Raw genomic sequence first — 72089 nt, forward strand, 5'->3', positions numbered from 1 at the left:
GTGCAATTGTAAATGGAGTATTTTTAAAATTTCTCTTTCTGAATATAGAAAAGGAATCAATTTTGTATCCTTCCACTTTACTGAATTTATTACTTCTAGCAGGTTTTGGGTGCAGTTTCAGGGTTTTTTATGTACAACATCATGTGATCTGCAAATAGTGACAGTTTAACTTTTTAATCAGTATGGATACCTCTTATTTATTTTTCTTTTCTGAATGCTGTGGCTAGGACTTCCAGTACTGTGTTGAATAAAAGTGGTGAGAGTGAATATCATTATCTTGTTCCTGACCTTAGGAGAAAAGATCTCAGCTTTTCATCACTGAGTCTGATGTTTGCTGTGGACTTTTCATATATGGCCTTTATTATGTCAAGCGATGCTTCCTCAAAGCCTACTTTGTTGAGAGTTGTTTTGGTTTTTTTAAAATCATGACTGGATATTGAATTCTGTCAAGTGCTTTTTCCACATCTATTGAGAAGATCATATGATTTTTCTGTTTTATTGATTTGTGAATACTGAAACATGCATGCGTCCCTGGAATAAATCCCACCTGAATGTGGTGAATGATCTTTATAATGTATTGTTGTATGAGGTTTGCTAATATTTTTTGAGGATTTTTGCATCTCAAGGATACTTGCCTGTAGTTTTCTCTTTTTGTTGTATCTTTGCAGAAGCCACCACTTAAAATATCTATTCTTTGACCACACCACAATGTCTCTCACTCTATAAAAGCTGTGGATTAAGGTCCAGACTGCAGAGAATAGCTTCATAATGGCATGGATTGTAGTCTGTCCAACTCATCAGTAAGTTACCCTGAATAAAACTCTGTAAATGGTATGGAGTGGCTTTCTTCATTTTTTGGTCTTAAAGAGCCTTTTCAGTTTAGAGACTACTTTACTGTCCCTCCTCCACTTAACATGTTGCCACCAACAAATCTACTAACCAATTTATGTCTGTACTCATAGTCTCTGCCATTCTACCTGCTAAAAAACATGAACTGTCCATTTTGCTATATAAAGCCAAATAACCTGGTTGTACATGGACTGAGGAACCCAATTGTGCAGGTGAATATCTTCTCACCTATTCTGGGACTGAATCCCTTCTTTCTCCTGAAATATCATGTTTTCCTTTACATTGTATTATTTTTAAGTCTAGGAGCATGCTATAATAGCTCCCTTAGAAAACAAAAAAATCCCTCACATATTCCCATTCAGATATTGTTCTATTACTCTGCACCCCTTAAGAGTCAAAATCCTCAAGAGATTTCCTTAAATGCACTGCCACTCTCTCTTCATCTCCTATATTCTTTTGAACCCATTCTAATCAGGCTTTCATTTTCATGACTAGACTAAAATAATAATTGTTAAGGTCCCTGAAAATCTCGATTTAGCTAATCTAATAATCCATTTTATTTAAGAAAGTATTTCCTACAGGAGCACCTGGGTGGCTCAGTCAGTTAAGTGTCCAGCTCTTGATTTCATCTCAGGTCATGATCTCACAGTTTGTGAATTCAAGCTCTATGTTGGGCTCCACACTGATGGCGCAGAGCCTCTTTGGGATTCTCTGTCTCCCTCTCTCTCTCTCCCTTTCCCCTGCTCATTCTCTCTCTCTCTCTCTCTCTCTCAAAATAAATAAATATTTAAAATATATATCTTCTATTTAAGAATTAAATAAAAGAATTAGGCAAGGGAGTTTGGTCTAGAAAACTTAATAGTCGGGGCGCCTGGGTGGCTCAGTCGGTTAAGCGCCCAACTTGAGCTCAGGTCATGATCTCACAGTTTGTGGGTTCGAGTCCCGGGTTGGGCTCTGTGCTGACAGCTCAGAGCCTGGAGCCTGCTTCAGATGCTGTATCTCCCTCTTTCTCTCTGACCCTCCCCTGCTCATGCTGCCTCTCTCTCTCTCTCTCGGAAATAAATAAATCATTAAAAAATTAAAAAAAAAACTTAATAGTCAATGTGATCCATGAACTAGCAGCATCTATATCACTCAGAATCTTATTTAAAATGCAAAATTTCAGGCCCATCCCCATCAATGGGAAATCTCTCTGAGCCTCAGTTCATTCATCTCTATAACAGGTAATTATAGCCAATTTTTGATACTCATCATACTCAACCTAACTGCAGCAGCAGACTAGTGGATTCTCCTTCCTTTTCGAGTTACTTTCTTTCCTTAGCTTCTGGAATATCACATAGTACTGGTTTTTCTCTTACCACCTGCAAGTTCTTCTCAGTTTCTTGCTAAATCCTTTCCTACTCTGTGATCTCTAAATGTTGAGGTTACCATGGCTGCTTTTTTACTATTGTCCTAACCAGTGTGAGCACACAGGTTATAAATGTTTCAGAGATGTGACTCCTGGAGGTTCTTGGTCATCACCTCTAGCTTCACACAGCTTTGTCTGTTTGCCTCTTCAAGTATATAGATATTATATTTTTTTATGTAGTCAGTGACATAAAAAAGACTAGAAAGCACTGTCCTGGATGATATAACCCAATTACATGGTTTTAAATGCCACTTATGTATTGATGATTTCTAAATTTATATATTGAGCTTCAATTCTCCCCTAACTCCAGACTCCTGTATCTAATGTCCTAAGCAGCATCCTTATCTGTATGTCTAATAAACATCACAAACTAATACCCCAAGGTGATTTCATAGCACCTCATAGCATCTCACGCAACTTAGATAAAATTAAAAGGAGTAATCCTTGACTCCTAATCCATACATTTGCTAATGTAAGAGATAAATTCAATGTAGTCCCCAAGTATGACCATTTCTTATTGCCATTATTACCTCAACCCTAGTTCATGCTACTGTTATTCCTCATTTGGACCACTTCAGTTCTCTTCCAACTCTCTTTCTTAGAGGCTAGAAAGACTATTTTATGATATAAACCAAATCATGTAATTCCCTTGTTTTGACCTTCCTTTAGTTGCACATCACACTTAGAATAAAACTGAAAGTCTTTCTGATGACCTATTAAACTATAAATGACTTGATTCCAGGTTATCTCCCAATAATATTTCCATTAAATTCCCAACTATCCATGCTGCATTCACACTGGGCTTCTTACTACTCTTAGAAACCAAGTATGTGGGAAAAGATAGTTGCAAATGACATATCAGATAAAGGGCTAGTATCCAAAATCTATAAGGAACTCATCAAATTCCACACCTGAAAAACAATCCAGTGAAGAAATGGGCAGATGACATGAACAGACACTTCTCCAAAGAGGATATCCAGATGGCCAACAGACACATGAAATGATGCTCAGCGTCCCTCATCATCAGGGAAATACAAATCAAAACCACACTGAGATACCACCTCAAGCCGGTCAGAGTGGCTAAAATGAACAAATCAGGAGACTCTAGAAGCTGGCAAGGATGTGGAGAAAAGGGCACCCTCCTACACTGTTGGTGGGAATGTAAGCTGGTCCAACCCCTCTGGAAAACAGTATGGAAGTTCCTCAAAAAATTAACAACAGAACTCCCCTATGAACCAGCAGTAGCACTGCTAGGAATTCACCCAAGGGATACAGGAGTGCTGATGCATAGGGGCACATGTACCTCAATGTTCATAGCAGCACTCTCAACAATTGCCAAAACATGGAAAGAACTTAAGTGTCCATCAAGTGATGAATGGATCAAGAAGATGTGTTATATTTACACAATGGGATACTACATGGCAATGAGAAAGATGAAGTCTGGCCCCATGTGTAGCAACATGGATGGACCTTGAGGGTGTTATGCTGAGCGAAATAAGTCAGGCAGAGAAGGACAGATACCATATGTTTGCACATATAGGTGGATTACGAAGAAGCTAATGGAGGACCATGAGGAAGAAGAAGGGGAAAAATAGTTGGGGAGAGGGAGGGAGGCAAACCACGAGAGACTCTTGAATGCTGAGAACAAACTGAGGGCTGCTAAGGGTGGGGGAGGGGGAAAGGGGTAACGGGCATGGGGAAGGGCACTTGTTGGGATGAGCACTGGGTATTATATGGAAACCAACTTGACAATAAACTATTTAAAAAAAAAAAAGAGGGGCACCTGGGTGGCTTAGTCGGTTAAGCGGCCGACTTTCGCTTAGGTCATGATCTCGCGGTTCGTGGGTTCGAGCCCCGCGTCGGGCTCTGTGCTGACTGCCAGCTCAGAGCCTGGAGCCTGCTTCAGTCTGTGACTCCCTCTCTCTCTGACCCTCCCCTGCTCACGCTGTCTCTCTCTCTCTCCTAGAAATAAATAAAACATTAAAAAAAATTAAAAAAAAAAAAAAAAAAGAAACCAAGTATGCACTCACCTCTGGCCTTGTACCTATCATTCCTTGGTATCTAATCCCCTTTTGTACTTGGGTGCAGAGGTGGTAGAAACAGCAAGAGACTACCATCTAATTTTAAGAAACTGCCACAGTCATGTCAACCTTCAGCAAACACTATCTTGATCAGTCAGCAACCATCAACACTAAAGCAATACCCTCTACAATCAAAACAATAATTCACTGAAAGCTCAGATGATGGTTAGCATTTTTAGCAATAAAGTATTTTTAAATTATGTACATCTTTTACACATAATGCTATTATACACATAACAGACACAGTATAGTGTATGTGTAACTTTCATATGCACTTGAAATCAAAAAATTCATTTGACTCATTTTATTGTGACTTCACTTTTTTGTGTGATCTGGAACTGAAGCCACAATAACTCTGAGATAGGCCTATAAAATAAAAACAAAATCTACTGAGATAAAAACAATTATAAATTACTAGATACAATATGGCATTATTCTTTTAAAATATATAGCTTGGGTTTCAGTTTCAATTCTTCAATCTGCATCTGCCCAAGGCCTCATTTTGACAGATGAGGGAAAATTGGCAGAAGTAGGCACAAAGTATCTCTAGAGTGATACCCATGAAAGTCAGATGATAGCAGATTTCTACAAGATACAATTCCATTAGAAATTATTTCAAAATCCAAAATTGCAATACATAAGAAAATAATATTACAGAAGCAAATTTCATATCACAAACAAAAGAATAGGTATAGGCCAAATTTCATGAGTTCTTACAACCAGTGGGACTTACAGCCTGTAATTTAAAAAATCAGTATGCTTGGCTCTGGCAGAGCCAAGAGACCAAGAGGAAACTGAGTTCCCACCCTTGAAAAGACAGCATAAATAACAGCTCCTAGAGATACAGCACAGAAGCAATAGTTTGTAAAAGACCGGGGGGCATAGAGAGGGAGTTATTTACTAATCTCAGAGTATGCCCTGGAGGGACAGAGATCTCTGGGAGACTCCTCCAGAAACAAGGGAGCTAGCAGGTGCCGTTCCCCTCCCCGCTAGACCCCAGCATAAATACATGGTCATCTGCAGGAATCAGCATAGCACATAATTCACTACCTAACTGCTTATACCCTGTCCTGTCTGGTTTTAGCAGTTCTACTTTCTCCAGCCAGGCCTGCCTCAGTCCTGGTGCTGTGAGGCCCCTCCCCACAGAAAACCAGTGGGAACCATGTCAACACTATCTCCTGGCCAGCACACTCCGTGGAACCTTGGTCCTAGCAGTGTGGTGGCAGATTCCATCTAGAGGAGGACCAGCATGCAAACCTTGTTAAAACTGCATCCAAACCTCACATGCTTTGTGGATCTGTACCCTCCACTATAGTCTTGGCCAGAGCCCATTCAAACCAGGGCCACAAGCCTGGCAGTACGCAAACATCTCTGACAGTCATTCCAAAGTGATTCCTGCCATAAGGAGAGGGAAAGGCAACCTCCCACAGTAGTCAGACTGTGGCCCCAGCAGTGGGCTGGGGGCAGACAGCTGGTCTGATTATAGGTCCCAGCCACCAATGAAAGCTTCTCAGGGGACAACATAGGGAAAGCACCTTGCAGTTTGGTGCTAGTGCATCTCTGGAAAATGCCTGGTCTGACTCGACTCAAGCCCAAGACATCCCCAGACTAGTCCACTAACAGTGCAGTGACCAAACCCTGTCCAGAGCAGTCAAAGAGAGCCATTGCAGCTATTGTATTGAAGGAAGAAGCAGATCAGCCACAACAGCAGAGTGCAAATAACACACATAGGAGACACCCCTAAAGTTCCAGCTTCTGGTAACTAGGGACACTCCATTGCAAGAAGGACCTCTTCTTCATAAGGCCACTACTTTCAAAAGCGGAAGTGGCTGGCTTTCAGAATACAAAGAAAGAGACGGATAGTTAGACAAAATGAGGAGACAGAGGAATATGTTCCAAATGAAAAAACAAACAGGACAAAACCATAGCAAGAGACCTAAGTGAAACAAAGATAAGACACCTGATAGAGAATTTTAAGTAATGATCATAAATATACTCACTAGTCTTGAGAAAAGAGTCAAGGATATCAGTGAGTGCCTTAACAAAGAGATAAAAAAGAACCAATTGGAGATGAAGAACACAAGAAATGAAATAAAAAACACACTAGATGGAAAAAATAGCAGATTAGAGGAAATAGAATGAATCAGTAACCCAGAGGCCAAAATAATGGAAAACAGTCAAGCTGAGCAGGTGAGAGAGGAAAAAAATATGCAAAATAAAGATAGACTTAGGGAACTCAGCAACTCTATCAAGGATACTAACATCTGCATTACAGGGATCCTACAAAGAGAAGCGATAGCAACGGGGGCAGAAAATATATTGGAAAAAATAATAGCTGAAAACTCCCAAAATCTGGGGTAGGAAACAGAAATTCAGAAAGAGGCACAGAGAGTTTCCAACAAAATCAACTCCAGGAGGTCCACACCAAGACTCATAGTAATTAACTGGTGAAAACTACTGATATAGATTGAATTTCAAAAGCATCAAGAGAAAAGAAAACAGTTTCATAAAAGAGAAACTCCATAAGGCTATCAGCAGATTTTTCAGCAGAAACTTTGCAGGCCAGAAGGGAGAGGTATGATATATTCAAATTGCTTAAAGAGAAAAATCTGCATCCAAGAATACTCTATCCAGCAAGGCTATCATTCAGAATAGAAGAGATAAAAGAGTTTCCCAGGCAAACTAAGGTTAAAGGAATTCATGATTACTTACCATCCCTATAAGAAATGTTAAACTCTGAGTGGAAAGGAAAGACCATATGTGAGAGCAAGAAATGCAGGAAGCACAAAAGCAAAAATCAGTTAAGGGAATCACAAAAGCAAATTATCACCAAAGGGACTCCCACCACCTACCTAAAATGGGGTGGGGGTGGGGGGAGGGAGAAGAGCAAACAATGTGTTCAAGCTTACATGACTAACAACTTAATATAGACTGCTACATGCAGAAGATGTTATATACAAACCTAACAGAACCACAAATCAAAACCCAGTAATAAATACGCAAAAAAATAAAGAAAAAGAAATCCAAGTATATCACTAAAAAAGGCAACTTATGGTGAAGAAAACAAGGAAAAAAAGGAACAGAGAAAAATAGTAACAATAATCATAAAACCGGTAACAGAACGGCAACAAATAGATATCCATCAGTAATTACTTTGAATGTAAATGGACTAAATGCTCCAATTAAAAGACACAGGGTGACAAAATGGATAAAAAACAAGACCCATCGATATGCTGTATGCAAGAGACTCATTTCAGATCTATAACTCCTGTAGACTTAGGGTATGGAGAAACATCTATCATGTAAATGGGTGTGAAAATAAAGCTGGGGTAGCAATACTTATATCTGACAAAGTAGACTTTATAACAAAGATTGTAACAAGAGACACTATAATCACAAAGAGGGACAATCAACATGAAGATACAACAGTTGTAAATATTTATGCATGTAACACAGAGGTACCCAAATACATAAAACAGTTAATAACCAACATAAATGAACTAACTGATGGTCGTACGACAATAGTAGGGGACTTTAACAACCCACTTACATCAATGAACAGATCATCCAAACAGAAAATCTATAAGGAAACAGTGGCCTTAAGTGGCATATTGGAACAGATGGACTTAAGACATATCCAGATCGTTTTATCCTAAAACAGCAGAATACACATTCTTTTCAAGTGCACATGGAATATTCTCCAAAACAGATCACATACTAGGCCATAAAACAAATCTTAACAAGTTAAAAAAGACTGAAGTCACACCATGCATCTTTTCTGAACAAAAAGCTGTGAAACTAGAAATCAACCACAAGAAAATATTTGGAAAAGAGCAAAAATACAGGGAGGTGAAATAGCATACTACTAAACAATGTATGGGTCCTCCAAGATATAAAAGAGGAAATCAAAAAATACATGGAGACAAATGAAAATGAAAACACAATGGTCCAAGATCTTTGGAATGCAACAAAAGTGGTCCTAAGAGGGAAGTTTATAGAAATACAGGCCTCAAGAAGCAAGAAAAATCTCAAATAAACGACCCAACCTTACACCTACAGCAGCTACAAAAAGAACAACAAACAAAACTCAAAACCAGTAGACAGAAGGAAATAATACGGATTAGAGGAGAAATAAATGATACAGAAACTAAAAAACCCCAATAGAACAGATAAATGAAACCAGGAGTTAGATCTTTGAAAAGATCAACAAAATTGATACTTAGCCATGTCTCTCTCTCTCTCTCTCTCTCTCTCTCACACACACACACACATACACAGACACACACCTTCTCAATGGAATATTACTCTGCCATAAAAAAAGAAAAAATCTTGCCATTTGCAACAACATGGATGGACCTAGAGAATATAATACTAAGTGAAATAAGTGGGTTAGTGAAAGACAAATACCATATGATTTAAGAGACAAAACAAGGGGCGCCTGGGTGGCTCAGTCAATTGAGCGTCCAGCTTCGGCTCAGGTCATGATCTCACGGTTTGTGGGTTCGAGCCCCGCGTCGGGCTCTGTGCTGACAGCTAGCTTAGAGCCTGGAGCCTGTTTTGGATTCTGTGTCTCCCTCTCTCTCTGACCTTCCCCTGTTCACGCTATCTCTCTCTCTCAGAAATAAATTTAAAAAATTTTTAAAAAGAGACAAAACAAAGCAAAAAAGAGAGAGAGAGAGAGAGACAGAGACAGAGAGAGAGACACAGACAGAGAGAGAGAATTAAAAAAATAGACCTAACTATACAGAACAAACTGATGGTTGCCAGAGGGAAGGTGAGTAGGAGAATGGATAAAATATGTGAAGGGTATTAAGAGTACACTTATCATGATGATCACTGAGTAGTGCATAGAAATGTTGAATCACTATACTGTATACCTGAAACTAATATAATACTGTATGTTAACTACACTGAAATTAAAAAAAAAAAAGCTGCCTAGCTATTTAAGATGGTCATACGAAATTGTTGGGAATTGTGTACTCAATCAGACCTACTTCTAAAGAATCTTCTGATGCCTTCCTAAATACTTCTATTTGTATTTACTTGTCTCATAGATATCTGATGTCTATTGTCCAGAGACTTAAATACTTCTGCATAATCACCATCTTGACAGATGACTTAAATGATTCCAGATAAACACAGGATAATATCACACTAACTAATGTTCCATCTAAAACTCAGATCTCTATAAACCATATATCTTTAAAGAGAATCAACAACTGTGGTAAGATCTAGAATATCTTTGTTTATGTCTTCTAGAGTTCTGGATGAATGAGAAACAAAAGGGAGAACTGAGAATTTAAAAAGTTTCCACAAGCTTTATCTAAAGTGACTGTTCTATAATCATGGGAACAAGTAGCCATCTGAATGAGTTTTAACCCTATTCAACAGGAAAACAATAACTCCCCTCAATGAGTGCACTTTTGCAAGTCAACCAAATATTATCAGCAACCTGCAGCTGAAAGTCAGCTAGTCAGGGACAAATTCACCCAAAAAGTATCACATATCTAAAGTATCAAGAAATCAACCACTGTCTTACCCTAGTAATGATGCTGCAGCAACTACAGATGAGGTGAACCTCCTTCTAACCTGAAAGCCCATCAATCCATGAACTTCTGTTTCCTACCAGTACAATCCCTTGGCCACCATCTTTGTTTCCTCCATTGGCCTGGAAAACATTATAGCACATATAGAAGCCCTTATCAAATTCATCCAGCAAACCTTAAATGATAGCTAACAAAGCCTATCCTTAACTGAATACTGATATGTTTTTAATCAGAAAAACTGTCCTCCAAATTAGAATGGCCTTGGACATTACTAATACCTTGTAAGTAAGGCATTTATTATCTAAACAAAGCGCTCTGTGTCCATACCTGATGAGCATGCTAATGTGTCATCTTTATTAAATCATACGAGGATACAAATGAACTCCTTGAGTGATCCAACCCACTGTCTGAGGGACTTAGCAATCAATGGCTTGGACAATGGGACTCTTGGTGGAAACAAATGTTACTTAGTTTTGGAATCCTTATCATGATCCATGTTTCTCTCGTATGTGCGTCTACTGATGTTGTGGTATCTGCCTATAGTTACCACAAATAGCTACAATGGCTATAGCCACCAGGCAAGTCACCTCCATGTTAGTGAAACCTGTTGACTGCTCAAGACACACCATGGAAGAGGAGGGTGTGTAAGACTATAAGAGCCAGTCATGAGTTGGTGGAGTTCTGGAGGAGGTAACTGAATGTGCATGATAGCCAGCTGACCACAGAATTAAACACTGGGCATGGGCAATCAGAGGGCACTCCCCCCTGCCCTCTGTGCTTGGAGTGTATACTCTCCCTGCTGTTCCCATAGTAGAAGGTGTTTCCAAGGGCGTGGCCTTCAGAGATCAATGTATCGAGACCATTGGGATGGTATAACATGACTGAGCCCAGTTAAAGACTCTATATAAACTTTTAAAATTTGGTGGGTGGATGCAGAGATCTACTGGTCTTGTGGCCACCCAAGAGACGTCTGGTATGGTATGCACTGGCATATCCAATCTGCTACTGCCCAATCAGGAGTGGTCTCTTTCTCAGGTCTCTCCTTGCCCTCCTTGTACTCAGGAAGCTCCTGAGGTTGGCTGTGCTTAGGCTAAAAGAAGGAAGTGTACTTGGACCAGAGGTGTTGGATTGGGGCTGGGGAAGATGTGTAGATGGAATGAATGATGGGGAGAGTGAAATATATGCATAAGCCTGAAAACGAGAGAATATTTGAGTGACATAAGGAGGGTCACTTGAGAGTTATACCACACAATTTAAATGGTTGGCTGTCAAACAATGCTTACTTCAGAAGCTTTGTAGTATCAGTCTACTTCCCAAATAAATCAAAGCTGGGAAACTCAATAGAGAACGGTGGGGTGGGGGTGGGGGGCTGGAAAGAAAAAAAAACCTCTAGGGATTAATTTTATTTATTTGCCTAAAATGCTTATTACATTTTACATGAGAAAAATCCTTGCCAGAGAAATGACACTAAAGCAAGGAGACTGACATATCTAAATTTGGTTCACAGAGTCTGGGTTCATAGCCTTCGAGCAGTTTCACAAGGGATTAACTTCTCTGTGTATACTTCATACTTTTGGCAGTAAATGCAAAAAAAAAAAACAACAACAACAACCCTTAATGTTCGTGTGAAGGGACTATTTTTGGTGTAAACATTGGGGAACAGGACAAAATTCACAGTGTGATGTGTGTCCTCCCTTTTGTCCAAAGCAGTGATTGAGGGCAAAGCAGAGAACTTTGTAGGATTTCAATATGAATGAGGCGCACCTGTGGCTGTGGGGACACTGAGACAATGGGGAACAGTCGAAAAGACTACGGCTCAGCAGCATCCAGAGCAATTTCCTCAAAATCATTCAGTAGTCTCCCACTCCACTGTGGGCCAAGCAGTACAAGTGGAAAAGTGGTTAGAAATGATCAACGAGCAAGTAATGCCAAAGAAATTGAATAGCCTGGAAAGAAACTGGGAAGTCTCCCAGTTACAGAAGAGAGTCAGTAAAATAGAGCTTGAAGGTAGCATGCAGGGCACGGAGATGAACAATGCCTGAGGCATGGCGAAATAATGCACAAAAAGCCCACAGAGGCAGCCAGAAAAGACATGTGCAGGAAAAAGAGGACAATGAGAGCATGAGTCCTGCCAGATCAAAACTTAAAACATATTTATAAATGTCTTTCAGAGGTGAGCCAGAGTTTTAGAATTTATTTTGAAGACCCAGGAGTATTTGGGGATGGGGTGGGGTGGAGGAATGGGAGAATGCTTAAGAAAGTACATTACTGTATAGAATTTAATTGAGTAATTATTGTTGAATTTATTGAATGTACCTCTTAACATATTCCTGTGCATTTAAAAAAATCTTTTTTTCTCTAATTTAAGGATTAGGATGTAATCTGCCTAAGGTTCTGAGTTGTGAGTGGATGTTAGGCAGTGGAGAGATTCTACGTAGCTAGCAGTTCTTGGGAAATAATTTGTTTCTCCCTGAGTAACCCTGTACCAGCCAGGTTTCCAGGAGTTACTAAAAAGACTACAAGGATATTTTTGAGTCTTTTCCTTTCAGTTGAGAACAGAACTAATTCTTCACAATTACATCTTCTTTTCAAAGATGTCTGATTATTGGAGTAGGTGCTCAGAGGTGCCAGTGAGGTCAGCAAATCAGAGAGCATATTACCCGGGCTACGAGAAGCTTCTCTGTCCACCAAGCACCAAGACTTTTCTGCCCCAAAAGATAATTCAACCGATCATGGAGGAATTAGGGAAGCTTCTTCAGATTCCACTATAGAATTCTACTTAGAATAAGCATGTGTGTTTAAAATAAAAAAGATTGACCTGTTTGTTATATTTGCTTATTACTTACACGGTTGGAGGAGTTGCACTAAATGGATACACATATAACAGTGCCATCAAAATAAACATAAAAGATCTAAAGTGAACTGAGGGTGGAGATGAGAGAAATATGGGCTAAGAGAGTTACTGCAATTAAATTCTAAAATTAGCTCAACTTCTTGGCATTCAAAACATATCAGGAAACGCAATGGGCTATATAGTTCCCACAATCTGATAAAACCAAGTATGCTGGTTCTGACGAGAGACAAGACTTTGTTAGACTCTAAATTCACAGATACCTTCTAGATAGCTCTCGTTTCTCCTGCTTCTCGCCACAGTCACTGCCACAAACCCAGCCTAAAGCCCCAGGATCTCTTTTCTGCATTACTAGAAGTCTCTCCAGTTAGCACCTTCTCCAGATCCCGGCACCACCTCCATACCACAGCAGTAGTCTTTTAAAATGCAAATGTGAAGGGCGCCTGGGTGGCTTAGTAGGCTAAGCGTCCGACTTTGGCTCAGGTCATGATCTCACGGTTCGTGGGTTCGCCCCGTGTCGGGCTCTGTGCTGATAGCTAGCTCAGAGCCTGGAGATTGCATTGAATTCTTTGTCTCCCTCTCTCTCTGACCCTCCCCTGCTCACGCTGCCTCTCTCTCTCAGAAATAAAAAAATAAATAAATAAGTAAAATGCAAATGTGAGATCCATCTTATTGCTTTTTTAAAACTGAAATATAATTGACATATAGCACTGTATTAGTTTTAGGTGTACAAAATAATGATTTGATATACATAGTAAAATGATTACCACAATAAGTTTAAGTTGACATCCATCACCACATATAGTTACATTTTTTTTCTTGTGCACATCTCATTGATTGAAGAGCAAAGTCCAACATCCTGTGTGCTGCATAGAAGACATGATCTGGCCCTAGCCTAGTTCTTCAGACTAGTGACAAATAGGTCTATGTGTATGCTTTGCTTAGCAGCCTCTGATCACCCCCACTGCCTCTTTATTTTAATTTTTTTTAAATGTTTTACTTATTTCTGAGAAAGAGACAGGCAGCGTGAGCAGGGGAGGGTCAGAGAGACCCACTGCCTCTTTAATAGCTAACTCACACTCTATTACTTTACATCTAGCCCATAGGCTAGCCCATAGGTCTCAGCCATCTGACCCTGAAGGCATTTGATTTTTGCGATGATGCTCTTTTTTGGGGGGGGACCAGATCTCAACATAGACCAAAGTGATTCTTCAAGGAATGAAACACTGCAGCAAAATGGCCTGAGCCAATCGGGCTTTCTCAATGATGAGAGGTTTTGTTTTTGTTTTTGTTTTTTTTCCGTAAGTATCAGGAGCTTCAAATGGCTAACTAAGCACATAAGAGGTTTAGAGCCATCCTCATAGCCTCATGACCAAGTATGAAGGCAAATGTCAGGATGAATCCTACGACACATTTAAACATTTATGTGTAAGCCCATACAGAAACAGTCCTGTAATATGTTTATAAGCTCAATGATGTCCATCTCTCAGCCCTTTCAAGTTCACATCCTGTATGAAAGATTTACTTGAGGAAATGTGACAGTGTTCCAGTCCCGGGATGCTGCTAAGATCATAGTTGGATTTAGGCAATGAGTTCTCTAAGTCACTGACTGAACACAGGGCTGGGTGAGAATTAAGCCTTGGGCTCCATTCTGCATAAGAATGAAGGATTGTGCTCCCTTGGCTTAGGTTCTAGAACATTTTCTTACCAAGAGGTAAAGAGCCCACACGGCTTGTGCTAGGCTTACCGCCTCTTTTTGCTCCATCAAACACATTTTTATCTCCAGCCTCTTTTCTCTCATCTTCTAATATTTTCATGTCTTCTTTTTCGGATCCTGTTAACTCACTTAAGCTTTCCCCCTATGTCTTCAACTTCTCCTCCCTACTGTCTTACCTTTTACGCGTCTTCAATCATGCACAAACTGGTATCTACTTCTTTTGCTTCCCTTGTAAAGGCTTTTGCTCAAGTCACTGAGAATCAAATTACTTTTTTTTTTTTTAATCTGAGTCATTTACAGAGTTAGTATATTAATTAAGGTAGGTGATGATATGCTGTGGAAACCAACTCCTAAATCTTTTTTTATTTTTTTTTTATGTTTTATTTATTTCTAGGGGAGAGAGAGAGAGAGAGAGAGACAGTGTGAGCAGGGGAGGGTCAGAGAGAGAAGGAGTCACAGACTGAAACAGGCTCCAGCCTCCGAGCCAGCAGTCAGCACAGAGCCCGACGCGGGGCTCGAACCCACGAACCGCGAGATCATGACCTAAGCGAAAGTCGGTCGCTCAACCGACTAAGCCACCCAGGCGCCCCCCAACTCCTAAATCTTAATGGCATTACCCAATAAGAGTTTATTTTTTGCTTATGTGATGATCTACTTATGTAAATAATCACCTTGTGTGACTTCTCTGTGGTGATTCAGGGACATAGACTGCTTTCATCTTGTGGTCCCACCATACCCTGGGGACTTCATCCCCTGGACCTCTACATCTGGCAGCTAAAGAGCAAAGAGTAGAGGACTGTGTGGGTCCTTAGGGGACAGAATGGGAAGAGATATACATCACTTCTCCTCTTATTCCATTGGCCAAACACAGTCTGAAAGGCAGGCTAGGAAATGCACTGGAGCTGTTTGTCCAGTTGAAAAATAAACTGCTGGGTATATAGCAATTCTTAACCAAAATCTGTCATTTTTGAAACTTTCTCTCGCTTGACTTCCAAGGCTCCCTTCTCTTTTCTGGTTCCAGTTTTCAAATATTCATTGTTCATTTTCAGTCTCCTTCAAGGATCTTCTTTCTTTTATCCGTTCCCTTAACATTGGTATTCTCCAGCCTTCGTCTCTTGGCTCATTTCTCTTCTCACTATACCATTCCCCCTGGAGGTTCTCACAAACAACCAGAATGTCTGTCTCCATCATTCTGTTCACATGTCCACGTAAAACCTGCTTCTCATGAGTCCCCATCCTGATGAAGCAGGGCATCTACTCAGTCATTAAACCAGAAAACTAGAAGTGATCCTACATTCTCCCCTTTTCCTCTATAACCAAGGTTTCTCAATCACCACACCATTGACATTTCAGCCTGGGTAATTCTTTGTTGTTGTCCTGTGAATTGTAGGATGGTTAGCAGCATCCCTGGCTTCCAGCTAGTAGGTGCCAGTGTCTAAGCTCCCCATCTTCTCATAGAGTTATGGCAGCCAACGGTATGCCCAAACATTGCCAAAAATCTCTTGAATAGGAAAGGGATCACCTCCAGTTGAGAACTACATCATCTGGTCCTATAGATTCAACCTTTGTAATATTTATCCCCTCCATTCCATTTTCTTGCCATTAATTTTATAACTTCCACATCATTTTGTGTCTGTATTTCTCCAACTGTCTCCTATCTGTGGCAAGTTGGCTGACCCAACAGTTCCTCTTAACTCGAGTCTGCATCGCCTGCTCCCACTACAGAACAAGAGAATACTGGCCCTTGCATGGACAGATGACACCATTTAGCATGGCAACTAGGTCTGTGAAGAGAGTGGCAGTTGGACTTAAAGGTTCTAAGTCCTTGGAATCATGTGGTTTAGATTGTATCTCAACTTTATCACTCTGGTGGTGGTGTTGCTTTAGGAAAGTTACTTAAATTTTCTATGCCTCATCAGTAACGTTGGGATAAAAATAGTACCAGCCTTATAGAATTACTATGAAGTTGAACAGGTTAATAGGGACAAACTGTTTAGTCTATAATTGGCCAAATGTAAACACTGAATAAATGGTGGCTATGATTTAGGACTGGCAGGGACGATGTAATCTCTCTTTTCCTTGCTAACCTCAAAGGTTACTACTTCAGAGCCCATCCCCAACTTTTAAGACTCAGTTTACAGGAATCCTACACTGGAGATTTTCTCTCATTTGTCCTTCTAAATTACAATCCCTTTCTTAGATATTATTTGTTTTTCTCCCTCACTAAGCTATGAACCACTACAAAGCAAGGACCAGAACTTTCTTTTCTATATATATTCCCAGGACCACCAAAAGTGCTCAATAAATATGAAATGCTCAGGAAAAGTTTGCTGACTATATCAGTAAGTGAATGAATATTAATAATATATACCAGCCTTGCAGATAACTTTCCTTCTATTTGGCAGCAGGTAAGGAGGGTGGATTTCTAGAAAGCTTTGGACATCCCTACTGTAAATGAAACACAAATCAACCAGGAGAATTTTTAAAAGAAAGTTTATCTTACTAGCCCGGCAATTCTGTCCAGCTCTTAAGTAAATTGAAGATAGGAACCATATTATTATTATTAGGATACAGAGGAAACTATACATGTAACTCCAAACCTTTCACACATCCTTTAAAAATCTTATTTTATTTATTTTTTAATGTTTTATTTATTTCTAGAGAGAGAGAGAGAGACAGCGTGAGCAGGGGAGGGTCAGAGAGAGAGGGAGTCACAGACTCTGAAATAGACTCCAGGCTCCGAGCTGGCAGTCAGCACAGAGCCCGACGCGGGGCTCGAACCTATGAACCGCGAGATCATGACCTAAGCGAAAGTCGGACGCTTAACCGACTAAGCCACCCAGGCGCCCCTAAAAATCTTATTTTAAATAAATTCACTTGAATTTGCACAGGATCATAGCAATGGGAATTGTTAACCGACAGAGAAGACACAGTTTTAAAACTCCATTGATACAGTTTCTAAAATGAGAAGCTTTAAATTGCCTTGTGGTTAAAGGAACTTTTAACCACACACACACACACACACACACACACACACACACACACCCACCCCACACACACCCTTTTCCGTCTGCCCAGTCTCTAACAGGCTGTTCATAAATTGGAAACTACCCAAATTTCTAGGGGGGATAAAAGAGCAACTGTAATCCTAAATAATTCAGTGTTCTCATCCTGGGCTCTGTGGAGGAGGAGCCAGGAAAAGTGGGTGGTGGCTTTTCTTCCTGGGGTTTGGACCCAAATATTTAACCACCTTCAACTGGGATCCCTTTCTCTAGATCAGAATTTATTGAAGCATTTCTTCTGAAGTGATTCCTAAATGAAATCTTTTTAAAAAGCGACTGGAGGGTCGCCTGGGTGGCTCAGTCGGTTAAGTGTCAGACTCGGGCTCAGGTCATGATCTCATAGTTCTTGAGTTCGAGCCCCGTTGGGCTCGGTGCTGACAGCTCAGAGCCTGGAGCCTGCTTCAGATACTGTGTCTCCCTCTCTGCCCCTCCCCTGCTCACACTTTCTCTCACTGTCTCTCAAAAATAAATAAACATTAAAAATAAATAAATAAAAAGCGACTGGAAACGAATCACTAGAACCTCCGAAATTTCTTAAAAAGTAGCCAAGAAAAGCTCACATCTCATACGCAACCCACTCTTTAAAACCGTGCATCTATCTGTAAAACAGTCCCAGGAGCACTCGAGACTCTGTTTGATAACTACAGCCTTTCAAGCCGCTCGGGACTGTTCGCTTCTCCAGGATGCCCGTCGGTTCCTGAAAAAGTGACCTCAACGCTGGAGAGCCAGGGTTTGCCCAACAGGTGGTCTGCGGAACGCTCTCCAGAAGCGAGCGCAGCCCGCCGTCCGGGCACTCCTGGAGGGCGGCCGCGCGCCCTGGCGCCCCGGGGGGCTGCATGGGCTCCAGAGCAGGGGCTCGGGCCGCGGGCAGGGGCTGAGCGCGGCCGGTTCACGCCGCCTCCACGCCCACCTCCTCCCGCGACGCGTCCCCTCCCGCTGCCAAAGCTCAGACTCTCGGGGCCGGCCTTATTGTTGGCCGCGTCTGTCACTTTGTGGGCCGGATGACATGAATGGATGGGCTGGACACACCTTCCAGCCTTCTAGAAAGAGAGGGAGGGGGGGAAAAAAAAACCCGTCCGGATCTGCATAGGGAGCGGGAGCGACTTCCCCGGCGCCCCCAGAGCCTGCGCCTCGGGCCAGGGACACGCACAGCTTCCCCCTCCCACACTCACTCCTCCCACCCTTTAAGAAAACGCCCAATCCAAATAAATAATATCGCTCCAAGCCTGCCGGCGTCCTCGGTGCCGTCTCCTCCTTCCTGGGCTCGGCGCGCGACGGTTCCGCGGGCGGCGGCGGCGCAGGCCCGGCGCGGGGCGCGGAGCCGGAGGCGGGCGCGCAGGCGGCGCGCGGGCGCCGCACTATGCTCCCCAGCGCCGTGGCGGCGCACGCCGGCGCGTACTGGGACGTGGTGGCGTCCTCCGCGCTCCTCAACTTCCCCGCGGCGCCGGGCTTCGGCACCCTGGGCAAGAGTTTCCTGATCGAGAACTTGCTGCGGGCTGGGGGCGCCCCGCCGCACGGGCTGCAGCCGACGCCGCACCACGGCCCGGCGTCCGCTCTAGTCGCCGCCGCCGCCGCCGCCGCCGGCGCGCAGGTCCGGCCCCTGCCGGCCAGCCCCGTGCCGCTCAAGCTGTGCCCCGCGGCCGAACCGCTCAGCCCCGGCGGAGCGCCGTACGGCGCGCGCTGGGCTTTCCAAGTGCTCAGCCCCTCGGCGGACGGCGCCAGGCTGCCGGGCCGGGCTCCGGGGGACCGAGACTCGACCTTCCAGCCGTCAGCCCCAGGTGAGCCAGCTCTTTCCTCCCCAGCCGCGCCCGGCGCCTGCTGCCCCGCGGGTCCGGGGTCCGCGCTCGCGGCGCTGCGTCCGGATGCGTCCCGGCCCCGGGACCTTCCTCGAGCGTCTCGAGCTTTAGTGGAGATGCCACTTGGCGGGTGAATAGGGTACCACCACTGACTGGGACACCCGCTCCACTCCCGTCGCGTCCCACCAGCTTCCCCTCTGTCTCCTTTCAACAAGTGGTAGGGCTGCCTAGATTTTCAGGCCTTTCCGGAGAAACCTTGAATGCATCGCATGGGGTGAGCGGGAAGGGGCAGCGGTAGTCCCGAGATCTCCGGGTTCGCCGGACCGGTTTTACCCGGCGCCCCAAGTTCAGCGTTTCTGCCCGCCGCCTCCTGCCCCGGAGGCCGCGCGACACCAGCACCCTGGGAAGTGGTTGGCGAGGAGACGTTCCCGCGGCCAGCTTTGGGGCTTTTGCTTCTCAATCTGCAGCGAAGGCCGGGTCAGTTCAAGAACGCTCGCAAAGAGTTTTGGAGGAGGAGTTGCGCAAACTTTCGGCTTTCTCCGTTCTTAACATTTGGGATCATCGAGGCGCAAGGGCGACTTTTTCTTCGTGCTGAGCTGAAACAGACGCATTGGCACCTGGAATAGGAAGTTCACCGATAAATGGGAATTTACCAAAAGAAAGGCAGTTTTGGTTTGTTTTAGTTTTTGGGTAAAACCTAAGCGGTGTGATTGGGATGAGGATGTGGACGGGTTAATCACGTATTAGCTAAAGCGTATGGAGGGCAGCTGAATGTGCGGTGAAAAAAAGAAGGCTTTTAGAAACTCAGAAGCTGAGAGTTGGATTATTATTAATTTTTTTTGGCTGCGTCCTTAGACGATCTTAACTCATTCTTTTAATCCCGATGGGTTTGTCCAGAATGACTAATAGATGCTTTTTCAGCAGATTCCATTGTCCCAGCAAACTGCCAGATCAAATTTATTGCTAATGGCTTTATAGAACTTAACATGTTTAGAACCTGTCCTGGACTTTCAGTTTGAAATGGTTACTAACAGAATGGAACAAATATAATTATATGAGTACCGGTCTCATTCACATAAGTAAAATCTAACTGGGAAGCCTTTTGCATCTAGGGAAAGGAGCAAATACAGCTGAAGGCAAAGTTTATGTTTCTTGGTAATTTGGGCCAATCTGGTATTTTTAAAGTATTTGGAAAATTAGAAACGTATAGAGTAGTTTCACCTAGACAAGAGGTTAGGAAATAATGTTGTGTCATTAAAAATTACAGTTTCAAAAAATTGGTGATTTGCATAATTTTCAGTGGTTTGGCACTGTGTTCACAGAAATTATTTTTTAATGATTCTTAACTTGCTCTTATCATGATTGGCTACGCAACCAGAGAAAATTACTTAATTTTCCCCTTTGTAGATTTTACAGGTTAAATTCAAATAAACCAAATGCAAATCAAAGGCAGATATTTCAGTAACTGAACAAGAGGTTTGTATATCTGTTTCATTCAAAATATTGCAATTATTGGATAAAGGGTCTCCTAACTACAAAAGATTTTTAAGGATATATTCATCCTTGTACACTTATTAAGGTGTCAGAATGCAAAAATGTTTTTCTTTTGGAATAGTTAAGACAATACAAGAATTTATGTTTCCCTTTGAAGTATTCTAATACAGTTTGAGCATATATTTTTTCCTGGTGTTTTATTGAGCCCTCATTGAAGATTTGATAATCTCCTAGATTAATTTTCATTTGAACAAATAACTTTTATTTTAAAAATTAAAATAATTAAAAATTAGTCTTCTAAGGGATGTATTTAATTTTTGAATCTACAAAAGTATTTTAAGAAAATTGAAACTCTATATTTGTGCTCACAAATCTGCTTAAAACCAGCATTTACATTCATTTATCTTTGTAATTTGACACAGAATATAGTTTTCTGAACATTGCCCTAGTTTTATTTAAGTGACAAGATTTTTGTCCTACCAAATGTTGTGGGAATTCTTTTCTACTGTGTGGAATTATGAAGTTTTAATGAGTACTGACAAGGTTACTATCACCTGAAAATTAGCTGACTGATGATATAGTGATTGATATTCTGTAGAGAGTATCGAGGAGATAGAAGAGCCACTGTTTTTGAAAAGATAACAGTTATTTCTTTATATTTCTTTCTGAAATGTCAGTGAACAACCACTTCTGACCCTTTAGACACTTATTTAGGAGTGGATCACAAAATGGGATTTTTAATCATTTCAGCATATTGACTACTTTTTTTTCAATCTTAACTTGGTTGAGTGAACCAATCTAAATGTCGAATGAGAAAACCCCAGACTTTTTTATTGGTGCCTTGTGAAATGCAGAACCATTTAACACAAGGATTTATGCCACCACATGCATTTCTGCTTCATTATCTTTCTTACCCATTTTTAATGATATCTTCTATTTCATTTGTTCAGCAAGTGCTTACCAAGTATCTCCCATGTGCCAAGCTCTGTCTAAGCCATTGGGATAGTCATTGCACAAAACGGATGGCTGTCCCTGCCTTGTGGGACTTACATTCCATGTTTGTGCTGCTGTATGGCTTACCAAGCATTTTCATAGTTGTTAGCTGGGACTTTAATTTTCATAGAGGCCAGTTTTTTTTTTTTTTCCTACGATGATTACTTCACTTGCTAATTTTGTTTTTGTTAGAAGTAACAGTGGAAACATCTGTGGACATGTGAAAGAGAAAAACATTGCCCCAAATCTTCATATTCCTTATATGAGTCTTTCACTGAAGATCAGAAGCTAGTGATAACCGGCTACATGTGTCACAATAATAAATCAGATTGTAGTTTCGTATGTGAGCCCATAAGGAAAGAAATTGGCCTTCCTGTTTGTCTTGCTGTGGATCTGCAAGGTGATGACAGTTAAGCAGTAACACATATTTACAGGTAATAAATGAGAGGATAGCTGTCAGTTTTTCATCCCTGGAAGTTGGCAAGCCTTTGAATATTTAGAGTAGGAAAAAGACCCTCCATAGCTATATGCTGTCAAGTTGCTTATATATAAAACAGTTGTATGTATATAAGTAGTTTAAAAACTCTGGAAATCATAGGGCATTTCTCAAGGTTGGAGAGGGGCACAGTTAGTGCAATAGAAGGTAGTAAAGATAGAAGGTAGATCCAGGGTTGAATCCTTGGATCTATTATAATTTATTAGGAGAAACCAGGAGGTTCTGCAAGTAAATTAGAATCAGAGATCCTTTCTCAAAAGTTCATTTATGTTGTTATTGGGTGAATATTGTGCTAGATTAAAATACTCATTTTTATATATAAAAGAGACCCTTGAAATGTAAAAAGCTGAAAAATTTAAATTTCTCTTGGTTATGTCACCAGTTTTATTCAAAATAAGTGGAAATAGCCTTGCCTTTTAATAGCATTTGTTATTTAAACATTTTAAAAAACTTTTGACATAAAGGTAATTTTCCAAATGTAATTTATTGATTATTGGAGCTACTCCTTTTAAGGATTAGAAAGCACATGTTTCTTCTCGATAGTTGAGTTCTTTTTTTTTTTTTTTTTGTAATTAATTTTGTCAGGTAAGTTGTACTGTGTAGTACAGAAATTGAACCAGATCTGTAGCATTTTTCTGGTCCTTTGTTAGGATTGCTTCTTACCATTAATACTTAAATATGCATCCTCGTTTCCTTGCCCACTTCCCAGTTCTAGATACTATTTACCTGTTAATCCATGACTGTCTTAAACTAATTGCACTTAATGTTTTGTCTAGTCCAACTTGAAGACTTTGTGATCTGATTTAGTAAGCCAGAGTTTGTCATTTATTTTTTCCTACTGCTTTGCTTTAGATTTGTTTTGGCAGATTAAAATCACAGAATCTTGAATGTTGGTGATGCTGACCCAGAACCAGGACAGAGAATGGAAAATCCGGCAAAGGTGTTTCCTTCTTCAGGCTGTCAGCTCAACCATTGCTTTGGTGGGATTTGTAGATAATACTGAACCATGTTATTACTACATGTGTGTATTTTTTGTATCTTCTTAACATGTCTTTGGATTTATATTAACATATTAATAGAAACATAGTAACTAACAATAACTTTACAGAGTTCATGAGAATCAGCTCAAGTTAATGAACTCCTTCAGATTCAAGGAGAAATTCTTGCAGTGAAGAGAGTAAGACTAATAGACAGTCCCTTCCCTTCTAGTGGTGACCCAGTTAAGACACCCTCCTTACAGAATAACACCTGAGCTGGAGCTACAACAAGGTAACAATTTATGTGCGTTGAATTTGCCCCTGATTTAGCAGGGATCTCACTCCCAACCCCTAACATGTGCTTCTCTACTCCACTTTAGCAACAAGGAATCTCAATCTGTTGACAGGTATTGATGTTTAATAATAAAACAGGAGTAAATCCAGCAGGCAAGTAGGAACATTTTAGAACTTTCCCCTTACCTCTTACTGACTTAAGGGAGTCGAGGATTATTTTAAGGTGGTTTGGGGCGCCTGGGTGGCTTAGTTGGTTAAGCGGTTAAGAGTCGGACTCTTGATTTCAGCCCAGGTCATGATCTCACAGGGTTCAAGGTTGCCAGTCTCGCCACTTGGGATTCTCTGTCTTCCCCTCTCTCTCTGCTCCTCCCCAACTCCCCTGCTGTCAAGGGTGCATGCATATTCTCTCTCTCTCTCTCTCTCTCTCAAAAATAAATAGAGAAAAGAGCACAGTAGTTTGAATTCCCAGACAATTGTGTACACATTTGTGCATAAATAAACATAGGATTCAGAGAGTTCAGGGTTCCATGCCAGAAGCCAAAGGGTGCCATATGTTATGGGCAGTTTAAAAGGATTGTTGACAGTGGTTTTATCCACATTTGTTTGCCATAAATGTGCCTATACATTGGAACCAAAGCTGTGCATGAGACTCTGTTGTATCCCTGTTTGAGTGTGCCACCTTCTTCCTGTTCTTGTGCCCACCAGAAAAAAGTCTTCTTTGCTGTAAGACATCATTTTATGCTTAGGTTTGTTGCCGAGCAATGATAGAAATGGTAGCAACTTGCAGAAGGGAAATAACACAGGTAATAGATGTGCTTGTAAAATACTTTAAGATTCTTTGGTATGCAAGTTTTTACAGAAGTGAGATGTTCTTATCTTTAACATCTTTAAATAAATGTGTCCTTAGGTGGGGGGGGGGTAAATATTTCATGTACACCACACTTAACCTGTTTCACCACCCTATTTCTGTTGTTGAGATTGTTTATAACTTTAGAATACATCTTATTATGTCTTTCAAGGGGTCTTGCTTTGTAACTCTTAGTACAGTGTTTGTCTACTTAATCTTGGATTAACAGAGACTCCAAATAAGGCTTTTCCTAATTACAGTGATTTTTTTTTCATAGTGAAGGTATACAGTTTTTAAGTCCGTTAAATAAGTTTTCATTCAAATACACCTGGAGTCTGTCAGGAATAAAGGGGCAAATTGGAAAAAGAAGTAACATGATTTTTATCTAGGAATGCTTATTAGAATCCTTATTTAAGACTTCATTAGATCATGCTTCTATTTTATACTCTCTTACTAAGAAATTGGATCTTTGCCTTAATGTATAATGTACTTACCAGACCCTTATATATTTTATTCCAAAATATTTTATTTTACTTTCAGTAATGTTTCCACTTTTAATGAAATCTCCCCCTTTTATTCTTTTTAGCCTCCAGTCAGTACTTGATTTGGCAACGCTGAGTGATTCATCACTTTATATAAAGTTACCATAACTGATTTCATTTTTAATAGCATTATTCATTTTGTCAACCAGCTCTTAGTTGGGAATATTTCAGGGGCACATTTTTGTGAGTTATATGAACAGTAAACTGAAGGCACTAAAATTCTCTCTGAAGTCAAAGATCAAAAAGCCTCTAAAGTTTTTAGACTTTTGTTTTAGAACCAAAACATCTGGGAAAAGGAAAGAAAAAAATATTCACATCTTTTTCTGTATATTACTTAGTACTTAATTGCCTTCTTGTTTGTCAGTATCCCAAAGATGAACCAGGTTTTTAACATTTCTTTTACACGTTCAGGCACTTTGCCACAACAAACTTAATTTTATTAATTCTAAGTGGCGGTTAGAAATAGAATATCCAATGTATGTATTTCTACCAGTCCTCTTGAGAGGACTCAAAACTTCTTGTTCTTTAAAGTGTTACATTTCTAACAACTTTTAAACTTGAAATATGTGATGGAGTTAGTAAGTTATTCATTGGAAAGATTTTTGTACATTGAAAGAGAATAAAAACCATGACTGCTCGCATGTTTCTTCAAGAGAAACATGGGCTGGATTGAGTGTAGGTGTATTTAACCAATTCTATAGTTTAACTGGGTCTGAAACCAGAATATAGCCCCATTCTTTAAAGCAGGAAAAGAGGTACTCCTCTGTGTTTACATATCTTCTACAGGTGCTTTTGCATTATATATTGAATGGTTGCGACAGAGATTTATGACTTGCAAAGCCTGACGTATTTATCTGGCCTTTTATAGTAAAAGTTTGCCAACAATTTCTCTGAGCAAACATGGCAAACTGGGTAAATTTAAAAATACAGTTTTCTGAGTTGGTTTTCACAGTATTTCTGTAATTTTAAAGCCTAGATTCAAGTCTAAGATTTTTATATTACTGTCTGTATAATGACAATCAATTCATATGACCTCCTTGAGCCTCTGTGTCCTCATTTCAAATTAAGAACGGAGACTAGAGTCAGCATTTGACTTTCAAACACATACTACAAAAGCCCACTGATAACAGACAGGGAAAGACAGTTTGTTGTGGCAAAGTGCCTGAACGTGAAAGACTCCTTTACACCATTCCACCATAAGTAAAATATTGGTGAAAGGGGTATGCTGTGTAAGAAGGTATTTCAAAGCTTAGAAGCTTGAAGGAACAATTTATTATTTTCTCTCACAGTCTCATGGGTTGACTGGTTTCAGCCGGGTCGTTCTCACTTGGAATCTCATTGCAGTTAGATGGCAGCTGAGACTCTGGTCTTCTGAAGGCTCAACTGGGCTTGGTGTCCAAAATGGCTTCTCACATGGTTGACTGTTGATTGGGTGCTCAACTAGAGCTAGTACAGCAATCTACAAGTGTCTTTGTAGACTTTCCAAAGTGTCTTGAGCTTCTGATAACTTGATACTTGGGTTATGAAAGGGAGAGTTCTAAGAGCACACACTCCAAGAACCCTAGGCAGTGGCTACAAAGCTTCTTATGACCTAGCCTTGGAAGTTCTAGAATGTCACTTCTTCCATATACTTTGGTCAAACAAGGCAGCAAGACCATCCCAAATACAAAGGAAGGGGAAATTGAGACCCAAGTAATTTGCGGCCATTTAAAATCTGCCACAGAGTAAAATCAGAATAACCCCTTATTAGATCCAGTTCTTGCCAGGTATGTTGTCACCTGCAGGTGTAGATCAGTACAAGAGTTAGTCACACAGAGTGCAATAGCTGGGAGCTTGAAGAGTCTTCATTAAGGCTTTTAGAATTTGAGAGCTACAAGAACTGTTCTGTTATGCTATTCTCTTCTGTGGGCTTTATAATAAAAAATGATGTGTTTCCTGAAATTTAACTCAGTTTTTCAGAGCTGCTAATGGAGGCACCTTGAAGGACAGGCAACAAAAGTAGTGAAATACTTGGTGATTGTGATGAAGTGGGGCCCACACCTTGAGAAGAAGCCATACTCTGCTCACTTGTTGATTATACGAGGCTAGAGAAGATGCTAGTGGCAATGTACAAATAAATGGTTATCATTACCTATTCTTCTTTTTTAATAAAATTTTTTACAGTTTATTTGAGAGAGGGAGAATACCAAGCAGGCTCCTCGCCATCAGCCAGAGCCCAGTGCAAGTCTCAAACTCATGAACTGTGAGATCATGCCCTGGGCCAAGATAAAGAGTCAGACGCTTAACAGACTGAGCCACCCAGGTGTCCTCATTGCCTGTTATTATAGCAAATTCTTACTGCAGTGGAATCCTTCCATAGAGCCCCTCCTTTATCTACCACATTGCATCCAGTACTGCCAGGTGAATTTCCCTAAAATATAGCTTCTTCATATTACCCAGCTACTCAGGGAAACCTTAATATCTTCATTTGACAGTCCGATCAAATAGAAACTGTTCTTCAACACCTTCATTCCATCAGCTACATTTAGCTCCTCCAAGTACATTGCTTAACATTCACTCTTTTGGCCTTGTGCCAGCCATCAGGCTGGTCTTCTTAACCCTTCACTTGCCCTACGTGTCCTGCCTTGCCTCCTTTCCCTTTGTTCAAGCTACCTTTCCTTGTTGGAATGCCTTCTTTCTCTTCCTTTGCCATTCCAAATACCTTCCAAATCAAGGTGTGGGTTAGGATGTTGTTCCTGCTCAAAGCCTTCTTTGACAAAGCCCTCTTGACAATAGTCTTTTCTTTTTACTTCTATATTTCAGTGGAAGTCTTGACCATGCTGCTGCTTTTTATATGTTGTCTTACTGTTGACCTCAAATTCTGTAATAATGGCAGGAGTAAAGGCTAACATTTGTTGAGTCCCTTCTGTGTCAGACATTGTTTTGTGTGTGTTTTTCTGTGGTCTCATCCTGGCCATGCATTATAATGACCTATGCAGCTTTTGAAACAATACTGTGCTAAGGAGACCACCTTTAGCTGCTGTGATTTAACCCACTTGGTATGGGGCCTCTACATCTGTATCTTTGAAAAGCACTCAAGATCATTCTAAATTTTTTTGATGTCTTTATTTATTTCTGAGAGAGAGAGAGAGACAGGGTGAGCAGGGGAGAGTCAGAGAGAGAGGAAGACACAGAATCTGAAGCAGGCTCCAGGCTCTAAGCTAGCTGCTGTCACAGAGCCTGACACGGGGCTTGAACCCACGAACTGTGAGATCATGACCTGAGCCGAAGTCGGACGCTCAACCGACTGAGCCACTCAGGCGCCCCAACTTGAGATCATTCTAATGTGTATGCAGGGTTGATAACCAATGGTTAGGGATATGCACAATGCGCTTTTTTTTTTTTTTTTTTTTCCAAATCTCATCTCTCTCTTGGGGAATGCCTCAGATTTTACAGAACAAAACTGAATTTGGAAAACAGAAAAATTTCTATTTCATTTCTTTGACCAGCCGATATAAATCTGTAACTTAAGAAACACAAAATGGAAATTTTTCTGGGGAGGGAAACTATCCTTCTTCATCTTTGTGGTCCCAGTCCACTGTGTGGCCCTTATCTGCACAGAATTAAAAGGACAGAATCAAACAAGTAGACACTGCACTTGATTTATCTTCTCATGAGCTGTACCAGAACATTAAGACCTTTGTTTTTCTGTGTCTGAAATACTGGAGGAAAAACTGTGGACTTCTGTTGTTTTCTGATGAGCAGGAAGATAAAGGATGAATTTACTTGATTTCCCTTGTGACTAAAGGTAAATTTGCATGTGGATCACATATATGAATTCCTTCCATGTTGTATGATAATCACACCTCATTAGGTGAGTGATATTTCTTAGATCTTACTACTCAGGGCTGCTGGTTGCCATTCTTAGGAGTCTCATATTTGTATCCACTCTATCCAGTTGTGTATTATTTTCAGGTCAGAAGTTTAGATTTCTTTATTCACAGTTCCCACGTACCAGGACTCGAAGAAGGTCATTTAAAACCATTAACAAAATTATTTACCTCCCTGTGATTCTTTCCCGGAAGTATTTTTTGACCCTTTGGTTGCCTTAATAAGGTATCTTGGAACCTTTTCTCATTTCTCCCCGTCTTTCTTAAAAGGTGCTGCCAGTTGGCATAGCATTGCAGTAGACTCTTGAAATTTATTTGAAGGTTTTATTAGTGGTCTTTAGTGCTCTTTCTTTGAAACGTAAGCTCAAGTCAGTTTAGTACTACAGTTTTTCACTGACAATCAAAAGAATGTGGTTTCACCCCATTTAAATACCCATTGTTCTTCTCCATCAGTAAAGGAAGAATGAAAATGAAAGCAACAAAACAAAAAGCAATTTAAAATTATTGCTTGCTTCCTAAATGACAGACTTTTGAAAATAATTTCTCTGTAGTTAGGGAACTGTCCTCAGCTATGGGATGATTGAATCACAGAACCATCTTGGTAGTTAAGTTTAAAAAGAAATCAGGCCAGTTCACCATTAAATTGGCTCTAAGTATCCCTCTTTGTTAAATGTCCAAAATAGTTAATAGATATTTTGATTCTGTGTCTTCAGATAAGTCAGAATATCTGATTGATTAAGAAGTGAAAAGCTCATGAGGTTTTCTGTGAATAAGTGATTTTAGTCATTTGGATTCAGGTAGTTTAGTTCCAAAAATTTTAAGGTATTTATCAGTAACTGGTAACAGATTCCACAGGAACTGAAAATTAGATTTGTTGGTGGGATACAGAATTTGGGGTATCCTCAAGTGTTGTACTAACAGAACCTAACATCAAGCCATAAAACCTGACAGTGCATTTTTTTTTTCGATAGGAAAGTCCATTTCATTTTCTCTTAATGGAAAGCTTAGAGATGTGTCCATTTTCTGGGCTCCAGCGCTTATGAGTAACTGGCAGTCTCTGTGCATGAAATCCCAATCTCTCATGGCTAACAACTAAATATTATTTTGAAATATTTGTGTTTCTCTTGTCCTTTAAAAAAATTGCCAAAAACCATCTTCATATTCCAGATGCATTCCCATTTGAGGTTGAATGCTAATGAGTGAATGAGACAGCATGTGTCAATTCATAGCAGTGTGCGGGGTATAATACACACTCCTTAAATATTATTGTCGTAAATATCGGTCCATAAGCCAATAATGAATTGTTCCCAGTATGATCAATGATAAAGGGACTGCATCTAGACTGCATTAATGGGATTTGAAATGCATATCATCAGGATGAAATTGCCTTGTTTTCTGTGCTTTTCAGAGCATCTTCAAAGTAGTTCTCAATGGCTTAAAAAAGTTTTAACACATCTGTCAACTTGTTGCTTTGTTGTTATCACAGTTGAGTTCCCTTTCTTGCTCATTGCTTTAAAATGTATACAATTTACAAACATTTATAATTGTAATATATATATTTTAATGCATTTCATTGTTCTAAATGGTTATTTTCTTGTGCCATTCGACACCCCTCCAGTCATAGGTTCAGCTGGATTAGCATTTGACATATGTCAAAGTAGGCACATGTAAAAAAAATGAAGCACTTAATTGGAATTTCACAGCAATTTTCACATAAACCAGCTTAAACAAGGTATATTTATGTATGGAAATCAGGAATTGACTGTGTAAATATATGTATGTCAAAGAGATGATTTAAAATGGTGAAGGGATTCTACACAATAGAACCTGAACCCTGGTCATGTCACATGTATTTCCTTAGCCATGAGAGTTTACTACTGTAGATAGCATGTCATTTTGATTATAGCTTTACTCTATTAAGATAAGGTAATACATAATAGTATAACAAAATACTCAATGAAAACTTTTTATTTGTTAAATTTAATAGTAAGGTTGTATATCTCAGAACTTCACTTATCACAAATGCTTTTAATTGCTTGTTTCAAATGAACCATTCATTTTTTTAATCTTTTATTTTTCTATTTTTCAGGTCATAGGGTTAGACTGAGAAACAGTTTGGCTAGAATGCTAAAATTTGTAATTTGTACATATTCTGCATGGTTATTTTAATAGTATCACTAGAGTACTTATTTCCTACACTTGAAGTAAAACTATTTCTTTTATGTAGGTTTTTCCAGCTATAATGAAAAATGTATTATTGTATATATGTAAATGCAGCATTGTATTTTGTGCCAAACAGCATAATAGCCATGACTTAATTATATGGAATGTTTATTTTGAGGAGAAATAATTTAACAGAAAATGCTTGAGAAAAAACATGTGACAATTTTTATACATAGATACCGATTTTTATTTTTCAAACTATTTCATATATTCCTAGAATAATGGAAAATGTAACTCTGCCTAAATGCCATTTTTTATAAGATATTAAAATGAAATTGTTTATCATTTTTTTAATGGTTTTATAGTCAGTGTTAGAACAGCTTTTGATAACAGTAAAAATTTTAAAAGGTTTTGTAGGGCACCTGGCTGGCTCAGTCAGTGGAATGTGCAATTCTTGATCTCAGGGTCGGATTGTCAGTTCAAGCCCCAAGTTAGGAGTGGAGCCTACTTAAAAATATTTTTTTTAAGTTTTATAGAATTTTTTGAACACCAAAATGGATTTCCGTTTCATATGTTGCTTAGTTGCTGTATTTTCAAAGTAAAAATTTTTTAAAGGATTTTATTTTTAAGTAATCTCTATACCCAATGTGGGGCTGGAACTCACGCTCCACTGACTGAGTCAGCCAAGAGCCCCTTGAAATGTCATTAAGACAAACATTTTATCATTTGAAAACTTGGATATTAAAAAACTAAGAATACTAATATTGGCAACTTTCTGTTATGTTATAGAAAAAAAACCTACATTTGTGATTAATTTGCAATTTGAAGGCATTAAGAACCTGAATTCTTATTGGTCAATAACACTTATTTTGATATATCCTTTAAAAATATTGGCAAAAGTAAACACATGCTTATCAATTGGTTAAAATACAAGTCTGAAATTACTGTGTTCCTGAAAAAGGTATATATTCGTATCAAAATAATATTCACTAAATATGATTAAAATAAGAAAAAGTTGCCATTGAACATGTAGGGAGAGTAATAAAAATATTTATTTTTGAGTCACGTTCAAGATTTCAAGGTCATCTGTTATGAATGATACTATATTTCAAGGTGTATCTGGGGGGCAGGGAAGGGGTTCATTCCTGATCCTCGTTCTCTTCCTAAGAAAGTCAAGAGATGCTTCCTATTTCTTAGTTTTAATAGTTACTACTTATAATTATGACCACACAGAAAATGAACTGTTAGGCTTAGTTTTATTCATTCATTTATTGAAAATTCGCTGGCTATTTAGAATGTGCTGGGTACTCTTTTGGGTATGCCATAGCAAGAGCAAGTTGTCCACCTTCAGGAACTTTCTCCCATATTTATACTATACCTCGTTATGTTTAACGACATGGAGTATTTAAGGTGTTTAACCAAAGCCTGACATATAGTAAGTGCTCAGTAAAGAAGAACTACTACTAATGTTCTGTGACATCCTTTTTAGCTAGTTTTCATCTACTGAGAAACAGAATTTAAAATTTCTTTCTTTATAAGAGTAATGATACCTATTCCATGCGTATGTATTGAAAATGTTACGAATAGCATAGTTTAATAAAATGAGCAGAACAGATTATGTGGTAAGTCCCTGTACTATAAACACAAATACTTTCAGGTTAACTAGTTTCTCTTGAGATAAAATGCTGTTATTCTCAAATGCTTTTGAACATGTAAAAGTGAGCATAAAAAAATACATTTTGCTATGGAATTGCTCAATAGATTAGCTCTTACCACTTTGGAATCCAACTAACTAGTTCAGAGAACTTTCTGAAAATAAACAGTAGAGTGATATAATCTCTTCTAGAAAATTAAACTTAAGCATATAACATTCAAATTGGTTTTTATATTTAATTTTTTCCTTTCTGCTTTCAACTGTTCATCAGTAATTACTATATCTTGAGCTGTGCCATTCAATAATATGATAGCTCCTAGCCACATGAATGTATTTATTTTAAAATAATTTAAATTGAGAATTTTGTTACCCAGTTACATTAGCCACATATCTCAGGAGCCATGTGGGAAATGGATCCTATATTGGACAGTGAGGATAAAGGACATTCATCACCGCAGATAGTTCTCCTGTGTATGGCTCTAGGATATTTTGAAGAAAGGAGTATTTGATATATACTACTTGTAATTATGACCACTAAAATTAACTATTAGGTTTGGTTTTGATCAGCTAGTCTTTCACAGCATCTTCCACATCTTGATTAAATATTTGGTCATCTCTTTGACAGATAAAGACTACTTTAGAATAATGTTAATTTTGGTCCGAGTTATAACCAACCAAATAAAGTCTCAGAAAATGAAGTGCTTTACTCAGTGACTTCTGGGAAAGTGTAATTTTGAATATTGCCTAAAAGAAATGGCTCATCAATGAGATCAATGCTTTCTCCGCAGCGTCTTCCAAACCTTTTTTCCTGAGCGCCTCCCCATTCTACTCTGCATGCTGTGGTGGGTCCTGTCGGCGCCCTGAGTCCGTCACTGCTTTTGCAAGTAAGTTTTTATGCTTCCTCAGCAATGCCTCAGTTATTCTGTAAACCAAAGCAGCAGGATTTAATGTGCTCTGGAAAACTAATTGGTAATGCAATGGCAAGGAGCTAAATCCTCACTAAAAATCACAGCGATCCTATTCAGGAGGTTTCCAGAGATTTATCAGACCTCAGCACACTGAGCAATTGTGAGCAGTTTCTAATGGCATTGAAACCCAGGGCTGACACACCAAGGAAAGTGACTTGTTTTCCACTTGATATAAAAGATCTCAGAGGGACTAGTTTGGCTCTTTCTGAAACGTGTAGCAATACTCATTTAGAGAAGAAAAAAGAAAGGAAGGAAGGCTAAGAAATTGTGCTGTATAAAATTTCTGTTCAACTCAAAATGTGACACAGAAAGCCATAGATTGTCCATAGAAAATAATAAAAATTGTGCAGATTGTGAAAGGAGAGAAATACTTCCTTTTTATGATCTTGAAGAAAACCCACCAGAGTTATAGGAAATATTTTCAAGAGAACTTTTCCTCGAATATTACAAAATTTAAAATGTCCAGGGGTGGAGTGAGAATGACAACTCTGAAAAACTTTTAGAGCATGCACACATGCACACACACACCCAAAGAAAGCAATGTCGAACTAAAAAGAAATAAAGTTCACCTTGATCTTGAGATTTCTAGGTCAAATAAGAATTTGTAGGCAGAAATTCCGAGTGTATGACAAACAGGTCCAGTGAGCTCTACTCTACTCTGGTAGAGTCCAGCACATTTATTTAACTGCCCACAAGAAAACATTTATTCAGGTTAGCCCCTCTGTCAGGTGGAAAGTGAAATAGGAGGAGTTGAGTCAGCCCAAAGTACAGAGCTCTCTCACGGTTGAATTCAGGTCCCTGCTGCCTCTCTGTGAATGTGTTTTATGAATGTTTCAGGAGAGCAGTTGCTCAACAGGGTGATTCCTGACAAGTGAGGCAGCAAATGCTGGCCGTTTAATGAGCTGCAGGCTTCTGAGCATCTCTTTAGGGGGCTGATACTTTCCCACAGAGCACTTTACATGGCAGGGACCCAACCACAATGGGCAACAGACCCGTGACCAATCGTCACTTTCACTTGACTCATCCACACGCGACCTCACCACGATTTTTCACTGTGCAGATGAACTTTAGGAGCCATTTCACATGGAAAAGGCTCGGGCAAGGGTCAGTTGCCCTTTTGTATGGTCATAAAGCACGGCTCTGTGTGTCCATCTTTTCTCCTGTCTCACATTCCAAGTGAATTTCTGGACACCATTTAAAGCACTTGACTGAAAAATAAAGCAGTGAATGAAACTGACTTTTATAGACTCATTCTAGCTCATCTTCCCATATAACCCTGTCCACCTGAAAAGGGATTTAGTGGATGAGCTGAGTGTATACAGGACTTGCTGAATACATAGGGCCCATTATCAACTCTGGGGATCGTTTATTAACCAGGACTGATACACCACTATTTTGGAAGTGACCTATTAATTGTCCACTTAACTCGAATGTATTGATTCAAATAGAAAAATAGAAACCATGACTAAACCTTTTACTCGCTCCTTCAAGGTGGTCTCCTGTGAGGGCAATTGAAAACGGTTGTGCAAATTAAGGAGACATTTGTCACCATATATTAGAGTAGCAGGGAAAGGCTGCAGGAGTAGAGATGTAAGTCCCAAATCTCTGCTACTATAGCATAGTGGTATCTCTGGAATTAAATATTTGGTGTTGCATTCCCCGGGTAGAGAGTCAAGGAGAGCCCACACCTAGTTTCCGGTACTTCCTCTTGATATCATACTGGATTTCTATTTTAGAGGATCTCTGGCAATGTAGTTTAGGTAAGTGGAGATGGACAAAAAAAAATCCCACGTAGGTGCACCTGGGTGGTTCAGTAGGTTAAGTGTCTGACTTCAGCTCAGGTCATGATCTCACCCTTGATGAGTTCAAGCCCCACATCAGGCTCACTGCTGTCAGTGCTGAGCCTGCTTCAGATCTTCTGTCTCCCCCTCTCTCTCTGTCCCTCCCTCTCTCTCTCTTGCAAAAAATAAACATGAAAAAAAAAATCCCATGTAACAGGTGGACATTCATGTATGTGTGTGTGTATGTTTATTCATTTTATAGCAATGTTTTGGTGAAAGTCTCTAAGCCCGAAAAGTACACTAATGCCCAGGCCAGTTTGATAAATAGAGCACATAAAACTAATTCTCAAGACATTTCCTAGAGAACTTCATCTTCTCAATTGCTTGGAAATCTACTTTAAGCAAGACTCATTTTCCTCCATCTGTCTCTTGGTTCTTCCCACTTTATGCCTTTGGCGTAACCGTTCTATATTGTGGCATCTATCCCTGGAGGCTTATTAAGTCCTATATTTATCTTTTTTATTTAATAAAATATATAAGGAGTAAATCAGCACCGCTAAGATCAAGCATAGAAAATGCTGTACTTGGTTTGTTTCTATTTCTAAGGTTGGCAGTTTAAAAACACTTTAAAGATGCCACAAGTGTTTTTAATAAACTTTGGTGTCTCATTAGTTATAAATCTGAAATGAATGTTTTTATTTCTTTGTTTATAATGTTCATCGTATTAGCAGCAAATAATAATGAAATGGTGGATTTAGATTGTCAGTAAAGAATTTTATGTAAATAACCATGGTACCAAAGAACGTTAATAAGGCTTACATCTGCACAGTAATCATCTTTATTTAAGGCATTTACTAGATTTTCTTTTTTCCTTCTTTTTTAAATAATAAGAACATTTTTTATGCCCAAGCATTTACATTTTTTTCCATTGCACAGATGGAGGAAAATAAACTGTCCAAGTAATCTTATATTAAATTTCAGCCAAAATGTGCTGACATGTGTGGACAGCCAAGATCAAGGTTTATACTAAGCATTTTAATAAACAATGAAATCAGTGGCTCTCACAAAATTGACTTCACTCTTTTTAAAGTGTAGGATCAGATCAACAGGTTCATAACTAGCAAGTAGAATATCGTTTTGACTCTTTTAACATGATTCACTTGTATGAAATTGATTTCGTTTTTCTTGTTAATCTTTTAGATTTATGATTGATTTGTTTTTGCAATGTGGAAACAATCATTCATCCAGTGCCCTTCTCACATATAATAAATAGTTTAATAGTCTATTTAAGCACAGCCCTTACAGTGGGGAAACATTAAAAGGCAGTGGTAAAAGATCTCCTCTCCCCCAAAGCAGTGAAAGGAAAATCTTTGATATTACGTCCATAATGTTCTTTTCAAAATCGCACATTTCTCAGCTAAAATGAAATGGAAAGTTGTGGGGAAAAATACCTGAAAATATATGGGAGTCTTAATTATGTAGAATGGCTAATTGAGCTAATCAGATAATTATTTCATTTTGATTTTGAGCACCCAACTCGCATGTGATCTTTCAACAATTCTATGCATTAAAAGACAAAGTTTAAATGTAGAGTCATATGATAAAAATACAAGCAGGGAGATATTCTGGGACAAACTGCTCTGCCTCTTCCTTGGGAAGTGAACTTCTAGTCTACATCTTAAGATCATTTTACTATTTCCTCTTCTTTGTTAAAACTTAAAAGAGCATAATATACTGTCCAAATTTGAATTTAGGATTTTGTTGACTGCAGCAAGCAAGGGTCATTCCTTTTATTATTCTGAACGTACGTTGGTCCTGAGCATCACTGTCGAAGATGGGCAATGCTCTGATTAGTATTCTTGCCACCTGACCTGGCTGTTTTCTCTTTCACTGTTCTCAGCTGGAGTCTGGGTGCCCTGAGAAAACCAACCAGACCTGTAGCAGTCCTTCTGTAAGAATTTATTGTTAGCATTCTCAGATCTTCAGAGGAATGCAGTATTTTGTGCTAATAGAGACAGAGGCATGATTATTTTGTTGAAAACCTAGGCAGGTTTGTGCAGTAAGTTGAGTATAGGTTTTGACTTCTCAGTAGTGAAGGGAGGGGTGTTCCAGAGATAAATGACAGTCAGTCAACCAGGAAGAATGTTTAAAAGAGTTGGAGACTTAAAGACAATAGATTTTCCAAGTTGATGGCTCTATTCAACCATTCTACAGAGGCAGTGAAAAGATTTGAGTAACTTTCCGGGAAAAGAGTTCCCTTTCTTCCCAAATGTTCCTAAGTAGCGGAGGCTGGGGGAGGGGAAGCAGAGCTACTCATAGATATAGGGTGCTTGTTCCTGATCCTGTCTACAGCCCTTGCCTGAACATAATGTGACATCTATTAGGGCAGCTAATAAAGTCCTGATTTGAGATTCCCCGAAGGAGAGCACCAAGTACAGAGTAGAGGAAGGAGAGAACTGACTGAACAGAACAAAGAAGGAAAGTGTACTGTTGGCTCAGTATGTGTCTACAGAATGATACAGGGCTTTTGGATTATGTGTTTAAAGTAGAATACCCAGAACAAGGGAAATAATAGTCCTGTGAGACTCTGTAATGGTCAGACAGCCTATTAGAACCTGTTCAGTTCTAGAGCCCCACTTTAAAAGGCACAGTGAGGGGAGCCTGGGTGGCTTAGTCGGTTAAGTGTCCGACTTTCGCTTAGGTCATGATCTCGTGGTTCCTGGGTTCGAGCCCCGCATCGGGCTCTGTGCTGACTGCCAGCTCAGAGCCTGGAGCCTATTTTGGAGTCTGTGTCTCCCTCTCTCTCTGACCCTCCCCTGCTCACGCTGTCTCTCTCTCCTAGAAATAAATAAAAATATTTTAAAAAAATAATAAAATAAAAGGCACAGTGAGCAAATAAAAACCAGGTTAGGAAGTAGTCAGCAACTAAAATGGTGAAGGATCTATATGCTTGGTCATGGATTTTCTAAGGTGATTGAGTATTTGTTTGGCCTGAAGAAGAGAATAAGGAGAACATGAGAGTTATTGTCAAATTAGAAAAACTGTATTCAGTATAGATGTAAAGGATAGAATTGGGGCCAACGAGTGGAGTTTAATGGAAATTGAATTTGGGCTTAATATAAGGGAACGATTTTTAGCAAATCAATATGAGTATGAAATAATAATGAAGTGTTACCATACAGCATTTCCAAATACTAGGTTATATAGAGATTGGAAGGTAGACTTCTAGTTTAAATAGGGCAAACCAGGGAAGTTCTCTGTCTTCTCTCTCCAAGTCTCAAATCCACAGGAATTATATAAAACACACACACACACACACATACACACACACACACACACACTACAACACCACATTTGAAAATATGAAGGGTTCCGTTAGTTCATCTAATGCTCTATTTCTCTGTCAGCCTCCCACCTCTTCTCTGGCAACAGTGTCATTTATACACAGCACACCTTAAGTTGGAGTGCCCTTCACCAAGCCCATGTCACACAGGGATTCCTTGAGGGATGGTCCTTGGTGCTATTTTAGGATCTAGGGAATCACACCTTTGAAACTTTCTATCCTAGTTCACTCTGCCATGTTAATATGACTCTTCTCACCTACAACCCCTTTGTCTGCCCACTCGTAACTTTGATATAATTTTAAAGAGCATTGATTGTCCTTACTCTTCTTTGACATGTGACTTCAAGTGCACAGGCCTAACTTTCTGGCACCTTAGCTTTTTTCCTGTAGAAAATAAGGATGGTAATACCTCCCTCTTGGACTGTTGTAAAGATGACATGACATGCTGTATGTACTGAGCACATAACACTAGTACCTGCTGAGCCCCATATATGCCACATTTTAAATAATATTCCCAAATTGGTAGAGCCTGTAGCATGTTGAAATGGTGGCCCTGGCTTTTAAAGCCTCTTTTCTATGTGTCTTAAACTCTGTGTCTGCTTATCTTTATTTTTATATTACTCATTCATTTATTTATTTTTTGTCACCTGGGAGTTTCCATACAAGTCAGACATTTGTCATGAGTTTAGACAGAGTTGGAGGTGTTTGTTGCTTATAACATTTTAGTAGTTCCTGAGAGAATTTTGAGTCACCAACAAGTTCTCGAAGTCCATATGTTTGTTTTGCAGGCGTAAATTTGAGCACATATTCATAGGCTTATAAGGTATGGAGGTGGTGTAGATTCCCCAGTGTGATTTATGGTTAGGTCCAGAGAGAGCCCACAAAAGACCATGGGGAGACATGGAAAGGAACATCAACAGTAGAGGTAGCATCCTATAATAAATACACTTTTAGTAGGAACCTAAGGCAAACCACCTTATGAAAACCAGCAGGATTTGTGTATTGAGAAAGAAACCAGGTAACTAGCAAAGAAAGGAAGAATGTCATTGTCTATCTTTGCTGTAGTTTTTTGCTTGTTCATTAGTTGTATCCATATTCATTGTAGGTCTGTAGGGCACCAGACCCAAGAGTTAACCCTTTGACCCTCATAACCACTCCAGATCTCTCAGAGATTGAGGTCTGGTTTGGGTCCATGACTTCCAAAATTTACATTGGTGAGAATAATTTATGTGTAGATTCCCTCGATTGGAATCTTCTTTCTCCTTACTTGAAAATAGCTCTATAGGAAAACCTATGAGTTTCTAGTAAAAGTTTTAGGGACATTGAAATGTGTTACCCCATTGTTTTATTTAAATTTGTAGACCTTGGTGAAGAAGGGGCTAAAGGAGAGAATCATGGTCCTTACCTGTAAAATCTCGACTTAGAAAAAAATATATGTAGATTTTTAAAAATTAGGCTTGTAGGTCCATAAATTTGCTGTGCATTTCCCCATAGATATAAACAATTTTATTAGCTCAGAAAATACTAGCTTCCTACAATGCTGAGTAGCAGCATTTTAGGTGCTCCTGGAAAGGCTTTTCTGTAGGGTAAGTTACAACATAAACTTGTTTCCAGCAACACCTTTCCTGCCCCCTCTGTCCCCTCTCCACCCACCCCCTCCAGCCCTAATGTACCTGTCTAGCTGTCTCCTGTGTTTCTGCCATTTATACCCCACAGTCTGGAAATACCAAGCTGTGTGAGATTCCAGGTCCACTGTGTTTCTCCCGTGTCCTCTCCCCACTCATGATTCTGCAAATGCTAATCCCTCTGCTCTGCCTGCCTTTGTCGACTGTCAGCAAGAGGAATTGCTATTCTTCTAGCTGTTTTTCTCTCTCAGGATTTGGGGTGCGTGGATGGCTCAGTTGCTTAAGCGTCTGACTTTGGCTCAGGTCATGATCTCACGGTTTGTGGGTCAAGCCCCACATTGAGCTCTGTGCTGACAGCTAGCTCAGAGCCTGGAGCCTGCTTCAGATTCTGTGTCTCCCTCTCTCTCTGACCCTCCCCTGCTCACGCTGTTTCTCTCTCAGAACTTACTCTGTTAACTTCCAAGACTAAGCGGCTTCTCATCTGGTTCTTAAGTAGTTTCTCTGCTGTGGTTTGTGGTTATTTATCTCACTATGCTGTGGCTGTCTGTATATTTCTTGGACCTCTCGTTAGCAATTGTGAGCACCTGAAGGATGGATTGGATTCATCTTCACTTGTCACTCAGCAACATCTCAATCATTCCACCAGATTATTCCCAGAAAGGTTTGCTTGCTTTCCTTCAAAAATAGAACCACACTTAAAGTGCAGAATAGAGATGGGGCACCTAGGTGTCTCAGTCAGTTAAGCATTCGACTTCAGCTCAGGTCATGACCTTGCGGTTCATGGGTTTTAGGCCCCATGTTGGGCTTTGTGCTGACAGCTCAAAGCCTGGAGCCTGCTTCGGATTCTGTGTCTCCCTCTCTCTCTCTGTTCCTCCCCTGCTCACATTCTGATTCTCTCTCTTTCAAAAATGAATAAAGATTAAAAACAATTTTTTAGATGTTGAATAGAGATGAATTATTTGTCAATAACTCTATACTAGCCTATTTTAGTGTTTATTTTTGCCTTTTCAGTCTTTTTTCTTTGCATTTTTATCTAGCTGTAAGCATAGTATGGATTTTATCATATGCATTAAAGCAGATTTTCTTTGCTGCTACCTGATCTTCATAATTCTCATATTTAATGGTTTTCTAAAATGTCATCAAGTGGGTATAGTATAATGTACATATACATTTCTTTACCTTTGCATACTTAGTCCCCCCCCAATTTTAATACATATGGCTACAATAATGATAGATTATAAACATTTACAAATTAAAAGTGCCAGAAGCAAAAAATCAAGTGATAGGACATGCTAAACTTGAGGACATAGTTATTGGGTTATATGAGAGATACCATGTAGTCCCAGGCTCACAGACCGGCCCAGGACAGGGGCCAGAAGCCTATAGTCACAGACGGAAACCCTGGCTACGTTTATAAGTGTTTCCCCCCTTCCATTTTGACACGTTGTAACATCTGAGTAAAGAAACAGTGTGGGACAGAGAAAGGAGCGAAAAATTTGAATTCAGGTCCTGCTCCCATCTGAGCTTTGTGTCCTTTATGTGGCTTTGGACCTTAACAACCCTTAATGCCTCTTCATCTGTACAGAGGATTTCTGTGGCATATGGTTCTTATAAGAATCAAATGAAATCTGGGGTGCCTGGGTGGCTCAGTCAGTTAAGTGTCTGACTTAATCAACTCAGATCATGATCTCATGGTTTGTGAGTTCAAGCCCCGCATTGGGCTCTGTGCTGACAGCATGGCGCCTGCTTGAGATTCTCTGTCTCCCTCTTTCTGTGCTTCCCCCCAAAAATAAACTTTTTTTAAAAAAAGAATCAAATGAAATCCAACAAGTGGAAGTAGATAGATTTGTGGGATCCTCACTGTGGGCTAGGCACTGAAATTTTCTTTAGTTATATCATCAAATCCTTAGAACAACCCATAAACTGAAAGAGACTGAATTACTTTATTTGTCATACAGATAAGTGCTGCAGTCCAAATACATTTCTTCAGTATTTCATATTCCAAAGTCCTTTGTCCTGAGCCTTCCTGGATAGACATCCTCCCACCAGCTGAGTCTCTGAAATAATGCAGGAGGGCCATTTCCATAGTCTCTATACTAAGAAAAGTTCAGAGAAGAAGAGCATTTAGAAAAAGAACGCATTGAGGTATTTAGAGTATATTTTATTGACCAATAGTTCATAAAGCTACTTAAATCTTTGATAAATAATGAGTCCAGTTGTCAAAACCTGACTTTAAAATATGGCCTTGGCATGTGACAGGCAAAAGAAAAAAATGATGCTGTAGATGGAGAATTAACCATGACCTCATGATACAAGGAATGGATAGAGCGTCAATAGAAGCAGACCTTTGTAAAGAATTAGGCAGGATTACATCCCAGAAGCTATGGCCTTTCTAAGGAGATGCAAGTGTAACAGAGCTGGAAGGAAAGAGGGAGAGGCCAGTGGTCCTTCTAGCAATGTGAGGAGGAACCACAGTGAGGTATAAACCAGGGCAGAGAGACTCCTTGGGAGATGATCTGCAATCTTTTAGCCAAATAGGAAAGGAAGCTATCATATTGCAGAAGTAGATTTGATGAGATTTATTCATTTGTTGACATTTTTTCCTAAAATGTCAGTCAGAGTGTGTTAGAATATATTGTAGGGCTAGGAAAATTTGCTTTGAAATGAGCTGTCCTGGGTTTGAAACCTAGCCACGTGACCTTGGACAGAGTTTCTAAAACTACCTCATCTTCATTTTATTTATCTGTAAAATGGGGAGAATGGTAGCATACCATTCTTGGCATAGGTTGGGAGGATTAAATGAATGTGTGCCAGTGGCTTAACACAGAGTAAGTATAATGGTAGAGTGCTCAGTGTGTGTTTTTTATTATTGTGTCACACCCTGATTAAACATCTCCTATTGACCTTCTCTACTGTTGGATAATGTCCCAATCTCTTATAATCCTCTATGATCTGGCTCCATTCCACTCTAAACTCTATGTCCAAGATGCAAATATCTTCAAGAGCCCGGTAAGCTAGGTGAGACTGTGGCAAAGTGGAGGCCACATAGTCCATCAAAAGGGGGCACCTGCTATACTCCCTGGTAGCTCTTTGCTTTCTGGGAAGGGGAGCCTAGTGTGGTTCCCTTTGAAGAGATGTCAGAAACCTGGACTTTGCATGAAATCTCCAAGTATTAAATGTGGATGACTCTGTCAGAATTCTAGGACCAGCAAAGGCCCATCTGCAGGCTGGAAAAGGGCACAGCTTGCATCTGCTGTTTCGTGCCCTTCCCCAGCCTTGCTGACTGCTTGCTTTTCCTTAGATAAACTTCATTCCTTCAAGCCTTAATGCTTTTTAGAAAAATTTTGAGTGTACTTGACACACAAGGTTATATTAGTTTCAGGTGTATAACACAGAGATTCAACAAGTTTATACATTATGCTGTGTTCACCACAAGTACAGCTATGATCTGTCCCAATACATCACATCACTATTAGAATATCATTGACTGTATTCCTTGTGCTGTGCCTTTTATTCCCATAATTTATTCATTTAATAACTGGAAGTCTGTATCACCCAGTGCCCTTAACTCATTTTGCTCAATCCTTCACCTCTGTCACCTCTGACAACAACAATGTGTTGTCTGTATTTAAAGGTGTGCCCTAGTGCTTTTAGACATGCAGTCACTCTGCTTAGATTGGCCTTGGTTCTTTCTCTCTTGAACTAGATTGTTCTTTTAGACAAGGCTCAACCTGCTTTCTCTGAACCAATTACTTCTTCCATTGTGATAGCAGAGCATTTCATAGAGCATTCTATTCTAGTGCTTAAAACATACATTTGCTTTTTTATTTAGATATAATTATTGGGGCGCCTGGGTGGCTCAGTCAGTTAAGCGTCTGACTTGAGCTAATGTCATGATCTCATGGCTCATGAGTTTGAGCCCTGCATGGGGCTCTGTGCTGACAGCGCGGAGCCTGGAGCCTACTTTGGATTCTCTCTCTCTTTCTCTCTCTCTGCCCCTCCCCCACTCACACTATGTCTCTCTTTCTCTTTCAGATATAAACATTAAAACATTTTTTTAAAAAGAAATTTATTTATTAAGCACCAGAATGCCTACCAGCTATGGCCTAAGCTGGACTCCCTGCTCCCCTGGTGCTTATATTCTGCTGTGGTGTTCATGTGTGAGTCCTCCCTTGAGAAAGTGAGCTCCTTAAGGGCAGGGACCATGTGCTGTCAGTCTGGTTTCCTCAAATAAGCTCAGTTAGTCTGATGCCAGGTATTAGTGTCCTCTAGCTGCAGTAACAAATTTCCACAAACCTCTTTTCTTAAAACAATACAAGCTTATTATCTTAAATTTATAGGGTTCACTAGCCTTAGGGGGGGTCTCACTGGACCAAAATCAAGTGTCAGCAGGGCTCTGTTCCTTCTGGAGGCTCTAGGGGAGAATTTATTTCTTGCCTTTTCCTGTTTTCTAGTGGCTGCCTGCACTTCTTGGTTTGTGGCCCCTTCCTCCATCTTCAAAGTAAGAGTGTAGGATCTTATCATGCTTAAGACTATGACTTCCCTTTTTTTCTCCTTCTTCCACTCATAAGGCCCACCTGGGTACCCAAGAATATCCCAGGATATCTTCTCATTTCAAGGTTAGCTGATTAGCAACTGTAATTGCACTTGCAATCTTAATTTTCCCTTGTCATGTAATGTAGCATATTTACAGGTTCTAGGGAACGTACTCACATAGTATGTAATCTTTGGGAAGACCATTATTCTCCCTATCACAACTGGGAAACCAAATGAATGAATGAATGAGTAAATGGTGAACGATGAAGGAAACTCTCAGAGGGTGGGAACCAGTTGTGTTAGCCACAAAAGGCAGAAACAGTAGTAAATATCTCTGACCGGGAGGAGTTCATGATCAACTGGATTGAGGAATGGTGGTGGTTGGGGGTCTTCCAAACGTCCCTTCTTAGATTGAAATTCTCTGACTCCTGTAGACTTTCCCTGACACACCAGATTAAGATCAGATCCTTGCTTTGTGCCCCCAAGGCAGCCTCCTTAAGAATACATCCTCATATTTGTGATGCTAGTTGACTAAATGCCTTCCAGGGGCACCTGGGTGGCTCATTCAGTTGAGCATCCAACTCTTGTTTTGGCTCAGGTCATGAGCTCAGGGTTGTGAGATTGAACCTGCATTGGGCCATGCTGGGCATGGAACCTGATGAAGATTCTCTCTCCCTCTACTGCTGGCGTGCTCTCTCTCTCCGGGGGGGAAAAAAAAGGAAAAAAGAACAATTCTAAAAATTCAAAACCTATTCATTTTATTTTAAAATAAATAATGTTAAAAAATTAAAAATAAAATAAATGAAAATAAATGCTTTCCACTAAATCTTACAGGTAATGCATACAATAAAAACATATTTGTCTTGTTTCTCAATGTGTAGCATTAAGCAGAGGGCCTGACATATGATAAGTGTTCAAACACTGTTGAGAGAAAAAACAAATGAATAAATAAATGAAGAATTAGAGAAAAATGGAGTGTTCAAACCACCAACTATTTGTTCTGCATTTGAGCTTTGTAACCTGGGACCATGAACTTTCTTTTTTAAAATTTTTAATGTTTATTTATTTATCTTAGAGTTAAAACAATTTTTTTAAATGTTTTATTTATTTCTGAGAGAGAGACAGAAAGCATGAGCGGGGGCGGGGTGGGTGGTCACAGAGAGAGGAAGACACAGAATCTGAAACGGGCTCCAGGCTCTTGAGCTAGCTGTCAGTACAGAACCCAACATGCGGCTCGAACCCACAAACCGTGAGATCATGACCTCAGCCGAAATTGGATGCTTAACCAACTGGGCCACCCAAGCACCCCTGTTTTTTTATTTTTGAAAGAGAGACAGAGCATGAGTTGGAGAGGGACAGAGAGAGGGGGAGACACAGAATCCAAAGCAGACTCCAGGCTCTGAATTGTCAACACAGAGCCCGATGCAGGGCTCGAACTTGTGAACCATGAGATCATGACTTGAGCTGAAGTTGGACACTTAACTTACTGAGCTACCCAGGTGCCCCATGAGACCCTGGCATACAAATTGGGAGGGCGAGCATATGTACCTTTTTCTCATTGGGGAGCAAAGGGCATTTATCAGGTTCTCAAAGGAGTCCATGACCAAGAACATGGAAGAAGCACTGGTCTAAGTGTGCAGAGTTCAGGGATGAGAGTGTTTGGCCATGGTACAGGGAGGCAGAATGCTGTCCTGGGAAAGGTAGACTGACTTCTTACTAATAAAGGTAACCAGGCTTTTGTATATGTCTCCCCCCTCTAGGAGAAGAGAGTGTGCTGTCCCTCCTGACCCAGGACTCAAACTCCAAAGCTCGGCGGGGTATTTTAAGAAGAGCTGTTTTTTCTGAGGATCAGAGAAAGGCTCTGGAGAAAATGTTTCAGAAGCAGAAATATATCAGCAAAACAGACCGAAAGAAACTTGCCATCAGCTTGGGACTAAAGGAATCACAGGTACTAATGAACAAGAAGATGTCCACTGCTCCTGATTTCTGAAGGAATACAATGAAACCCATTCATTTTGCAAATATCTGTTGGTACTGGTTATGGTGCTGGACCCTAAAGTGCTACTGAAATGATTTTGACAGTGTTTTAGTGGGTGGAAATATATATCGCAATTCCTATTTGGAAATAGGTCCATTTGCTGAGGGGTCTAGTTTTTTGCATGAATAAATTTTCCTAAATGAAGAGAAACACTAAGGATGTAGCATTTATATCATTAATTGTTTACTCTGGTTTCAGAGTAGACCACATAATATTCTACAAAAGCAGAAACCAATTTTCTTGTTTTTGTCTTAATTTCCAATCCCAAATCGAGTCCCAAATATGTGACTCATAAAAATCCTAAATAGATTTCATTACTCTGCATTTCGGGCTTATGTCAAGTACAGGAAAGTAGTTTCATAGCTGCAACACTTACAAACCTTACTTGTACGTTAAGGTACTAGTATTGTACTATTTAATCATTTTATAATCACCATATGAAATAAGCAGTGTAATCATCCTCACTTTCTAGATGAGGAAATGTAGAAAAGTGAACATAGATAGGTCTGATGTCATGTGGTGAAGCTGCTTGGGAGTTGGGCTCTTGCCCCAGGTAACCTGAGCTTGTATTCTTCAGCTGGTGCTGTATCGTTGTGCAGGATATTCACCGCACAAGGCAATTGGCTAAGAGCGATGGCAGCAATTGAAATGTAGCAGGTATTCCTTCTGCCAAGCTGGCTTTTCTGATGCAAGGCTATGTCCACTTGCCTCTTTGAATTAGCCGAAAGGCACTGAAGTTGCTAGCAGAGTCTCTCTGTTAACCACCATGCTCAGCTCTTCTTGCCTCAGTACAAATGACCTGGTTTCTAACTTTGGATTTTATTAAACCAGTTATTTTTGGATGAAACTCTCCTTAACCTTTCTTTCTTTCTATTTAACTGCTTCCTTTCCCTAGGGAAGTGATCTGTCCCCACTCCCCCGCCCCCAACTTTTTCTGGTTGTAGGAAGCAATATGTGGTGTGGTAGAGCATAGTTGGCCTAGATCAGCTTTCCTCATTGTGTGGTACTGATGAGTCCCTAACCTTAATTGACTGCTCTGTGCCTCAGTTCCTCTCTTCAAAAACAGGGACAAATATAGGAATTCTCTGTATGTCACTGAGCAAGGTTGTGTATATGATAGATAAATCAGTTGTGTGCAAGACACTGCAAAGTAGGCAGTAAGAAGGAGTATTGATAAGTACCAATTAAGATACACTCTGCACTCAGGAATTTATATAAGCAACTGGAAAAATGAAGCAGATGGTCATGAACAGTTAGATAATAATATAAGACAATAACCTAGGAGACATCACCTGGTAGGTTAGATATACTGCCAGATAAAGGAGCTAGGTCAGTGGTCCTCAAATTTCTGTATCTCTCTGGAGCATTATGTTAATATCCATGTCTGGAAAGGACAGCCATATGACTGGCCCTCATATACCCCTGAGGAATCTAGGGATGGAACTGTCTCATCCTTAGAGGAATCATTAGGGCTAACTAATGACAAACAGGAGCTCAGTATGAGCAGCCTGCATCTCACTGGTATGGATAAAAAACTCCAGAGTTATAGGGGAGAAACTGTGCAGGTCGGGGAGGTTGAGTCAGAACTTAAAGTGTTAAAAGAGGAAACATGGCTAGGTTTGATCTGACAGTGCTCTGAGACAATGTGAATGTCTTTGATAATACATGTCATCTTCTTTTTTTAAAAATATTTTTTAACGTTTATTTATTTTTGAGAGAGAGAGTGCTAGCAGAGGAATGGCAGAGAAAGAGGGGGAGACAGAATCCAAAGCAGGCTCTGCACTTACACAGAAAGCCTGATGTGGGGCTTGAACTCACGAACCATGAGATCATGACCTGAGCTGAAGTCACAAGTCGGTTGGATGGCCAACTGACTGAGTCACCCAGGCATCCCAGTATATATCATCTTAAGAACAAACTATTAGAAAGAGGATACAGCAAGCATATCAGAGAATATTTATGAGGAGATGACCATAATCTGTCATCCAAGAAAACAAACTATTTTCCTAGTTTGTATGTTGTCTTCTAGTTCTTATTCACAGGTATATAGTTTTACATAGTTGATTGTATTGTTTTTAAAATTCAAGTGCCTGAGGAATGAATACTTTTTATGTTACTGAATTTGGTGAACATCTCAGGAGTAATTTCACATTTTCTTATTTGCGCATACATCCAATTACACAATTAACACATGGCATTTCAAACAAAAGGGAAATTGGTAAAGTTAAAAATGAAAACTCATCTCCTCCCCTTCCTTCATTACTACTCCTTCATTACTACTGTCATTCACAAATGGCTCGTTTGAATTTCTTTGCTGTACCATGTATTTTCTTTATCTTTAAAATAAATTAACACAAATGCATTACATATGATTACCATGTGTCCTTACATTCGATGTCATTTATCCTCACAGTGGCCCTATGATGTATCCACTTTGATTTTATAACAGGGACCTAGAATTGAGATCCAGAATTGTGTGTGTGTGTATGTATGTTATTTCTCCTTAACTGCTTCTTTTCCCTATATATATAAATGGGATTGTTTTCCACATATATCTTGACTTTCTGAAGGAGAATACAGATCATCTGTATTACCAACACACAGATCAAGAAGGAAAACCTCATCACCAGGCCAGTAGCCCCCTGAAGATTCCTTCCCAGTTACTGCCTCCTTTTCTGAGGCTACCTACTATCCTGACTCTTAACAGCATAGATTAGTTTTGCCTATTTGGGAGTAGTTTATATAAACAGAATCATTCAGTACACATTCTGTGGTATATGGCTTCTTTTCCTGAACATTATGTTTGTGAGATTCATTCACATGGTTGCGTGTAGTAGTAGCTCATTTGTACGCATGGCTGTGTAGTATTCCATCACATGGTTTACCACAGTTTATCCATCCAAATGATGGGTATTTGGATTGCTCCCAATTCTTAGCTATTACTTGTAGCAGTTATTGTAGCTGTTATCAAAATAGTTGGAATGTTATAGTTGGTGACATTTTCTTGTTACAGCCATTGCAAGCTTTCCAAGTTTGTGGGGTTTTTTTTTATTGTGGAAAAATATACGTAACATAAAATTTACCGTTTTAACCTTTCTTGAGGGTACAATTTAGGGCATCAAGTACTTAGTTCACATTGTTGCACAGTCATGACTACAATCCATCTCCAGAACTTTTTTCATCTTGGAAAACTGAAACTCTATCCATTATGCAGTGACTCCCCATTTCTCCTTCCCTCCAGCCCCTGGCAACCACAGCTTTCTGTCCCTATGATTTGACTGTTCTAGGTACTTTCAAATGAATGGAATCCTTTGTATTTGTCCTTTTGTGATTGTTTTAGGTTTATTTCACTTAGCATATCTTCAAGGTTCATCCATGTTGTAGCATGTGTCAGAATTTAAAGGCTGAATAATTTTCCATTGTATGGATATACCACATTTTGTTTATGCATTCACCCATCCATGGACATTTTGGTTGCTTCTACCTTTTGGTTATTATGAAAAATGTATGAACATGGATTACAAGTATCTCTTTGAGTCTCTGCTTTTAATTCTTTAGAGTAGTTTGTGACTTTTTCATATATTGTGGTATCTTTGTTTACACAGAAATTTCTTATTTTTATATTGTCAGCTCTATTTTTTCTTTTGTGGCCTTAAGGTTTTATATCATGCTTAAAAAAATTCATCTTTCTGTGACTGTAATGATAATCTCTTACAGTTTTTTCTAGCAATTTTATATTTTTGTTTCAGTGTTTAGCTGTTTAATCCATTTGGAAATTGCTTTTTTATTTGTTGAGAGGTAGAAATTTTCATTTATGGTTTACCCCACATATGTACCTTTGTTTCGGAACTGTTGATTGTGAGGGAGATTTCTTGATGGTTTTTTTTTTCACTGAGATATTACCCAGAAACAACTCTTGATATGCAGAAAAGTGATAGGAAGACAAAAATAATGAATGTAGCACCAGTGAGCACAAATAAATGTCTTCGTGAAAGCCCACTAGAAATATTTGGCAGGCTTTCTAGGAGTACATGCTCACTGCAAACAATAAGTGAGTTCATGAATAGAACCAAATGCTCTGGTATGTACGCTTTAGTACTGTTTCCTTATGAAAAGCCTTAACCTCAGGATTGTAACTGAGATGGTAGTCTTTTGGACTCACTTGCCTGGGGTCAGGTTCTTTGTGGCCATTTTGAAATTTCTGGTCGGGCTGAAAGAATGAAGAAATTGTTTGGCCAATCTGAAAAGATCATCTCAATTTTTTCCTTCATTGGGAGAAACGTTTGGCAACACTTTAGTGATTATTTTCTTAGGTAAAAATTTTCTAGTTTTTGTTTCAAACATAGAAATCCACTGAATCGGTCATGTAAAGATGCAATGTAATGCTAAGGAAAACAATGTGATTGGCTTCTAAGATGTCAGGGAAACCAGTTGTGAAGTTTTCTGATCAGGCACAGTTGACTATGTAGCAGATAAAGACAGAGGTTAGTAGTAAAGACAGACTCCAGTAGGGAGAGGCAGAATGTGGCTCAAATTAGAAACCACGATCATAAGTACTTTTGTGTTAATTATGGTTGATGTTTATTGAGCCTAGTTCTTCAGTTTGATAAATCCTTGGAGTAATCAAACTTGGAAACTGCATAAAGCCTGGAATTTAACAAAGCATTATGAAATGTATTCTTAATTTAGTTTTCTAGAAGCTCCTGATGAAATCTGAATATTATAAGAGCCTGAGCACTGGAGTGGGACAGTCATGGATTCTATTCTAAGTGCTTCCATTTTACTAGCTGTGTGACCTTGAACTGGTTTATCATTCTGAACCTCAGTTTTCATACATGTGAAATGAGGACTTCTTGCAGCCACTGTGAGGTTCAAGTTATGTATTCCATAGAGCATGCGTAGCTTGATACGAAATAAACACTGTTACTAGTCAATACTATTTCCTTTGTGTAAATCATTTAGCATTGCTTAAATGATATTTTAAACTACCAAGAGTTAAATCAGTCTTGAAAGAGGTCATACTTGCAGGATGTAACTGATCTATCACAATAGTTTTGTTTCTTAAGTGTGGGGATATTATACTAAAGTAATTTCTCAGATATTTTTGAAGGAGCCCAGTGAAAAGCGTTAAAGACTTTGCTAGGCTGGCTCTCATCGTAAGGTATTTCGTAGAAGGCATAGTAGGGGAAAGTACAGTTTAAAATGCTGAAGTGAAGTAACATGGAGTAAGTGATTGTTTTGTCCAATTATTTTGTCAATAGGTGAAAATTTGGTTTCAGAACAGAAGAATGAAATGGCGGAATTCCAAAGAGAAGGAAGTGCTTTCCAACAGGTGTATCCAAGAAGTAGGCCTTCAAGAGGATCCCCTCTCACGGTCTGCTCTGGGGTTCCCTTCTCCATGTCCTTCGCTCTGGGGAGTCTCCCAACAGCACTCAAGTCCAGGATGGAGGGAGAATTCACCAGAACCTTCCGAAAGACTGATCCAGGAGAGTTCAGGGGCACGGCCCCCAGAAGCAAATTCACTTCAGGGTGCCTTGTATTTGTGTTCTGAAGAAGCTGGAGACAAGGGTGTACTTACTGGGGCTGTCTGAATGGAAGCCTCCCTCCTTGTTAATTTGAAAAGGACGCCTAACTAATAACATTTGGACTCTAAAGCCAGCTAGCTTGTGCCTCATCAGTGCCTAAAACATAATACCTTTGGAGTGATGCACGAACTAACGCTTTAGGAAACCCTCTCCAGTGTTCTCTTGTTTGGCTCCCAGACTCAGGCTTAATTTTTAATTTGTAAGTGGAATAGAATCTCCCAGAAAGTACAATGGAACTGAAAACAATGAGAGTTATAGTTAGCTCGTCCCTCCTCTGAGTATGTGTATATATGTGTGTGTTTCTATGTGTGTATATATATATAAATATTCATTGAAATACATCAGTAGGAACTAGTTCCTCTTTAAATATTGCATCGAGCAAATTCATTTCCTTTTATTTGCAGAAAAACCAACTGTTGACTGAATGTTATTAACTTTTTGAAAGTAATGTAAAATTTGGATTTTAGTCCAAATTTTCATACATAAGAACATGTTTTTAAAAATTCTCTCTTTTCTGGTTTCTTTCAGAATCTAGCTATCAGTGAATTTTCACAACTCAGCACAGCTGTCCTAATCGAATGAGCCACTGTTAGATACATACACTGAAAGCATATACTTAAAATTAACACAGCAAGCAAACTATAAGAATTTCTGAATGAAACTATTGGTACCCTTAATTTTCCAAGTCTCTGGCCTTTATTAGGACATCAGTGAGGGACCCATTTAACTAACAGTTATCTTTTGATCTCTTCTCTGTAAGGATGGGCCTTAATTAAGGTTTGCCAAACAAAATGCCTTTAAGGGACTTTGCGTGAATAAAGGGCATGGCCCACCTAAAACTGTTTGAGTTTAATAATTTAAAAAATACTAGGTTGGGCAAATGAAACATCCATGCCAAGCAGTTTGTGACCTCCGGCCAAGATTTAAGGAAGTGTCACGGTTCTTAAAATGTTCCCAACTGGACTTCAAAACACAATACTGACGGAGTCTAGAGTGGATTTCTGTTTGCACTTCTTGTTATAGACTCAATTTTCCACTTAGGTGGTATACACCACATTTTTGGGTTATTTTTATGTATTAACAGACACCACACAGATGTTTTATGTGTTTTGAGTATCCTGAAATAGTATTATTATAAAATTGCATTTCTGGTAACGATTTGCTTAGTAAATCTGGAAATTTTTATTCCAGGTCCAAGAAAAAATTATGTTTCACTTTGAAGGAAATAAGGCAGAAAAAGGAAATGATGTGGTTTTGAACTAGGTTATTATTAATCTGTGGACAAGAAACATTATTAGAAGTTCATGATGTGGAATTTTGTTAGTGAGAAAGCTGTGTAAAGAGAGTGGCTTCTAATTTGCTTACATTCCTAGTTATAGAATTTAAGCCTTTAGGGTTTGAAGAAGGTAATATCTTAGAAGACAACAGTTTCAGTCAGCATGAAGACATTATTTTGTATGAATGTAATTTGAATCGGGGTTTGCTAGCCTGTGTCTTTATCTCTAGATGTTTTACTTAAAAGTCCTCTCAGAAGTAGCTTGTCTCAGTATCTCTGTGGGAAGTAGGAGCAGGGATCTGCTGACAGCAATTTAAAATTTAAAACTTGTCTTTAAATGATTTATAGTAATGTTTCTTTCCTTTGTATAATGTTAACCTCGTTTACATTTATTGGGTCCTTTTTATGCTCTAGAGAGTGTGCTAAGCCTTTAGGGGGAATTAATTCATGACAGTCCTCATGACAATAGTCCTAGGAAGTAGGCACTGTTATTATCAAGAGTCCTGTTACCCAGACGAGGAATGAGGGACAGGACGAAGGCAATGTGGTTAGGGTGATGGCCCTAGGTCATGAGGTTAATGAAAAGAGTTTGGACCCTGGCCACCAAGCTTCAAATCTTGAAATCTTACCAACCATACGGGGGTGCATACCACTGTAGAATGTATTCACCAGTTTATGGGATGCATTGTAAGACATACATTTTGGGGATTGCAGTAAGATTTATTAAAGAAATTCAGAAGCATATTGTACTTTATGATCTCTTACTTGGGGAATGGTTTTCTTTCTAGTGTTCTCTGTTAACTTTGAAGTTTAAGGAAAGTAAGGAATTGCAAAAACCTTCAACTATGAAGCTTCTATAGGCAATAGTCCCATAGAAGTGTTTAAGTGAAATGAGAATGTATTTTTTAAAATCATTCACAGCTAAAAATTATGAAGTGCTTACCTATGGTTAATGGTTCTGGAGGATAACTTGAAGATCAAATGAGAGCAATCTGCTTCATGGCCATCTTATGACCCTGGTGTTAGATGTGGGTTAATTGGTGCTTAGGTGATCTTCCCCCAGGTTTCACCCCAAGCTCTCAGGCTCAGCAGAGGCTCCTCTCTGCAAGGTTGGCCTGATATTCAAATATACAAATAAATATTTTAATTGGTTTCTACTTTGGAATGCATCAAGGCTTAGGAAAAGTATACTTTAGATGACTATATTAGGGATACTTAGAAAACATACACACACACACACACACTTGGTGCACATACATATGTCTCTTACTTTGCCGTCACTTACCTGATGGACAGACCACTGAGCCTGACATTCTAATTGCAAGTTTCCCCCGTCTTTCTCTTTTTTAAAAAGTTTATTTATTTTGAGAGAGAGAAAGAGAGCACAAGCAGGAGAGGGGCAGAGAGAAGGAGAGAGAGAATCCCAAGCAGCCTTCAAGCTGTCAGCATGGAGCCTGATGCGGGGCTCGATTCCATGAACTGTGAGATCATGACCTCAGCCAAAATCAAGAGTCTGATGCTCAGCGGAGCCACCCATATACCCCTCTCTTCTCTCTTAATTTATACTCTGTCAACTCTCCCTCTACGTTTTCCTACCCCCCTCCATTTAAAATACTTAATGTGTACTTTCCTCTTTTCTCTAGATGCAGACTCCTTTTCACCCTGTGATCACATATTAGTATATTGTCCACTTTCCAGACAAATACTGCCCTCATCGGCACCAGGACCAGAGAAGCTTGGAGGCAAAGGTATTTTAAAATTTTTAGAAGAAACTGTCAAATGGATTTTAGGCAGATGAGAAGAAAAGGTGGTTAGCACCATCCTCTAGCTTTTATGAAGATACATATTTTATAAAGCTGAATATCAAGAATTGGAAGTCTATAAGCAGGTTAGGAATGGTAACTGGATCTGGAGACAGTGAAGACCATGATAATTGATGTTGAAAATGCAATTCTATTAGTAATGACATGGGTTCAGTGGGGAACCAGATTGTTTAGTTCAGTGGTTCTCAAACTTTAAAACTCCATGTATGTGAACATGCCGTACCTTCCAACATGTTTTGAGTGTTTGCTCAGATTTAGGCATATACTTCATACATTCTCTTCAACATCATACCTCCCACTCCACACACTGAGAAATGTTATATGTGCTTTTCACGGTTTTAATTTTTAATTTATTTTTTTACTGTTTGTTTATTTTTGAGAAAGAGTGCAAGAGGGGGAGGGGCAGAGAGAGAGGGAGACCCAGAATCCAAAGCAGGCTCCAGGCTCTGAGCTGTCCCCAATGTGGGGCTCAAACTCACAAACCATGAGATCATGACCTGAGCTGAAGTCAAATGCTTCACTGACTGAGCCACCCAGGCGCCTCTCACTTTTCAAATATAAAGTCATATTTGGGGTGTTTGGTGGGTCAGTCAGTGCAGCATCCAACTCTGGAATTCAGCTCAGGTCATGATCCCAGGGACGTGGATCAAGCCCTGCATCAACCCCACACTGAGCACGGAGCCTGCTTGGGATTCTCTCTCTGCCCTTCCCCCTACCCACTCACATGCATACATTCTCTCAAAGAAAGTTATTATCAAATATAAAGTCATGATTAAATATACATGTTCAAGCCACTCAGGTCTTTTCTGGTCCCTTTCATTCCACATTATTCATTTTTTTGTTTTAAAGCTACATACTCCCCAATGTGTTCATGACCTATCCCTCATGACCAGTGACTTCATCAAGCTCTGCTGGGCTTTAATACAGTAGAATTTATTCCATTGTATTCATAAGCTTGTTAGACACCACCTCTTCAGTCACTTCCTTTCTGGATTTCAACACTTATTGGGTATTCTTTGTGAGGCACTGTCCTAGGCTTTATGTAAACAAATGTGAGGGAAAATATGGTCCTTGCCCTCAAGAAACGTAAAATTAGGGGTGCCTGGGTGGCTCCATCGGTTAAGCGTCTGGCTTCAGCTCAGGTCATGATCTCACAGTTTGTGGGTTCGAGCCCCACAACGGGCTCTGTGCTGACAGCTAGCTCACAGCATGGAGCCTGCTTCAGATTCTGTGTCTCCCTCTCTCTCTGACCCTCCCCTGCTCACGCTGTCTCTCTCTCAGAAATAAACATTAAAAAAAAAAAAAAAAAAAAAGAATAGGCAAAAAAAAAAAAGAAAGAAACGTAGAATTATTCTTGCTTAACACCATTTTGATCTATTCCATACTGTTGGTACCTGGGTCCAGTAAATTCGGAACAAAAAATAACTTAACATCCTCTAAAATCCCATGTCTCCATTTGCAGTTGGACGGGTGAAGTTTATTAAGTGCTCCACTATTCAGAAAAATACAAACTATTTGGCATTGTTGGTTTTTTATGCTGTCTCTCCTCCATTTAGGCCACACTGGTCCTAAGAGGAGTCAGAGTCCAAGGGAAGAATTCATTATTCTTTTATTCATAGTGCAACCTACTCTCTACTTTTGTCTTCTACCTTCTCAGATATACTTGTACCCATAGCAGGTCAGAACGGTGAAGGAAAAGCAAATAACACAAGTGACGGGGAGTCAGGATGATGGTATTCTTAATATATAAGAAAATTTTGCAGAATTTACATCCTTTGTAAACCATCATTGAAATAAGCAACTACTTTAAGAATGTAGTACTAGTCCCAGGAAGATGGTTCTTAGTTTCCAGCTATTAGTGGGTTCTGTTACATTATTACTTTTGGTTGTAAGAGTTAAGTATGCTCATTAGGAAGAAACACACTGGAAAATACAGCTAACAAAAATCCTAGTGTAATTCCACCATTTGGATACAGCCAATTTAACTCTTTTGTGAAAATTTTTCACTCTGTATGTACATATAAAGGTGTGTGTGCCTAAATTTGGATCATAGTATATATATCCAGTTTATCCTGCTTTTTCTTACTCAACTTTTAACAGAGAACATTTTACCACGCCATTAAAAAGGGTTGAAACTATTTATGATGGCTACCATAATTTTCCATTGCTAACTCCTTCACTTCTTGAGGTGGACCAGGGGATGGCAGGTCATGCAAATAATCATGGGGCTCGTGTACCAAATAGAGAACCTCTTCCAAAAAGCCACCATGAAATTTATCAAAACATATTCCATCCAGTCAATGTCTAAGGGAGTGTACACACTTGGACTTCAGTATACTGCCAGCAGCAAACGTATTAATGCAGGGCAATATTCTACCTCTCTTATTAATTGTGCTTTATTACAATTACATTGATGTATCAGTTTAGCTTTTTCTTTTTTTTTTTAATTATTTTTAATGTTCTTATTTATTTCTGAGAGAGAGAGAGAGACAGCGTGAGCAGGGGAGGGTCAGAGAGAGAGGAAGACACAGAATCTGAAGCAGGCTCCAGGCTCTGAGCAAGCGGTCAGCACAAAGCCTGATGTGGGGCTTGAACCCACGAACCGTGAGATCATGACCTGAGCCAAAGTCGGACGCTCAACCGACTGAGCCACCCAGGTACCCCTCAGTTTAGTTTTTTCAAGTGTGTTTTTTTGTCCAAAATGTGGGCAGAAGTCAAATAAATTGTTGGATGTCTGGCATCTTGTCATTGTTTTGAAGACTGAGATGATAAGACTGCTTTGCCTAGTTAGTCCACAATCCCTCTCAGTTCCCACACCTGTATGGACATTCTCTCAAAGTTGCTTGAGCAACAGAAATTATAGGGAGAATCTTTTGGGATCAGAACATTCCAAGGTTAAAGGAGCCTTCAGTGTTACTTAAACTCAAAGCAGAATCATCAAGTGTTTTTGATGCTAATCAAAAGCCAAAAACTCAGGCATTTAAAATTAGAATAAAGTGATATAATTAATTCATAATGTACAGCTAGTCCTATTACTATGAACTTCCTTTGTAGTTTCCTGGGGCAGCCATAACAGATTATCACAAATTGTAAGGCTTAAGGCAATAGAAATCTATTCTCTCACAGTTGTGGAGGCCAAGAATCCAAAATCAAGATGTCGCAGCGTGGTGGTCCCTTGGAAGATTTTAGGAAGCTGCCCTTTCCAGCTTCTATTGGCTCTAGGAGTTCTTTGGCTTGGGCTATGTGACTCCAGCCTCTACCTCTGACTCACATGGTCTCTTCTATGTGTCTGTCACAAATTTACCTCTGCTTTTCTCTTATAATGAACCCTGTCATTGAATTTAGAGCTGACTCCAAGTCTAGAATGGTCATATCTCAAGATCCTTAACTTCACTGCATCTTCAAAGACCCTTTTTTCAAATAAGGTCACATTCATAGGTTCCACGAGTTAGGACATAGACATATCTTTTTGAGAACCACTATTCAACCCACTACAACTATCCTACAATATCACAGCCAAAGATCTGGAAAAACAAAAACAAAACCTAGACCATCTTGGCATTCCCTGTAATGGAATTTGACTTACATTGCTTTGACTTAAGGTTTTGTATCGATTACACAATGCACTACTTGGAGGAGTATTTGGGGCAGCGAAATTTTTGTAAAAGCTTCCTCCATTTTGGATTTCTTGCTATACTGGGACAATTTAAGAATATGCAGCCCTAATTTTTTAAAGCCCTCACATGGATTCCAGATGTTGACCATTTAATCCAAGAAGGTGTTTCCTTCCTTATTATACAAATGTGGTGCACATCAAAAAATTGGCATTGTTTAATTTATGACTCACACATGAGCCATTGTTTTTTGTGATGTCGTTATTTTAAGTGATTCATAAACTAAACAATGCCAATATTTTGGACACATACCATATTTGTATAATGAGGAAACACCTTCTTGTGTTAAATGGTCAACATCTGGGATCCATGTGGGAATTTCTTTGAAATTTTAAATAAAGACAAATTAGCATGGCATACAATTTCTCAGAGAAGCAGCTAGCTGTAATCAGAAGACAGAATGAACTTGGTACTGTATTGTGGTTAAGAATATAGGAATGCTGTTGACAGAAACATCCAATAACGTTTTTTACAGCACTGTTTTGATGATGGGGTAAATGGAGTTGTGGAGTGAAACACAATACGAGCAGTGTTGAGTCAGGGATCAAAAATCAGCTCAAATGTATTCTCTTAGTAGGAGGATACGTTATCAAAAACTTTCTACAGGGCAATTTGGTAACACAGACAAGTTGTTGAATGAGCATGCCCTTTGACTAGACAATAGTACTTACTGAAACTTATCTTAAGGAAGTAATCAAAAATGTGCAAACAATTTCATATAGAAAGGTACTCATCAAAATATATTTGACTTCATTTTTTTAAAAGCAGTTTTAGGTTCACAGCAAAATTGAGCAAAACTTATCAAGATACCTCATATGCCCCCTATCTTTGCATATGCATAGCCTCCCCACTGTCAGCATTTTGCACCAGAGTGACACATTTATACTATTGAAGAACCTACATTGACACATCATTATCACCTAAAGTCCATAGTTTACATTAGAATTCACTCTTGGTGTTGTACAATCTATGGGTTTTGAAAAATGTATGATGACATGTATCTACCTTTATAGTATTATACAGAGTAGTTTCACTGTCCAAAAAATCCTCTCCTAATATATTTTTATATTTTCATTTTTAAAAGGGAATTGACAAAATCAATTTTAGCAAATTATGTAATTAAATCCTATGCAGCCATTGACATTAATAGAAAAAAATGATGATCTTTGAAATGGCCAGGATTCATTGTTAAAGGGATAAACATATTATAAGATAGTATGTTGATAGCCTAATTATTTGTGTGTGTGTACAGGTTTAGAGACAAGGCTGTACAAACATACATGAATGGTAGCTGTCTCTGGGTATGGCGGTTAAATGATGTTTGCTTTCTTTTCCTTGTTCCTCTTTTTCCACATAATCAGCTCTAAACTATATTACTTCTAAAATGAGAAAACACATGTTTTGGCATGGCTGTCTCAGAGCCATCTCAAATTCACATGAGCTCTTCTTTCATCTCAAGTCTTCACCAGCATTTTCTTCTTTCAGTAAATGGCAAAGTAGGACAATGAATTTACACTGTGGGAGTCAGGTTGCCTCTTAGCTCCCCTCTCCCATTATATAGAACCAGTCGCCAAGGCTTCTTGTCTATGCATTCCCCTAAACATGTCTTCAGTCTGTGCCCCTCGGCACAACCCTACATCCGTGGGGCATTCCCGATCACCATTCTCTCCTGTTTGCTCTTCTTGTTTCCCAGAAGTCTCTTTGCATTCCTTTTAACTTCCTTCCAATTCCCACTCCAGGCTGTAATTCTTTCAAAATTCAAATCTAGTCATGCCACCCTTCCCTTTAAAATCTTTCTATGGCTTCCCCAAGCGAAGACCAAGACCAGCCTCCCTTGCCTAGTTTACAGTGTCCTCTGAGATCCAGTTCCTGCTCATCTCTGTGATCTCATCTCTCTTCACTTCCCTTCTTTTTCTCTAAATTCCAGACATGTTGGATGTTCTTCATTTCCTTAAATTTCTTACACTCTTGACCTCTCCCAGGCATTTGCACAAGCTTAATCCCAGACTGCTGTCCTCTGCTCCCTCCTGATGCTTCTTCTCACCTACTTTTAATCAGCCTTCAGGTCTTCCCTGGACTCCCACGTGGAATCCTACTGTATGTTTCCTCTTCCCAACACCCTCACCACCCTTGTACTTGTTCATCTTTTGTCTTCTCAACCTTATGAATCTAGATAGACTTAAGCTCTGTAGGGTCAGGAAAACCTATCTCTGTTTTCCCCTCTCTGTCATTAAGAAATAGCAGGGAGCCTGGAATTCAATAATTCCACAATAAATATGTGTTTGCTTGATTTGATATTAAATGTTAGATTTAATGCAAGAGTTTCGCTCTAATTTCCCCCTCACATTTGTCTTTTCTACAGCTCTCTCGTTATATGAAAGTGTGAGGGAGAGAGGGAGGACTTGAAAGCGGCAGTGGCACACAGAGCCTGCCTCAGCCTAAGAGTGGGCGTGGTAACTTCCAAAGTTTGTCAGACCCAACATGAAATGCTCTAGTTTTCTACAGTCCAGTCTTTTCCTTCCTATGTGGTATAACATTCAGCATAAAATCAAATCGTGGAAGAAAATGTGAGCAATTGGTAACATATGACGCAAAATAGCTTTTTGGTAATGGCGAAGTAAAAAGCATATTTGTGTTACTTAGTTTATATTGTCATAACAGAATACCACAAACTCAGTGGCTTAAATAGCAGAAATTTATTTTCTTGAAATTCTGGAGGCTGTAAGATCAAGATCAAGGCACCAGCAAGGTTGGTTTTGAGACTTTACTTCCTGGCATGCAGATGACCACCTCTCTATATGTTCAAATGGCCTTCCTTCTGCTCATGAGAGAGAGAGAGAGATGCCTTTGCTGTCCCTTCTTATAAGGACACCATTCTATCTAATTAGGGCCCTACATGATGACCTCATTTAACCTTAAGTACTTTTTAAAGGCTGTATGTCCAAACATAGCACGGTGGGGGCTGAAGCCTTAAACATGAATTTTGGAATGACACAATCCAGTTTATAACAATATTATCTATGTATCATTCTATTGTATATTGATACTATTGAAACTTTATTTTTAACATTATAAATATTTAAGTTATACTTTTCTTTTCAAAGTTTATTATGAGAGAGAGAGAGAGAGCAAGAGCTCAAGTAGGGGAGTGGCAGAATGAGAGGGAGAGAATCCCAAACAGGTTGCACACTACTAGCACAGAGCCCAGCTGGACTTGATCTCATGAATTGTGAGATCATGACCTGAGCAGAAATCAAGAGTCAGTAGCCTAACTGACTGAGCCACCCAAGCACCCCAGTACTGAAGATAAACTTCTGTATTAATTCCTGTGGCTGTTGTAATAACAAATTACTGCAAACTTGGTGGCTTAAAATAACAGAAATGTATTCTCTCACAGTTCTAGGGGCAGGAAGTCCAAAATCGATATTACTGGGTGGAAATCAAGGTTTTGGCAGGACTGACTTCTAGAGATTCTAGAGGAGCATAGTCCTTGCCTCTCCAGCTTTTGCTGGCTGCTGACATTCCTTAGCTTGTGGCTGTATGGCTCCTATCTGTCTCAGTAGTCACATGGCTTCCTCTCTTGCTTGTCCACTCTATTCCTGTCTGTATCAGATCTCCCTCTGTCTCTCTTTTATAAGATTACATGTGATTACATTTAGCGATCATGCAGGCAATCCAAGATGGTCTCCCTATCTCAAGACCTTTAATTTAGTCACATCTGCAAAACCCTTTTTCCAGATAAGGTAAAATTTGCAGATGCCAGGGATTAGGGCCTGCTATCTAAGGGGTGTGATACTTTTTAGCCTACCACAACCCTTATTTTAAAATATCCTAGTTGTTTACAGTTAAGCCTTGATATTAAAGTGCAGTTTTTCTTGGTCAAAAGTATGTTCTTGTATCGTGGTCTTGTAAACATATATTAATCTTCTTTACAGTGAAGAACTTCAAGTCGTTAAGGCAGAAATAAAATCAGAAACCCTAATACCATTGTTTTAAATGGGATATTATTATCTTCTCTCTATAGATCATAAAAGTTTTATTTTCCTTTCATGTAAATAATACAAATTGGCCCTCTCATTGATCATTTGTGCTAAAAGAAAGAATACATTCAATTTAAAGATTTTCTATTCTTTTTATCATTTTAAGTTATTTTAAGTTCAGTTCTTGCTTTATTGTGTGATCTATTATTTTCTCTGGGTATTTTTAATCACTGAACTTTTGAAGCTTTTTTTTTTTCCTTTTTACCTTATATGATGTTATTCTCTTTTCTTCCCTTTTGTGAAATATCTATAGTAACTATAGTGTATGCTATTTATTTATGCCATATTGTTTTTACCTTTATAAGATTTACCTTGATTTATCTCTGAGAATTTATATCTTGGGCTGTTTACTTTAGCAATAGGACTTGTTAGGCTCATCTTGTGAGTTCCACAACCATTTATTAACTTGATGTTTTATTCAAGCCTGATTGCATCTTCCTCTCCAAGTGAGCTAAACTTCCAATATCTTTCGACTCAGTGAATGCACTGCTTGTATCTAGACATCTAAGCCAGAAACCTGAAAGTAATCCTGGCTATCTTTGTCTGATTTTCTCATCCCCCCATATAGTTAATCACAAAATACAGTCAGTGCTAAACATTTATTTTATAGCCATACGTCTTAAACATATACTTACTTCTCTTTATAGCACTTGCTTTATTCCATTCCAGGATATATTCTGTTACTTGGAATGACCTCCTAACTGGTCTTCCCATTGCCAATGGAGGAAGGGACTAACTAGCACTAGTCTATTCTTTCAAGTTTATCTTGATCTCTCTAACCAGGGTTTATTAACCTTGGGACTATGGACATTTTGGGCCAAATGATTCTTTGTTGTGCAAGGCTATCCCATGGCTTGTGGGATGCTTCTCAGCAACCCTAGCCTCCACCCATTAGCAAATCCTCTTTCACCTCTTTCATAGCAATAGAAAACATCTCCAGACATTGCCAAATATCCCTGGGTGGGCAGAAGGGGATTGCCCCCAATTAAGAACCATTGCCCTAAAACATGGATTTGATCATTTTGCTCCCCTCTTCCTATTTTATTGATTCCTTATTTAATTCACTTAACAAATATGTGTTGTATGAGGCTCTGGGCCAGAGTATAGGAATGTGATCATGAACAAGTTAGATGTGGTCATTGCCCACACAGCTTATAGTCAAATTCAGTAAACAATCTAAGTCAATAAAAAAAAACATAAATGATAAAGAAAGAAGGGAAGAAAAAGGCTATTCAGTAAACTAGCTGGGAAATAAGGAAATGGCAGCAGACAAAGCTGATGGTATTTTAAACGGAAAGAAATGAACACGTTGAGACAAGTTGTAAACCTACAATCAGCGGGGCTTTCTGATGGGTTAAATGTGATGGATGAGGGGCTTAAGGAATCACAAAGATTCTTAGGCTTGTGGGTTGAACAGTGAAATGAGCAATGAAGGCATTTGCAAGATAGTGAAGGTATGAGGAATAAATTTGGACTGGAAATTTGATTTTGGACTCATTAACCTGGTGAGTCATTCAGACTGGACATTGGTTAAAACTGGTTGTAAGTATCTGGGTTTCAGAGAGGACAGCCATCCTGGAGATATCAATTTGCGGGTCATCAAAATATAGCTGCTACTTAAAACTATTGTATGGGACCGTATAAACAATGTAGAGTAAGAGCAGAAGAATGCTAGAATTACCTAGAATGCTGCCAAAGGTAAGATAAGAAATGTTCTTTGAATTTGACAACAGAGAAGATGATAATGGTGTTGGCAAAACTAACAGTAACTGGAATGTTAGGAAGTGAAAGCCAGGCTGGAGGGGGTTGAGGAGAGAATGAAAAGTAAGAAAGCAGAGAACACCTGAGTATACAAAAATTTGAAGCAGTTTTGCTGTGAAGGGGAGTGGACAGATAATGTATGGAAGTTGGAAGGGTTTATGCAATGAAGTGGGATATTTTTCTTTTAAGTTGGAACCACTAGAGAATATTAGGATAACCATGGAATGATTAAGTTGAGAGGGGATGATGACTATGTCAGAAAGGGAGGGGAGGAGCCAATTTTGATAACAGCAAGAGGTTTAAGAGGGGACTTCCTTTAGGGGGAGAGAGCATTTTCTCCATTGGACTCAGAAGAGAGCAGTGCAGTGGCAGGTCTGCTTATAGGTGGAGAGAAAGAAGAATCTTCCCATTTTGGGCTTCTTAATGAACCACGAGGAGGTCATCTACTGAGGGTGAAGGTGAAAGCTGAGGAAAGGTAATGGGAGCTTAGAGGGAAAAAAGGAGATCAAATGAGAGAGGAAGTAAGGAAGATAATCTGTCAGAGAAACAGAGTAAGATTGCTGGGTCTTTTTGAAAACCTCTTTGTGGTCTGTGATATGAATTTCAAGTGAAACAGGTTAGTTTACAGATACAGTTTTTTTCTACCAGTTTTTAGATGCCAGTGCATATATGAAGAAGGCAGATTAACAATCAGGGTTTTGCCAGGAGAGTAAGTAGTATGAAAGGATATTGACCCTGAAGAGTGCAGGGTCTTTGGAAAGAGTGATTATGATAGTGGACCATGGAATCTAGGCTAAATGGGGGAAGAAAAGAAGTAGTAGAGGCTGCTTCAGCAAAAAAGTTGTGGAATCAATAGAGTGAGGATCTTGGTGAAAGGTGAAGGTTTTTAGCTTTGGGAATACATAACTAAGTGGCTGGAAAGAGTACTATGTGAAATTAAGATTTACTTTATTTTTATTAATTTTTTTAAATTTAAATTTTAGTTAACATGCAGTCCAATATTGGTTTCAGGGGTATAATTCAGTGATTCATCACTTACATATAACACCTAGTGCTCATCACAAATGCCTTCCTTAATACACATCACCCATCTAGCCCATCTCTCACCCATGTCCCTCCATCAGTCCTCAGCTGGTTCTCTAACTTTATGAGTCTCTTGTGGCTTGTTTCCTTCTCTTGTCTTTCCTGCTCCCCTCCCCTTTGTTCATCTGTTTTGTTTCTTAAATTCCACACATGAGGGGCGCCTGGGTGACTCAGTCGGTTAAGTGTCTGACTTCGGCTCAGGTCATGATCTCATGGTTCAAGGGTTCGAGCCCTGCGTCGGGCTGTGTGCTGACAGCCAGCTCAGAGCCTGGAGCCTGTTTCAGATTCTGTGTCTCCCTCTCTCTCTGACCCTCCCCTGCTTACGCTGTCTCTCAGAAATAAATAAAAACATTAAAAAATTTAAAAAAAGAAATAAAGAAAAACATTAAAAAATTAATTTAAATTCCACATATGAGTAAAATCATATGGTATTTGTCTATCTGTGATGGACTTAATTCACCCTCCATCCATGTCATTGCAAATGGCAAGATTTCATTCTTTTTGTGACTAATATTCCATTGCATATATATGCCTCATCTTCTTCAGCCATTCATCAGTCAGTGGACACTTGGGCTCTTTTCATAGTTTGGCTATTGTTGATATGCTGCTATCAGATTTTAGAAGCAATGTAGTTTGTAGTTCTGAAGAGATCAAGAATGGGAGCATGGTGATTGGTCACTGATAGGATGGAAATAAAGGCTGGTGATAAAGAGGTGAAGGAATTGGAAGAAGTCCCATTGCTTTTAGGGTAAACTTTACATTCTTTAATAGAGTACACATGGATCTTTGTGAAATGTCCTTAATTAAAAAAAAATTTTTTTTAATGTTTTTATTTATTTTTGAGAGAGAGAGACAGCGTGAGCATGGGAGGGTCAGAGAGAGAGGGAGATACAGAATGTGAAGTATGCTCCAGGCTCTGAGCTAGCTGTCAGCACAGAGCCCGACACGGGGCTTGAACCCATGAACCGTGAGATCATGACCTGAGCCGAAGTTGGACACTTAACTGACTGAGCCACCCAGGCGCCCCAGAAATGTACTTAATTTTCAATCCAACCTCATCATTCATCACCATCTCCTCACTCCAGGCTTTTTTTCAGTGCATCTCACTCTTTATATTCTCAGTTACCTTCAGATCTTTGTTCATGTTCTTTTATTCTGCCTAGAACACTCTAACCCCACTGCACTCCACTTCCCAACCTAAGCTATACCCATCTTTACAATTTCCAAGGTATTATTTCTTCCATTAATATGGGCCTGAGCATAGAATTCTGAGGGAGGCTTTCCCCTTTTTGCTTTCAGAGGGACCTGTACTTCCTCTTTCATAATTGTTTTAAGTGTGCTTCCATGTTAGTCTGTATGGTAGTGATTTTAAATATTTGTTTAGACTTATTTATAGCATGGTACTTGCTCAAAATTTGTAATTATTTAACTTGCTCAAATTTCATAATTATTCCACTTTTTTGACAAGAAAGTATTGGATGCAAAGTTCTCTATATTCATTCATTTGTTCATGTGTTCAGTTACTCATTTTTTCATTTAACAAATACCTATTAAGCATGCACAATGTACCAGGGGATGCCTGGGATATATCAGTGAATAAAACAAACAGAAATCTTTGCACTTAACAGCTTACCTTCTAGTAGAAGAAGACAGATAATAAATAATGAATGTAGTATATAAGTAAATTAGAAGTATGTAAGAATCTGATAAAGGAAGAAAAAGTAATACATAAGGGCCAAGGATGGGATTTGTAGGTATAAATAAAGGAATCAGAGAAGGCTTCATCAAAGATGACATTTGCATAAAGACCTGGAGAAGATGGGGAAATTAGTCATCTGGGTATCTGGGGAAAGAACATTTCAGGCAGAAGGAATAGAGAGTGCAAAAGATCTAAGTGGGAAGACAGAGTATATGGATGGAGATCCTGGTCAATGGGAGCTTATGTGGTATGTCCAAAGGACAGCAAGGAGGCAGTGTGACTGGAGGGGAGCAAACAACAGAGAATAGGGAGGGATGAGGTCAGAAAATAAGACCTTCTTTATAAGGTCTTTGCCTTCTACTCTGAGTGAGGGGGATCAGGGAAGTAACATGATGTGATTTATATTTTAAAAAGGATACTGTGGCTACTGGGTTGAGAATAGACTACAAGAAGAAAGATGGAAGCGGGAAAGTCAGGAGGATAGTGTAATAATTCTTGGAGGAAATAATGTTGGCTTGGACCATGCTAGTAGCACAGTAGTAGAGAGAAGTGGTTGAATTCTGGATAGATTTTAAAGATAGAGCCAAATGGATTTCCTGATAGAGTAAAGGTGATATGAGACAAAGGGGATAAGGTTTTTCCCTGGGCTTATAGGGAGATGGAATCTTCATTTATTGAGATAGGGAAGTCTCTGGGTGAGCTAGTTTTTTTTTGGGGGGGGGTGATTAAAAGTTAAGTGTGTTTGTTTTTGTTTTGTTTTGTTTTTAAGAGAGAGTGCATGAGCTGTGGAGAAAGGTAGAGGGAAAGAGAGAATGTTAAGCAGACTCCATGCCCAGTGCAGAGACCAACACAGGGCTCAATCTCACACCCCTGAGATCATGACTTGAGCCAAAAATCTATGGAATCAGATGCTTAAATGACTGAGCCACCCAGGTACACCAGAAGTTAAGTTTTAAACATCTTCAGTTTGTGGTGTCCATGAACTCTTCAGGTGGATATGTTCAATAGGTAATAAGATACACAAACTTAGGTTTCAGGAGAGAAGCCCAGGCTGGAGATATACCTTTGGGAGTCATTAGCATATAGACAGCATTTAAATTTTTAAAAATTTCAAATTTTCAAATTTCAGTTTAAAAATTTCAAAGTTTCAAATCATTCTGAACACCTAAGGAATCAATCTGAGGACTGAGAGAACAAAACTGCAAGTCTATGAGTAGAAAAACGACTACCTCGTGGAAGATAGGAGCTGTGGAGAGTTGGTTTGGGAGAGAGAAAAACTGTGAGTGCTGAGGTGGGGAGGGAGCCCTGCTTACAGAGACTAATGCAAGGTATTATAAGCAGCAGAATGCAAAATCTGAAGTTTTAGAAGTCTGCCATGGGTTTAGTCGGGATTAACAGTGCTCCTATGGGGAAGGAGGGTGGAGACTGGGAGAGGACAGCATGATCTAAGGATCCCCTGGGTAGCATGGGGAGAAATGGTTCTGCTTGGAGTCCATTTGGTAGTGGTGGCAAGGCCTCTCCAGGGACAGAGGAACAGGAGGGGCCAACGTGCTATACTGTTCCCAGGCATGGGAACAGGGACACTAGCTGAGTGCAGCAAGCCCTGGGGCTGGCTTTCTGCCCCACTTTGCCATAAACTCCAAACCACTATGCAGATGTTGGACTGCTTTTCTGGGACTGGCCTGCAAAGGGCAAAAACCTGGTGAGACTCTCCCCTCAGAGAATCAGTGACAGGTGGAGCAGGGCAAGTCCCTAATATTTGGAGTTTGGAAACCCAGAGGCCAGTACCTAAGATAAAACATAGGAGTAGTGTGCAACTTGGCATGCGGACAGCTCAGATGCAGACAGGGTGAAGGCAGAGATCTGACAGAAGCCAAGGACACAGAGGGGTGATTGTTTGCTCTTCTGTGTGGGCTTCCTGAGGAGTGGTGGGCACTAGCTCTCTGCACAGGGGACAAGAGAGCAAGGTGAATCCATTTTGTTCCTTCCTTCAGCACTGACTGACCTCAGTGAACTAAACAGAGCCACCAGTGGAGACTGGAGTCACTTATACCAAGCCCTGTCCCTCTGCACCTTGCAGGTGCATCTCTATGAGGGCAAGTTGACCTAAGAATCAGTGAAACAAGCCCTTCTGCCTAAAGACCAGCATAAACCTCTCACGTACACCAAGTGTGCTGATCAGAGAGTGCTGCAAAGCTTCAGCTCTAAGGAAAATAGGATCTACCTTGCTTCTTATTTACATTTTAAAAATTTTTACAAATCTTTATTATTATTTTATTTTTTAATTTATTTTTTATTAGAGAAAATGTGAGTGGGGGAGAAGGGCAGAGAGAGTGAGAGAAACCCAAGCAGGTTCCATGCTCAGTGTGGAGCCTGACTTGGAGCTCAATCCCATGACCCTGGGATCATGACCTGAATGGAAATCAACAGTCCAATGGATGCTCAACCAACTGAACCACCTAGGCACACCAATTTTTAAAATATTTACTTTTATTTCTTTGGATCTCGGTTCTTTTAACAAAACACACCTAGGATCTAGCTGGGTTTTTTTTCCCCCAGACAAAATGACAAGACAGAATAATTCACCTTAAAAGAAAGAACAGGAAGTAGAAGTAATGGACAGGGATTTAATCAATACAGACATAAGTAAGATGTCTGAACTAGAATTTAAAACAACAACTATAAGAATGCTAGCTGAATTTGGAAAAAATCATTGAAGACCCTAGATAATCTCTTACTGCAGAGATAAAAGAACTAAAATCTAGTCAGGCTGAAATGAAAAAATGCTATAACCAAGATACAAACCTGACCGGATGTCATGACAACAAAGATCCACAAAATGGAAAAAAAAATCAATAATATAGAGGATAAAATTATGGAAAACAGTGCATCTGAAAATAAGAGGGAAAGAAAGGTATTAGATCTTGAAGATAGACTTAGGGAATTCAGTGACTTCTTAAAACAAAAAAACATTCATATCATAGGATTCCCAGAAGATTAAGAGAGAGAAAAGGGGGCAGAAGGTTTATTTGAGCAAACTATAGCTGAAAACTTCCCTAATCTGGAGGACACAGACATTGGAATCCAAGAATCACAGAGAACTTCCATTAAATTCCAATAAAAGCCAGCCATCTCCAAGACTATCATAGTCAAATTCACAAAGTACACAGACAAGGAAAGAATCATGAAAGCAAGAAGGGAAAAAAAGTCCTTAACCTACAAGGGAAGACAGATCAGGTTCACATGAGATCCGTGCACAGAAACTTGGCAGACCAGAAGGGAGTGGCAGGATATACTCAACATGCTTAAAGGGAAAAATATGCAGCCAAGAATACTCTACCCAGCAAAGCTGTCATTCAGAATAGAAGATAAAGAGTTTCCCAGACAAAAACCAAAGGAATTCATGACCACTAAACCAGCCTTGCTAGAAATATTAATGTGGATTCTGAGGGGGGGAAAAAGACCAAGAGCTATGAAGACTAGAAAGGAACAAAGAACATTGCCAGAAACACCACATTTACAGATAAGAAGGACAGATTTCTCTGAACTTTATTTCAAATAATTGACTTAAATTTTAGAATAGTAGAAAAAATGTGTTTAATGGTTTATAACCTTGGAAATAAAATACACACTTTTATAAAAAGTTTTCACTTTATTTTCCAATCAATGTATATTTTAAGCCAAACTTGATGCAGATGTTTCTGATTCATATACTAATACATCAAGATGTTTTGTATGCACCTTTAGTGTTAGCAAAGTTGGAGTAAACTTTCTTTTTTGTAGGTCTCCAGAGTGGTGTTTAATTTTTAAAGGTAGAAGGTCATATTTTTCCATTAGGAAATCCAGTTACATGGGTTCAAATCATGTTCAAGTACACACTACCATTAGGATTTGGAGAAAGCAAGGCATCTCCTCCTTATTTTATCATGTTTCTCCAATATGCAAGTGCTTGGGAATGACTTAAGTAATGGCCAAATGGATCTTTGTTCTATTATACCGCCAATAAAGTTTAAGCTTCAAGACTCTTTGTAACTGTTGGCTCATTAAAACAGTTAAAAATCCCAGAAAATGGTATAAAGTTCTTTGGTGAACAAGTGTGCTAATAACTTGCATTTAAAAAATCTCCCTATTTGGAATTTATAAAACTTTCTGCTACAGTCTTGGGATTCATTAAAAAACTGATTATATCAGCCCTGCATATATGTTAAAAGTCACAAT

The 72089-nt window shown here is 39.4% G+C and overlaps 1 protein-coding gene across 1 annotated transcript; it reads left to right on the top strand.

The window, feature by feature from the left end:
* The first annotated feature begins 18874 nt into the window (after positions 1–18874).
* Positions 18875–52882, top strand: DBX2 (developing brain homeobox 2). The gene is made up of 4 exons (XM_039253293.1): positions 18875–19292; positions 33428–33523; positions 46653–46840; positions 52192–52882. Exons 1-4 carry the CDS (start codon positions 18875–18877, stop codon positions 52519–52521), a joined length of 1032 nt encoding a protein of 343 aa, XP_039109224.1. The 3' UTR covers positions 52522–52882.
* Positions 52883–72089: the final 19207 nt, after the last annotated feature.

Source organism: Hyaena hyaena, unplaced genomic scaffold (assembly GCF_003009895.1).
Source record: "Hyaena hyaena isolate Hyena2069 unplaced genomic scaffold, ASM300989v1 scaffold_445, whole genome shotgun sequence".
In the NCBI taxonomy this organism is placed as follows: domain Eukaryota; kingdom Metazoa; phylum Chordata; class Mammalia; order Carnivora; family Hyaenidae; genus Hyaena; species Hyaena hyaena.

Excerpts from the sequence above, each read along its gene's own strand:
- DBX2 (XM_039253293.1), top strand. The coding sequence starts at position 18,875 with ATGCTCCCCAGCGCCGTGGCGGCGCACGCCGGCGCGTACTGGGACGTG. Across the intron at positions 19,293-33,427 it reads CTTCCAGCCGTCAGCCCCAG|CGTCTTCCAAACCTTTTTTC; the intron begins GTGAGCCAGCTC and ends CTTTCTCCGCAG. Across the intron at positions 46,841-52,191 it reads TGGGACTAAAGGAATCACAG|GTGAAAATTTGGTTTCAGAA; the intron begins GTACTAATGAAC and ends TTTTGTCAATAG.